Source organism: Capsicum annuum, chromosome 7, assembly GCF_002878395.1.
Source record: "Capsicum annuum cultivar UCD-10X-F1 chromosome 7, UCD10Xv1.1, whole genome shotgun sequence".
In the NCBI taxonomy this organism is placed as follows: domain Eukaryota; kingdom Viridiplantae; phylum Streptophyta; class Magnoliopsida; order Solanales; family Solanaceae; genus Capsicum; species Capsicum annuum.
In genome coordinates this window covers 141,992,948-142,065,036 of record NC_061117.1, presented here as the reverse complement: position 1 = coordinate 142,065,036, position 72,089 = coordinate 141,992,948, and the positions used below count along the sequence as shown (strand labels likewise).

Genomic DNA, 72,089 nt, shown 5'->3' with positions numbered 1-72,089 from the left:
ACAACATTATTGTTATTTAGAAATAAACATTGCACTTCATTTGGACTGCGTACACTTATCCTCTCCGGACCCCATTTGGTAGGAATATATTGTATATGTTGTTGTTGTTTTAATATTTGAAAAAGATATATTTAGATTAGCATTCCAAAATAAGTTATCTAGAAATATTCGTATTAGTTTTATGAGGAGTTGATATTTCTAATAATATTAGAAATATTATTTTCCATAATATCAAATAAATTCAAATATATACTAATTCTGTAATTTTAAACAGCATAATCTCTGATACCAATTGTACGGGGGTGCGGATAACTTGTGTGGTAAAATAGATCTATTATAAATACAATGGATCTATTCTTATTTGTGCGTGGATATTTCTTAACTTCTCTAAATATTTTTATTTTTATTTTTATTTTGAGTTTATTTATGCTAGTTTTATCGATATTCATATCTTGGGGGTGATTATATGGTAATTGATTAAATGCTTTACTATAATATTCTTTATTTTTTTCTCTTAGTTTTTGTAATTCTTCTATGTTATTTTGAAGGTATTCTAAATATTCTATATCCTTTGTTTCAAAATATCCAATTAGATTGTCTTTCATAAGTTTTTCTAATAATATTATTTCTTCCATATTTTCTCTCCAATATTTTAAATATTCATAGTCTATCATTTTATCCTGTAGTAATTGTAGATTTACAAATTTCTGTATAATAGTTTATCCTAATCATACTATAATATATATCTAATTCTAAATTTTCAATACTATTTATTATCTTGTGTTGTTCTTCTTGTAGTGAGTTTTTTAAATTATATAAACTATCATATGTATTTTTTTCTAAATTTTTTAGGGTTTCTTCTATCCATATTAATTTTTCTTTTAGATTCTCCCTTATTTTCTAATTCGGTTTCTATAAGTAATTTCTTTATTTAGATTATCTTGATTTTCTCTAGTTTTTTCTAATATATTCTAACATTTCTTAATTTGAATAATATCCATCTGAGTAATTATCTAGGTATAACTGTTCTGTCCAATTTATAGTTTCAATTTCATAGCCTAATAGCCATCTTGTTCCATGCTTTACTATGAATTTGTTTATTATTCTGTGTCTCGAGCCGGGGGTCTATCAGAAACAACCTTTCTACTTCTTTAGAGGTAGAGGTATGGACTGTGTACATCTTACCCTCCCCAGAACCCACTATGTGGGAATACACTGGGTTTGTTGTTGTTGTTGTAATATCATAGTCTAATACTTTTTCTAATATTATTCTCTTAATATCTATAATTTCTATATCTCTAAGTATATATAAGATTAATATTTTAAGACTATCTATCATTTAAAATTGGTTAAATACTTTATTATAATATTTTTTAGTTGTTTGTTTTAATCTCATTAATTCTTCTATATCTTTAGTCCTCATATATTCATCTAAATTTGTTTTCATTTGTTTTTCTGTTGATTATATATTTTTCATATCCATTTTTCAAAATTTTAAATATATATAATTTATCATGGTTGATATGTAGGTTTGGTATATAAGTATTTGTAAGAGTAGTTAGGCAAGTGTGGTATAATTTATTCTAGTCATAAAATATTTATCAAATATTTTTTCCAATATGATTTTTCTTATATCTACAATTTCTATATCCTTAAGTACATATAAAACAAGTATTTTAAATTTATCTACCATTGCATAAATAATTATCCATTTTTAATAAAATTGCTATTTTCAAAATATTCCTTTCAATCATGCTCATAACAAAATATAATCACTTTAGATTGTTATATACTAGATTATTCTTAAATAACATATTCATCGGTCACTATTAGCATGGTAATCTGGATACTTTTCCCTTAAACAACGTCTCTACTCTGGTTATTCCCCTATCACGGCTTTCTTGCCTTACCGGTTTCACCTTTAGGATGACATAGTTCTTAGAAATTTTTATCCTTTTCCACTTTGCTAATAAACTTCTTAACATGCTATTTTTTGAATAATTCTACTATAAAGCAACTAACATGAACTTATTTTATCATATTATGATTGTTAGGAATTTATGAATTTAGCTATTCATAATAGTAAATGAATATACCTGTTCTGGTAGGTTTGATAATTCTAAGCTTTGTTCCTCCATAGATTTTTCCATTGAAACATACCTGTTTTTTAAATAATCAAATTATTTATTGTAGACAAGAGAGAGATTTTTGCTTCAACGCATGAAGGCTTGCTTCTTTCTGCCTTCATTTATAAAGGATGATTTACATAGTTTTTCATACTAATGTTTTACATGTTCCTAAAAAATTTACACGTATCTATATACTATTCCTAGAAAAGACTAATCTTTTACATAAAGTCTTTAAAAAAGTCAAAAATTCTATAGTAGGCTAATAATGGTATCTACCTAACCTAGTAAAGACTAACTATACAATGTCTTTTACGTAAAAGAAATCAAAAGCTATACATGTTGAAAACTATAAGTCATATGTCTTTTTCATATCTTTTATGACTTTGATAACTTTTGTCTTCTTTTCTTTATCCGTAGTTGATTTTTCTTCGTTGTTGTTTCTATCGTATCTGCTGCTTTTTTATCTTCTTTCCAGTTGGCATGCTTATCTTCATTCTAGATGTACATCTGGGACAATATTATCTTCCCCAATACATCTCGAACATTGATGGTATGGATATTTGTGTCCAATTATCGTGCAATATCTTGTCAATAATCCGTCTGAAATAAATCCTCTCTTAATTGCCCTTGCAGTAGATTGTTTTTCTGGGTTAAGTAATGTCATTATCCATTGTCTAACATCTTCCATATCTGCTTGTCGTAGTTCTTTTGAATTTGAATAAATCATCTGATGGTCTCTTGAATAATAGCTCCATATTCAGTTTCCATTGGTATAATTGTTAGCTAGTTCTTGAATAATTGTAGCTAGTCCAATAAGTCGTTTGTTTGCATAAAAATTAGGTATCTCGATTCTGGGTTTCTCTGGCTGCTGCACAATATCTTCTGGTATAATCATATCCCTGGTTAATCCTATTTTTACAACTTGTATAATTGATTTTATCTCGTCGTATAATATCTTTACTGGTGCAGTATAACACTTTATATAAAATAGATTTCCTTTGGTTATTCTTTTATAGGTGTTGAATATTTTTTGTAATTCTTCCATAGCTGATAATTCTTCTCTATCTTGGGTGTATATGGTATTTAATAATCCATAATTAAAACAAGTTTTTATTAAGCTTGGGTTGGTTTTGGGTAGTGCAATTAGCTTGTTGTGACCTTATAATCTTTGAGTTATATAGTTTGTGTTGGGTTCTTTGATATCTGTAGCTATGCGGTTAAGGTTTAGAAAAGTTTGTACTCGATAGATATTTTCTATGTATTTTTGAGTTGTATAGTTATAAACTTTTTTATCTTATTCAGACTATCTCGATATGTGGTAATTTATGGGGTATGTTCAAGAGGTCTTTTTGTATTTTTTGTGTAAATGGTTTTTCAAATGTCTTATTTAAGTTTATATTCTGGTATCTTTGTCCGATAACTCCTTTGCTTGTACCTGCAATTGTAGATTGATAAACGTTATGGGTTTTACGAAGTGTCCCAACGTCTCCTTCTAGCTCTAGAATTTTAATGACTTCCGATCGACATAGCTCTACACACTGCTGAGTTAGCTGATTTATAGCTACAGACTTCAGTTTATCTTCATTAGTCTTTTGCTTTTCTATTTCATTACCCATACTGTCCACTTTCATTGAAAGCGTAGTTAAGAGTTTTGAATATCTTTTCTAAAGCGTCATCTTCTATTATATCAGTCTATATAGCTTTGTCTTGATATGTAATCTGCAATAGTGTTTTTGTTAGTACTAATTACTTCAATTGTAAATGTAAAATTTAATATATTCAATACTAGTCTCCGAATCGCTTTTGCTGTAACTGAATTTTGTATTTTCTTTGTTAGCCACCAACGTACTTGTATATTATCTGTTCGTACAATAAACTTGTTATATACAATATATGGCTCAAATGCTAATAAACATTTATATAATGAACATAATTCTTTCTATTTATTTCTCATTTTATTTCTGTTTCATTAAACGTTCCTGAATAATATCTACAATGATGTTCTATTTTTTCATTTTCATACCAATATTTAAGTACTCCTCTATAACTACATTCACTAGCATCTGCTTCTATTATATATTTAAATTTTCTATTTTTGTCTGAAAATTATAATTTTGGTAATTCTTTATAAAGTGTTTTTATTTTTTGGACTTATTTTTTATCCTTTTCGTTATAGTTATATTTTACATCCTTCTTAAATTTTTTCTGTAAAGACTTTAGATTTTCTGCTAATTTTGGTATATATTCCCTTACTTGGTTTAAAAATCCCAAAAATGATTGTAATTTCTTTTTTTTATATCTAATTCTTCTTTCAAATTTATTATTTTTTGTACTATATGTTGTTGCATTTTTACTCCACTTTTATCTATTGTATTCCTAAAAATTCTATCTGGTTTTCATAATTTCAGTTTTCTTTTCACTTAAATTTATTCCCGATTTTTCTATTATATCTGTAAATTATTCCAATAATATTAAATGTTCTTTTTTGTTTTTTGTATATAATAATATATCATCTATATATACTATACAATTAGGTAATTGTTTAAAATAACTATCCATAAAATGTTGATATCTACCTGGTGCATTTTTATATCCAAATGGTAGTACATTCCATTCATAAAATCTTTGTGGTTCCGTAAATGCGGTTAATTCCTTAAACTCTTCTTCTAACTTTAAATGGTAAAATCCTGATTTACAATCAAATTTACTAAAGTAATTATATCCTTGTATTTGTCTTATTTTTAATATTTTATTTGGTATTGGGTAATTGTATGTCATAGTTTTTGCATTTAAATTTCTATAATCAATAACCATTCTACTTTTTCGTCTTTTTTTTCACTATGTTTATTTACTATAAATGCTGGACTATTGTGTTTACTATTACTTTTTTGTATATATTATTTTTCTAATAATTCATCTATATGCTTTTTAAATTCTTTTAAATCGTCAAAATTATATGTTAATGGTTTTTGAGTTATTATGCTATTTTTATCTATTAATTCAATTTTTATAGTAGTTTTATTTTTTTTCCATCCTTTTAATGGATCTTCACTATTTAATTATTCTAATTTTTTCTTAATTATTTTTATCTTATTTATTGAAAATATAGTCATTTCCTTTTTATTTATTGAAAATACGACCAGTTCTATTGTATCTTCAGTATTTTTTATATTTTCTAATTTTTGTGTAATTTTTTCACTTTCTTCTATCTAATCAGTTTTCTTTCTTATTTTATTAGTAACTCTTTTTGCTCTTACTTTCTGTTTACATGGTGTTGTAAACCACCAATCCGTTCTAGTTATTATATGTGGGTATAATTTATCTAAAAATGGCATTCCTAAAAGTATATCTTTTGATGTTAGCTCATAATTATAGATTTCTTCTATTGTTAATATTTTTCCGTACTTGTGTTTTTACATTCTTAGCTTTATAAGTAATTAAACTTCCTTCGTTATTAAATCCTTTAACTATTATTGGTGTTTTTAATTTATCGCATTTACTTTCTGGTAAACAATTATATCTACATAAATTAACTTCTGCTCCTGTATCTATCATAGACGTATAATATCTACTGTAATACCCTTCTACTACTATCATCATTAATACATATATTTTCATATCATGTTAAAGTTCTTCTTAAGAATAATTTCTCTCTGTTATATGTTATAGATAATTGTGTATGCTCTATATTATATGATTTTACTTGTTCTAGCCATTTTATTCCTAATATCATGTCTGCTTTTTGCATTTCTTTCTTTATTTCAAATTCTATTTTTATTTTTCTAACTCCTATTGTTATTTCTTTTTTTGCTATATTTTTAGTGTTTTTTAAGCTTCTTGATAGATCTGGGCATATATTATTGTCAGATTTTATTTCCTCATTTTTTACTAGATATCTTGCTATATAATTTCCTTCTTGTCATGTATTTAAGAGTATTAAATATTCTTTTTCATTTATTGTTCTTGTTATGTAGTATTGGTTGAAATTAGTTGTTGAACTTGTTTCATAACTTGTTCTTTTTGATGAACTTGATGATTCTGGTTTTTCATAAGCTATTCTTTTTGTTGTACTTATTCTGTTATTTATTACTTCTAAATTTTCTTCTATATCTATGTCTCTATAACTATAATCATTATTATCAATTGTTTTTACAAATTGTTCGAAAGGACTTTCTATTTGTATTTTGTTAATTTTATTTTTTCTCGTTATTTTATGTTTTGTTGTTAATACATATAGATTCTTACATCTTGCCGTAAATATTTTACTTTCTGGGGTTAGTTCTATTCCTAATATTTTTCAATATAATACTAATGATTTATCTATATTTTTATCTGTTATTGCTATTGAATAATTCACACTTATTATAAATTTAAATGTTTGGTATATTAAATTTTCTTTTATGGCAGTTATTATACTTTTTTCTATAGGTTTTATAATTCTATCATCTGCTAGGTATAATTCTATTGGTGTATCTATTCCTTCTCTACAACATGCTTTTATCAATATCTCTGTTCCTCCAAGGTGTACATATTTTATTGAGTCTTTACTTTTTATATCGTTTATTTCTTTATTAATTATTCTTTTTGTTACTAGTGGTATACTAACTCTTCCTTTTACATATCAACAATATATTACATGTTCTTTTTGGCTTACTATGTAGTATTCTTGTTTTCTTCTACTAAATATGTTTTTTATTGTTGGTATTTTAAATATTTTTTCTACACTTAAATCTAATTCTTTTCCTTTTATTTCATCAAATATATGACTATCAAATATTATTTTTTGATTTGTTCCTTCTTCATTTAAATATTCTTCCTTTGTTATTATTTTTATATCTTCTTCAGTTATTTGGTTTATTCTTATATCTTCTTCAGTTATTTGGTTTATTCTTATATCTTCTTCAGTCATTTAATTCATCTAATTCACTATCTATTTCTTTATCTGTTTCATTCACTGAAATTTCATATATACTATCTTCACTTTCTAATTCGTAATCTATATAATCTATCTGCATATATTCTGTATTTTCTATTTTTATTTCTGATATTTGTTTATTTTTTGGGTTTTTAGGTAATTTTACAATCTCTAGCTAAATGTCCTAATTTTTCGCAACTATAACAAATACATTCTTTTATAGATTTCTTTTTCCTATATGGTCTTTTATGTTTATAATTTTTTACATAATATCTTTTTCTTGGTTTCTTATATTTATATTTTAATTTTTTGTATTTCTTATATTTCTTATGTCTTTTTCTTTTCTTGCAATATCTTTTTTCGCATCCAAATTGAGGTGCTATTTTATCTTTGCAACATGCTAAATTTCTTATTAATATTTTTTCCATTTTTATTTCTTCTCTATATTTTTATCATAGGTTTCTATACCATTGCTGTAGAAATTTTATTCTTGCTCCTAGAGTATCTACTATTTTTGCTTCATCCCAACTTTTTATTATTTTTGAACTAAATGGTTCAGGTAATTTACTAAAATATAATTTTCTTATTTCTTTACTTTCTTCTGTATTATATGTTCCTTTATAATAATATTCTTTAAATGCACAAGTATATTCATCTATGTAACACATATTACATATTGCTAATTTTAACATTAAATTCCTATTTGTATCTTTCTCTTCATTTTGTTCTTCTTCTGTTGTTGTCATGCTGCTAAATTCATTTTTTATAGCTATTTCATATTTTTTTAATAATTCTATGGGTTTTAATTTAGTTGTTGTTGTTGATGATGTTTCTTCTGTAGGTTTGTCAGTTCTTAATACCCTTTTACTATTTTCAGTTAGATTTGAAAATCATAATTTCACTGTTCCTATTAGTGTTCTTTCTATATATCCTGGTGCATCTGTTACATTTATATTATTATCTAATAATTGTTTTATCATATATCCTATCCATAATTGTATTATTTTTTCTGTATCTATTACACAATCTAAGTCTAAAAAGTTATAATTTTTATTAACTATTTGTTTTGGTGTCCATTTGTCATATTCATCCTTTAGATTATATCTTTTAAACTTATTCTTATAATATGTAGGTTTTCTTATTTCTGATGTTCTAGGTATTATATTTTCATCTTCTTTTTTATCAAGAGTATTTATTTCTGTGTTTCTATTTTCTAAGTTTTCTTCATTAATTACTTCTTGTTTTTCATTGATTTCTAAATTTTTTGTATTTGTTAAGATTTCTGTATATGTTCCACTATCTTCTGAATCATAATTATCTGTTTTTTCAACATCTATTGTATTTATTTCTAATTCCCTAGTTTCTATTTCTTTATTGTTTATTTCTAATTTTTCTTTAAATGGTTTTATCTCGTTTGATAATTTTTGTTCTTTATCTTTTTCTTCTTTTTCTTTCTGTTTTTTTCATACAAATCTTTTAGCATTTGTAGTTCTTTTTCTAATTCAGCAATCCTACTATTTTTAGTTTCTTCTATTTTTCGTATTTCTTCTGTAGTTTGTTGTTTTATTTTTTCTATTTTCTTTTTTCTATCTATTTCTTCATTTTCTTTATCTATTCTTACCATAACTGTCAATTTATCTTCTAATTTTAATTCTTCCTTTTCTAACATTAAATATAAATGTTCACCTATTTTCTTATACCTTCTTCCTAGATTAGAAACAAATATTCAGATTATCCATATCAGTAAACTCAGTTGTCAGCTTACCAGTAATACAGTTAATCTGTATTCCAGTAATAGTAAACTCAGATATCAGTAAATCCCTGTTATCAGTAGTCAGAACTCAGTATTCAATCCTATCATGATGTTAGTCATAGTTACATATTCATACATGTATTCCTACATTCATGATTAGTCAGTCGGCTAGTATTGTTTATGCATATGAACCCCTTGCATTTAGGCTACCTTACTTGCATACCAGTACATTCCAATGTACTGACGTATATGGTGTTTTACTTTTAGCCATAGGTTTAGAAACACGCGCTCCAGAGCATTAGTAGCAATTCATATTCCAGCAGCAGTAGATTTGCAGTGAGTCATCATCATTCGAGGACAATATGATTTCTTTATTATTATTTATTATCTCAGTTCAGTATCAGTAGATGGAGTTAGTTGGAGACATATTCCTTCAACTTCTTATTCAGTTCAGTTTAGAGGCTTTCAGAATATAGCATGCCAGACAGTTACTTCAGATATGTTTTGATATTTGTTATATCATTTCCAGAACTTGTTTTATCAGATGTTTATTCAGTTTTGAACATTATGGCCTTACAACTTTTATGTATTCAACATAATTTCAGTATATTATTCAGTGCTCAGTTAGAAATATCAGTCATGGGTTAGCTTGTGGTCCTTTGGGGTCATAGGCACTGTGTAGCATTTTGGGTACCAGATTTGGGGCGTTACAAACTTGGTATCAGAGCCTAAGGTTTAACAATGTCCTGGGAAGTTCGAAAAGTCGTATCTAATAAATTCTTGTACATGGGTGTGTTGTTCACCACACTTATGTGCAGGAGGCTATGAGATATTTTAGGAACATTTTCCCTTCTTTCAGTATTCATGTCGTGCCAATGAGCATAGGCTTAAAGTTAAACTCTTAGTTTAATCCGCTTATTTCTTTTGTTTACAGAACATGCCTCCCAAAAGAACAAGCAAAAGGGGAACCAAAAATCAGTCAGCATCTCAGCCCGTCCTGCCAGATTCTCTAGATGAGCATGTCTTTCATGCAAAATTCAGGACTGTATTTACTACTCTAACCAGTTCAATCGTAGCTTAGAATGAACGGCTAATTGCTATTCCAGCCAACCCAGTGGAAAATTCTGCTACAGCCAGGATTCGGGACTTCACCGGAATGAATCCTCCCCTATTCTCTGGTTCTAAATTAGGAGAAGATCCACAGAAATTCCTCGATCAGGTTCAGAAAGTCACAGACATCATAGGAGTGACTTCCAGCGAGAGTGTCGAGTTATCCACCTATCAGCTACAAGATGTAGTCCATACATAATTCAAACAGTGGAAGGTAGACAGGGGTATAGATCCAGATCCCATAGATTGGGAAGAGTTTGTTACGACCTTCTTAGCTAGGTTCTTTCCCATAGAGTAGAAGGAGGCTAAAGTGTTAGAGTTCATCAATCTCATTCAAGGTATCATGAGCATAAAAGAATACTTTCTTAAATTCACTCAGTTAGCCAGGTACGCTCTCCATGTAGTAGCAGACAGTAGATCCAAAATGAGTAAGTTTGTATCTAGGGTTTCAGGTAGAGTAGTTAAGGAGTGCAGAACTGCGATGTTGATTAAGGAGATGGACATATCTAGGATTATGGTCCATGCTTAATAGATTGAAGAGAAAAACCTTAAGAAGAAGGAGAGAGAAAAATAAGAGGGACAGAACAGGTAGTTATAGTTTTGCTCAGTCAGAGTGGCAGGGTGGTAATCGCTTTCAGTTGTGTCAGAAATGTTCAGCCCCAATTTACTCTTCATTTAGTGCGCCAGTACCAAATTTCATAAATGACAGTAGGGATGGGGCATCAGGCTCCAAGGCCTAGGGTAGTGAGAGCAGGGTTTTTACTCATCCATTTTGCAAAGAGTGTGGTAAGTATCATAAAGGGGTGTGTAGAGCCGACAGTAATATGTGCTTCAGATGTGGCGAGTCAGGTCACAAGGTTTGAGACTGTCCTAAACTCGGTCTTCGAAGTCAGTATAGTCGTTCTTCATCTTAGTCCGATCACCCGAAATGGTAGGGCACCAATTCCAGCGCTATCAGTGGGCAACGCCCAAACAGACTTTATGCATTTCAGTCCCAACCAAATCAGGAAATTTCTCCTGATACAATACAGCCACTGGTATGTTACATATCTCTCATTTACATGTTCACGCTTCTTCATATTCATGAGTTTATTTTCTTTTGAAACCTTAAATATCAGTTAAACTTTGGGGTCAGAAAGTCAAGCCTTCAGATTCTATTTATAGTTCCAGTATGTATAGATAATCAGTAAGGGAAGACGACTCCAGACCCATTCCTTTCTTAGTGCAAAGTTTTGTACTATAGTCATCATTATATTTACGCATACTACCCATTTTAGTTCCACGAATACAATTTGTATCCACATGCTTCTCATAAAATAGTGTGTGCTACAAGTTTCTAGTATAAGGAATTCTAGTTTAGTTAGTGTCACAAATCATGCCCCATGAAACACAGAAATTCCAGACTCAGGTCATGCAACTCATGACTCATGTACTCATGTCAAGCTTTACAGTATGCTTAGCCCATATGACTCATGTTCCACTTCTAGTGAGCAGCCAAGCTCAGTAGTGTCATGTACACCCTCAACTTAAAGCCCTTGATAAATCCATGATTTTGGTATTCTATTCCTCAGGCCTCTATTAAGTGCCAAATTCAATATATCTGTGGCTTATGTCAATAGTCCATAAGCAATTATCAGAACTCAGTTACAGTTTCAATGTTTAGTTTTAGTAATCAGCATTCAGTCCCAGAATCAAATACTTCAGCACTAGTCTAAACCTCAGTTACCAGAAATCAATGTTTAGCCTCAATTATTGCCTTAGCTACGATCTCAGTCCCAGTTTTAGTCCAGTAATCAGATCAGAAATTCAGTCCAATTTCAGGATAGCTTGACAATGTTATAGTTATCGATTACTCAGTTAGTAGTACCTCAATACCTCAGTTTACAGAATGTTCCCAATCACATTAGATGCTTAGACTAGCATTCTTAAGGTAATATAGTTTTCACTCATTTATGCTCAGTTGCCTTATGTTATCCAATCAGTCATTACCTTCCATGCATAATACTCTACTATTTCAGTTCAACTTTTTAGACTAAGTACAGACCATCCTATTAGACTCAGTATTTAGCTATCAGTCCTTCAGTTAATTAGATAAGTCAGTACGGTTATGCATTCATGCTTATCACCCACGTGAATATTTTCAGTAGTCTTAGTTGCAGTGCATTTGGCTTAGTTACTTCATCTTAGATGATGTTCGTAGGTCTCAACTCATTTTACCAAATCTCAATCAGGTTATGATTTTCTTACTCGGCTGTCTTATACAAACAAATTCATACAGTTTGGTTTCCATGTCCCCAGCTATACGCTCTAGCCAAAATCTCATAAAAGAATGTAACCATTCTAAGATGAACCAATCCGATTGATTCAAGCTCAGCTCAGTTCGTGTATCATGCCTTAGTTTTAGATCTCAGATAATTAGTTTTGACTTAATTCCTAGGTGCCTTATGCATTGCCTCAGTTTTTCTCAGTAGCTCAGCCCATCCAGTATTCCTCAAGGGACCTAGTGTCCCAAGGGGGAGATACGCTATATTCCCCCAAACTTTCATAACATAAACATGCCGCTCTCTTCTCGTAACGAATCTAGTTTGGAGTAATGAGTACCCATAAGTTGACCCTCTAGCTCCAATCATAGTCGTACTCCATGTAATCAAGGTACTCGGTTCAGATCAGAATATTCAGCTCATGTATCACGCTCTAGACCCAGTTACGTTCTCATATTTTTGGTCATGCATATTAAGTATTTAAACTCAGACTCAGCCCATGGCAATAGCTTTTCTTAAGCTTATCCAGTTTTATGCTCAGATTTCAGTTACAAATGTGGTATTCAGTTCCATGCTCAGTTTTCATTTCAAACTTGGTATCTTTATCCTTGCATGTTCAGTCACATTTTCATGAGTTAGTTTAGTTATGTATTCATGCATCAGATATGTGTGATCAGTTTATCAGTACTCTAAGTCATGCAACTCAGTATAAATCACAGTAATGTCAGTCAAGTAGTCATGTTTCAGTTGTTCATGTTCAGTATGTACTTCAGCTTATCGTTTCTCCCATCTCAATCAGGCTCATTCGAGGATGAATGTTCCCAAGGGGGAGATATTGTAAAACCTCATACTTCTACCTAGCTTAAAATCATTCCAGAAATGTTAAAGACTTGTTTCAAGGATGAATCCACTTTTATACATGTGGTATTTTCAAGATTTTGACATTTTATTATGTGGAAAATTCAATAAGCTTCCCATCAATATCAAATTCGCCCAAATCCGATACTCGGGCGAAGAGTTAGAGCCTTTGTAGTAAGATAGTGTATCACTTGAGTCATCAATGCGTCACGGAGGCAGCTTAAATGACAATCGTCTATTTCAAGTATTGCTCTACAATAGTGGCGCATCGCGCCAAACTTCTAGGTCACAAACAAAGTGGCAACGCGATAGTTCTGTGTCACGCCACCGTGCAATTTCCCATTTGTTACTTTCCAAAGACACGACGCGATAGCGTCGCGTTGCGCCAGGGGTCCAAATCGGGAAATTTTCACAGAATTAAAATACGTGTCCAAGGGTTAAAGGGGTTAATTTCTCACCCCTATATATACCCAATAACACGTGATTCGGCCATATTTTCACCCAAAATATATTGTTTCTCTTAAGTTTCTATCAAGAAAAAGCTAGGGTTTTCAATTGGGGATTCAAATCCAAGACCCAAATTCAAGAAACTCTCCATCAATCTTCATAGAATCAAGAACTAAGGTATGCACAGTGTTGATTCATGTACTCCTTTCGTCCATGAAGCTCAAGAACCCTATTTTAAACTATATGTCATGATGTTCTTATTTTGAATTGATTATTTTCATGTTGTTATTGTTGTATGACTGCCAAGATTACCATATTGTATTAAATTGATGATCATACCTATGCCCTAAGTCTGCATGCAAGGTCTTTGATAATATGCCCCAATGAATGAATGATGATCAAGTACTTAGTTTCCATGTGTCAAGATCATGTCATGCCTCTTAAGTTATGCTATACCTACTTGATTAATATAATTCCCATGCAAACCTATGCATTGTGATTACTTCATGAGATGTTCATAAGATTAGAAGCATGAAATTATGTCATGTTTATACGCATTACTATCCATGTACAACATTATGATGATCATGTGCTTCATGAAATTCCCAGCTATGAAATTATAAATTGTTGATATTAGTCATGTGATAAAAAGTGTCAAGCCTTGTCAGTTTTATTCTATCGAGTCCTGGGGGTACTTACACCCGACAATTTAGCTGTGTGCCTAGAGACATATAGTGTTTTCATGATACTCTCAGTTAAGTCATGATCAGTAGAATTTAATCAGTCATGTGACTCAGGAAAAGTCAGTATCAATCCAGTCCCATTCAGTAATCTCAGTTAGTCATCATGTCTCAGTAGCATTCCGTCAGCTAACGAAACTCAGTGAACTCAGTTTAGCTCCGCTAAAAATACCATTTGTATCAGTTCAGTTTAGTGTCTATTCAGTTGGGAACAGGATTAGGCACCGAGTGAACCTAAGGATGGAGACTCACTTGTTATTCAGTAGAGGGTGTGATCCTTAGAAGCAATCCTTGCATTCCAGAACTACGTAGCCAGCATAGGTTGAGATGTACCCCTATGCGTAGGGCTACTAATACATCTTATTTTGCCTTATTTCTACAAAAGGGTGTATGGGAGAGCTTTCTATCAGAGAGGGTTACCTCACAGCTTGTCTTTACCTATGTCATGGTATTGACACCCTTCCAGCTGGAGTTACAGATTGGACCCCACCAGTTCAGTTTTGGGGTATGTCGGTTAGATAATTACCTCCCACAGTCCTAGTTTCAGTCTCAGTCTTGGTCTCAGTAATAGAACTTAGATAGTTCTACAAATTTTAGGACTGTCAGATACAGTCACTCAGTACAGTACGAAACTCAGCTAGTTCTATCAGAACTTAAACTGTTAGATATAATCTCTCATTATCAGTATACTAGTTATACAAAACTCATGTTATTAGTATTCATACCCAGGACTGTCAGATATAGTCAATCAGATCAGTTCTTCATAATCAGAACTATCAAAAAAAAATGTTCAGATTATCTATATCAGTAAACTCAGTTGTCAGCTTACCAGTAATCCAGTTAACCATTATTCCAAAAATAGTAAACTCAGATATCAGTAAATCCCTGTTATCAGTAGTCAAAACTCAGTATTCAGTCCTATCATGATGTCAGCCACAGTTACGTATTCATGCATGTATTCTTATATTCATGATTAATTAGTAGGTCAGTTAGTATTGTTCGTGCATATGAACCCCTTGCATTCAAGATACCTCACTTGCATACCAGTATATTCTAACGTACTGACGCATTTGTGCTATGGTGTTTTACTTTACACCATAGGTTTAGAAGCACACGCTTCAGAGCATCAGTAGCATTTCAAATTCTAGCAATAGTAGATTTGAAGTAAGTCCTCATTATTCAAGGATGATATGATTTCTTTATTATTATTTATTATCTCAGTTCAGTATCAGTAGATGGAGTTAGTTGGAGACATGTTCCTTCAACTCCTAATTCATTTCAGTTTAGAGGCTTTTAGACTATAGCATACCAGACTGTTACTTTAGATTTGTTTTGGTATTTGTTATATCATTTTCAGACCTTGTTTTATCAGATGTTTATTTAATTTTGAACCTTATGGCCTTACAGCTTTTACGTATTTTGTATAATTTTAGTTTATTATTTAGTGCTCAGTTACAGATATCAATCATGGGTTAACTTGTGGTCCTTCGGGGTCATAGGCACCGTGTAGCATTCTGGATACCAGATTTGAGGCATTACAGACTCTAACTACAACTGGATGAAATTATATATCTTTTCCTTGATCTATAAAATCCTTGATATAGGAAATAACTTGAATTAGAATTGCCTGTGTAACTCATTCCAATTCGTGATAGAGCCTCATGGCAATTTCCCTAACTACAAAGATGTTTCTCTTATATGTGAGAAGAAAAAAAGCCTCAGTCTAAGTGCTTCCTGATCTATCCCTAGAATGGTATACAATGTGCAGATCCCAAGTAAATTTGCAAGGTGTAATTTTGCATAATCGGTAGGCAATCCTGCAAACGCATCCTTCAAATTTAGAAGTTGGATCATGGCACTTGCGATGTCAAATTTAATGCTTGGGGGGTAAACATGAGGTACTATGGCTCCAGCCTCTGCCGGCTCAACATAGCCCTAGTTTTTTCCATCATCTATATAAGGCCACACATACTGATATGCTGGGATTATTTGAACATGAGCACCTCTAGCCCTATTCTGGTCTCCATCAAGTATTGCTCGATGGTCTGCTACTTATCTCTGCTCAATTATATCTGCCTCTCTAGCTACTCTCTGAGCTTCTTCTATTGCCTTCTTCTCAGTTTTAGCTTGAGCTATCAGCTCACTAGTCTGATGATCAACAATATCCTTCACTTTGTCGAGATGATGGAGAGGTACAACATCATGAACCCCTTCAAGATTATCAGCTATGTTCTGCTCTAATATCTTACTAGGTGTTTGTAGGATCCTCTATGGATTTGGATTGACTGGGATTAAGGGTTTGCCTCTACTTCGTATGCTAAGCATACACCGGCGTATGCCCAACTAAGAATAAAAATAAAAAGAAAAACCCAAAAACTGCAACAACTTCAAATCACAAATCAACATTGTGTTCCCCGACAACAGCGTTAATTTCTTAATGACGTCCAAGCAACACCTCCTATTAGATGATGGTACGGTCACTGTCAAGATATATTAACCCAACTAAGATTGGGGTAGAATCTCAAGGGAACATGTGGCTTTACAGACCTCAGTAGTTGTAGTCAATGGGTAGAATAAGAAAAGTAAATGAGGGGTTTTGGTTATAGTAATCTCGAACAAACAACAGTATTAACTTAGTTGAAATCAGTCGTAAGTTAACACTAGGATTGTGTTCCCCCCTAGCTTCTCAACTCCGTAGGCTTATCGTGCATTGTTGAATCAACCCAATACCTTGCATGCAGACTCGATAAGTTATTTACCTTCTACAGTCTTTTAGACGAGCAGATAGATTTCATCCTTTACCTTTTGAGTCTCAGGGAGTCGCATTACTAACCCTTATCTTGATCCCAATTAACTATTACCTTTTGAGTCTCTAGTTATTAGATAAAATCTAACCATCTTACTAAGATAGAACCTAGAAGCGTGGATGGATAGTTAAACTCTAAATTACTATTTTCTTTATCTTATCCTAGTCACTACTCCTCTTTTGGAGTAAGTAGAAATATCTAGGCGGGATTCTTATGTGTGCACCCATTAAGAAAACAATCATAACAAAGATAAAGCAATGCATGCCATGGGTATTGGTTCAGATCCACAATGGCACTTTTCTTAATCAATTCGCTAGGGTTTCTACAACCCTAGCTATAGGTTTTAACTGCTCATTACTATGAAGAAATTAATAACATTCATAATAGAAAACATAGATGAGATCACGATGATAAGATGAATAAAAACCTGCAACCGTAACTGAATAAATCAATCAAAGTCAATACAAGAGAATTCCAAGATCAAAGATGGGTCTTGAAATCAAAATATATTTTTAAGTGTCAAAAGTACGTAAATCCCACTAAAAATTACATAAGGGGTATTTATAGTACATGAAGAAACCTTTAAAACAAAGCATAAATGAACTAGGGAAAACCGAGTCCGTGGCCACATATGGTCCGTACCTGCTCTCTGGCACAAGGCACTGGTACTACCTGCTGTCTGGCACTGGGCGTCAGTACAGATCACAGGTACCGAAAGGAAAAGTCCTGCAAGTCAGCTCTCAGAATTTTGGTTTTCTAGCATCTATTTTGTCTACATGCGGTCCGTAGATCTACATGCAGTCCGTAGGTTGACTTAGTAGGTGCCAGGAGTCAGCTTTTCAGTTCTTCTTCAATTCTTAAATATGTTTGGATCACGATCAAGCTGAAAAACATCATAAACATCCATAATAGCTCTAAAAGTAGCCAAAACACCTTTTTCACGAACTCAACATCCAAAACATGGTTTCCTGCAAAATATTTTCAAAATGGATCATATCTAACAAAAAAGCCTCAGAAACTTTCATATTTTTCTCATTTTAAGTGTTGAAAGTGCTATATTTCTATAGCACGTCATTTATCCATTAATGTAATGCAATGGGTTCATAAGCAAGTTGAATTATGCAAATATCCATGTTCAAATTAAATTTACAAGGTGGGTTGAGGCTAATGCCATTACCAAGACAAAAAGTCATCAATTTAGGAAAACCCATGTTACCCATTCTAATTCCATAACAATGCACCCATTTAGTCCCCAAAACCAGAAATTAAAGCATGAATCATCAATCTAAAATATGAGAAAACTGATTCAAGTAATTCTAATCAAAATTCCTCAACCCAATTTCAAATCCATCAACCAAAACACATGAATAATGATTAAATAAATGCCACAAATTAAAATTAAGTTAGGGAATGAAATATATATCTGAAATATAGAAGAAATTGAAAATAATTTAGAGTTAAGAGCTTGAATGGTGAATCCCTTGGAGTTTCCAGGTTTAAGTGTTAAAGAGGACGAGGATGGTGTTTGATCCTTAAAACTAAAGGAAAAGGGTATATTTTATGTTTAAAAGTCGTGCAAGGGGTAAAAAGACCAAACGTCCCACACCCAAGTGGAAAAAAAATAAAATTAGATATTTTTAACACAGCAGCATGGCATACCATATCGTGGAGGCTAGCTTTCGTGCCACGCTGCTATCATGGAGCTCCAGTGGCATGGCATGCCACTATCGTGGAGGCACACTACCTAAAAGTTGAAAAATAGTTCTGAACCCCTCCAAAAATTCCAAAACTTTCCCAAAACACCCTTTTAACATCCCTAAATATAATTCAAGTCAAGTATTGACATTACGAATGTGGGAGGGTAAAAAATAAAATCATCAAAATTTTATGGGGTCTTACACAATACTTGAAACATATAAGAAAATAATTATAACAAAACTCAAGAAAGACACTTAGGATATTTATATCTTTAAAATTCCAACTTGAAATTCTTACTCACTTGTGGGGATAAACATGGTTTCCCACAAAAGGTATTGCTCTTACGTACCTTAGAGATGAACAATGAAAGAAATCCTTTAAATTTGGAGCCTTGAAAGTATGAATTTTATGAGAGGGAACCCTTTTTTTTATGTTCTTGAGAGTTTGGGAGAAGAGAAAACGATGGATTTGTGTTATGGGATTGGGGGAAACGCTTTAGTATTAGTTATAGGATCATTTAGGACGTAAATAACAAGTTTGCCCTAAAAAAACAAAAGGAAGATGAGATTTTAGCATCGCCATGACCATTGGTGTGGCACAATATTATCATGGAGCACAGTAGCATTCCACGCTCTTAAGCGGAGCATGACTTCCATGCCACGCTTCTATCGTGGACCTTTACTGGTTCGCTTACAAAAATGCTCATACCTTTTCACTTCAGTATTAGATTAAGGAGAAATTGAATGTGTTGGAAATAAGACTCAAATAACTTTTATTTGGTAGGTAATGGTCCATGTATCTCTTCATATTTTAGGAGAAATACTCATTTGAAATTGACCCTAATAAAATTCAATACTAGAACTCAGTCGGTTGGAAAGTTCTCAATTCAACTTTGAGATAGGAGATTGATATGACCTCAATAATCTCCAAAGATGTTCCCACACTAAAAAATTGATCTACACACTTATATCTAAATAAAAATCATTAGGTTCATATCTGTCTACGTATGAAAGACAATTCAAATTCTAACCCGAAAGTCGGTTCAAATTCTAACCCGAAAGTGTGGAGTGTTACGACAAATGAGGGTAAAATAACCAAACTCTCCTAATTAATCTTTTTCTAACTTTACAGAATAAGCAAAAAAATTAACCAAACCGAGGGTTTTGTTAAAACAACTACATGTTTTAAAAATAATTAATGAAGAACTAATTCCAAAATCAACATACTTTTGAGAAAATCTTTCTTTTCCCCTTTATTTAAAAAAAAGGTATCATGGAGGTATTGTAAATTGGTATATGTTACATAGATGGTTACTTTGTTTTATATTTTGTAGAAGTAGCAGTGTAAAAGAATCAAAAGTTGTGATTTTAATTTTATCGGTGAAAGTTGACTATATGATGTAATTTGAATTTCATTCTCCCTTAGGTTTAGCCATAAAATGTCTAATAGCCGTCTAATAATTGCTAATCTGATACCAACCAACTGATATCTTATCGGTTGGCTAGCGAATTTATGCATTTAAAAGTTGATAACTGATTAGCCGGACCGTTAAACGTGATTATCCACCCAATCTGCCCGATAAGCATCCCTAAATTTTCTGACTTTGAGATTGAAATAAATCTTCATAATTTAGACTATAATGACATAGTAAACATAGTCAACGACATCATATAGAACAAAAGAAATTATTCTATAATTCTATTTATAATTGTCAATTAATAAAATATGTATATCCTTTTTCAAAAGGGAAAAAAGAATGATTTATGGATTTATACCTTTAAGTTCACATATTAATTTTGTGTATAGTATAAATTTTAAGAATATAAAAAAATAAATGCCATTCATCATATGTGTGGCATTTGGATTTGATTCGACTTAAGTCATCCATAGGCCCTTAAACTTGTTTTGAGATTTCACTTATACCCCTCAACTCAGACTTGTACATATTGAATATTTCTACCACATCAAATTTGAACCACTTAAATACTTTTTTTCTATGTGGAGCATTGATTGTGACACACTCACGAATGAGTGCTTGAAGGCAGGTAATTAGTTTTTTTTTAAAAAAAGCTATGTGCTTCTTCCTTGCTCATTGCCACCACTTTCCACACCACCAACTGTTGATGCTAAAAAAAGTTACGTTCTTCTTCCTTGCCTCTTTGCCACCATTTCATCACACTATTCATTATTATCGCCGGCACCGGTGCTACACCCAACTACTTCCGCTTTCTTCTCCAGCCATTTCACCATTACTTTTTTTTTCACATATATATTATAGACTCATCATGCTATTTCTATCTCCCCTTTCAAACTACAACCACCAACTCTACCATTAATACCGCCAATGATTTGAGCCTTTTCAAAAGTACCAGTTTTCAATTTAAAATAGAAAAACCAATCTCACCCCAGTCAGTCATGTTTTTCACGCTGATCTATGCATTTATTGTTCTGCATGTTCTTTCTTGTTCTAGCAAATTTATTCCTTAACCTGTTGAATAACTTATGGTCTTAGTTTGTTCGTTCGAAAAAATGAAATCATCAGCACATCATTTCCACCTTTCGCCCTTCTACGTGTCTACTATCAATTCAAATCTAAACATAAATAAAATTTCAAATTAAGAGCAAACCAGATCAAAAAGTACAAAATAATAGAATTATAAGTTCTATGAATAAGAAGAAGGGACCGGAGGTGGGGTAGGGGGTGGGATAAAAAAATTAGAAATGGAGAATAAGAAGAAGAAGCGGGGGAAGAGGGTGTTGGGGAAAAAAATTAGATTTTGTTTTACATTTTAAATTAAATTATTTTTTGATAATTATTTTAGGCCCCATTGCCATGTGTCACCTTTTAATTAATCAATTTTCCATGTCACCGCAAGTGTGCTACACACACTTCACATCTGTTGCTAATTAAGAAAATATGTCTCATAGGAACAGTTTTTTTTAACTAGTTAAAGTGTTTAATAGATACTAGTATTAGTTGAGGTGTCTAAGTGAATTTTGTGAACAACTTTAATGGGCTGTGAATGGCCTACGCCATTTGATTCCAATGTGATTTTGGGGGACTAGCCTTTGGAAATGGGAAATACTTGTATTTGTTTTATGAAAACCTCATATGTGTATTCTCTTGGACTCCGAAAACATTTTTATTTTACTTTCAAAAATCAAAATCTTATTTAAGTTACTTCCTCCATTCCTTTTTATATGCTCATTTTGGGTTGGACACATTCCTTGATAAAGTCTTAACTCCTAAAAAATTAAAAATAATTTTATCAATATATCCTTAATTAAATAAGTGTCCTTTTAATTTTTCAAGATGAATTAATGGTCCTGATAATTTGAACAATGGCATAACAGGAAGATTTTTTTGATCAAACTATTTTTGAAAGATTAAAGGAGCACTTATCTAAGAATATAAGCATAATCCAAAAGGAACATATAAAAAGGAACAGAGGGAGTATCACCGATTGTATTAGTGAACTAGATTCTTCAATCGCCTAATAAGAAGTAAAGAGTGAACGTAATCAACAAAAGAAATTTTATCATAAAAAGCTCGTTGTTTAAGGGAATAAAAAATAACCTTTCGTTGTATGATTTTCCTCAAACCTCCATTTAAACTTAAGCAATTTTTCACAATTCTATAATCAAAGTAACTAACTTTAGTACCTTGGCCTTCCTATTCTAATTTCTAAAGCCTTTACTACTTAAGAAATAAATACCTAATATTAAACTTTTAATAAAATAATTACATTACAAAGTTAAGCATAAAGAATCTATTGAACAACTCGAGAATCATAACGACAACTTCCTTAAGAACATATTTTATTTGCTGACAGTTTGACTCTCGCAAAACACTTCCCACAATGATAACTATTTGGTAAGAACAAATCTTAATATTTGTCAATAACGTCTTCCACAATGATAGTCAAATCCTATTATCTTTTTTACTTCAAAATCTATTGAAATTCGATTTAGAAATTCAACCCCTATTTGACTTGATTTTCTTATTTGTATTGGACATTCACGTGATTTATTCTAATTTCAAAGTTTTTTTTCTTTTATGCAAATATAATAAATTTTTCATATTGAGTTCTTGTTCTTGAATCCATATGTTTATGACACAAATCAAACTCTTCGAGACCTTCTGCAACTCAATTTCTCCAATAAATACAGTAATGATCTACTTCTTCATTAATAGTAGGGAGAATACTCACAAAAATACCTGATATTGGACCGGATTATCTGTTGAGCATACTGAACTTTGCGGGGGTCCTACTATCCCCAGACTTTTTTTTACGTATTTTAATGGCATATATCTGCCACTTGGCCCATTGCGTGTTAGTTACGGGCATTGAGCTCGTGAAACTGTTAAAAAAATGTTTAAAACTCATATTTTTTTTGCCAAACAACCCCTAAATTTTATAATTTTTTAAAGTTTTATATTTGTTATTTATTTTTTCATTCTTCTCTCTTCTCTTCTATCTTCTTTCTTTATTCTCTCCAACAATGGAGTCTTCAACAATGGTTTCTCCATTATTGAATTGAAATTGAACACAATTTCATCACACACATACACACCTAAATGGGTCATATTCAACACACTTAATTCAATTACATCAATTTGATTCAATTTCAACACACACACCCCAAATGGGTCATCTTCAATTCCATCAAAATGACAAAATTTAACCCACCATTGCCACCACCAACCAATCACCATTGATCAGCCACCAACTAAGGAAAAAAATCAAAAAAGAAAATCCACCAAGAGAGGGAAAAAATTATTCGTCGAAACTAGAAACAAATTTGAATAATTCTGGAAGAAAGATTTCAATTTGAAACTTTGAATAATTTCAAATTCAAATTCAATTTCATACTTGAATTCAAATTCAATTTCCAGTTTCATTGCGTTCAATATGCCACAGGTTGTGTTCAATAGTTGGAAATTGAAATTTAAATTTGAATTTTCAGTTTTTTGAACTTGAAATTTGTAATTGACTCAATAAAATCATTTGGAATTTGATTTGTAGAAGAAATTTGAGTTGTGGAATCTTTAATATGGTTATAATGGTGAAAAATGGTGGAAAAGTGATAAAATGGAGAAGACAAAGCCCGTGTACTACACTTCCGACGTCAAAACTGGGTATAACTTTGCGGGGGACAATTAATTCCACTTTTAAAAAATTCGGGGGGGAGGGGGGGAGAGGGGGAATTAATTCCACTTAAAAAAGTATAGGTGTGTAATAGGACCCCGCAAAGTTCAATATGCTCAATTAGTAATCCGGTCAAACTTCAGGTATTTTTGTAAGTATTCTCCCTTAATAGTCGGTCAGTCATAAGCACTATTTTTTATTTAAGATATGCCAAGAATCTAGTTCTTATATAATGTCAATCATAAAATTTTGAATTCAACATCACACAAATATTTTGTTCTAAACTTTTTCCATCTCAAATTATTTATCGTAATTTTAAAAACTACTTGTTTCAAATTATTTATATTTTAGAAGTTTAATATAAAATTAAATATTTTTCTCATTTTATTATTAATATAATTGTTCTTGAAAAGATCAATAAATACTTGTTGAAGAGAAAATGAGAGAAATAGCCAAAACTTCTTCTCATTAATAATTTATCTTAAGAAATGTGTAAAGAAAAGTACAATAAATAATTTGAGACAAAAAGAGTATCATTTTAGCATGAAAACATTTCAAATGGGACGGAGGAAATATATAGAAAGATGAGTTAGAGGACGACCGAGGGTAATATAGTCATTTCATGCTAATACTCAATACAATTCTAGAAGCATCATCTCTTTGCTCTCTTTCACTATTTCTAGGTATTTTAGATTTTTGTTAAGTTTTTTAACATTATCAGTATAATAATTTTTATGAACTTATTACAAAATCTAATGCTATCTTTTATGACATTATTTAAATATTACATATATTAAGTGTATATGTTTATTTAAGTTTTACTTATCTCTTATTCTTAATTGTCTATATAGATAAATGAGTTTTATCATTAATTAATATTTTTAAATTATAATTTAATTTTTTTTTTAGGTTAATTTTGCATTTTATTAATAGTTATCACTTGATGGATCAGCCCATCTCACAACAAAACAAAATCCTACACTTCACCATACCCGACCCAACCCAAAACAAAATAACAAATAGAAAGAGTAGGGTTTCCAAAATATTAGTTTCCTAAATCACATTTCTGCTCCACCACCTTTTACACTACTGTTTCGATTCCTCCTGTTGAAGATGCTGATCAATCTTGCAACTCCTTCCTCTTGATTTCGTGATTCGTTCAAATTACAGAGGTAATGAATGAATTCCATTTGAAAATTTTCTCTTTTATTCCCTTTTTCATCCAAATCTTGATATTCTGCTCTCCTTTGCTTCATTCTTTTACATTTGTCACAATTGAAAGTTGTTGTGCGACTCAGAGAACCTTGGTCTGCTAGATATTATTAATAGCTAAGTATGCTATCCTCTTCTTGTTTCCCTTCAAATTTCTGGATCTGAGTAAATTGACCCCATCTTCTGTTGCTTGTAATCCATAAATCTGATAGTTTTGAAGAAAAAGAAAGTCTTGATGTCGCAAATATTCAGCTAGTCGCCTACATCTTAGGTTTTTGCAGATCCACTAGTCCATCTACACTTTCTTGATGCTGGGAACTGATTACTGTAAAAGCTGTAAAAGCTAAATAATTCATGCAATTTCATTGATGATACATACTTCTGTATACATATTACATGTAAACTATTAAGGTTGAATATTTTCTTTCCCCTTATCATCTTGCTGGTATGATCCTCAAGTATCGACTCTGCCATTTGTCACTATTTATAATGGCTTTACCTTTTTTCTCTAATTGCTGATATCTTGTGATGGTGAATGCACCTTTATCAATTGTTAAGTTAGCTAAATAATCAGCTAGCTGATTGTCCTCCCTATAGATATGTTAATAATGAGCTTGCTTGTTTTGCATTAAACTATGTGTCTGTTTGACTGTATTTGATATGCTCCATGGACACAACCATTCATTTGTCAATACCTTCTGCATGAGTAGGGAGTCCATCTGAATGATAATTTTACTGTTCTTTGATTGTGAACAATGCTTAGCTACATGTAAAATTGCATTAGCCTCTGCCTGCATACTATTTGTATAATGTTGTGGTTCTCCATTAACAAATAAGACATCTCCATTCTCATTTCTCAAACAAAAAGCATAGGAATTGCCTCCTTTCTCTCCTCTCACAGCTCCATCTGTGTTGTATTTTACCCATCCCTCCTCCAGAGCCTTCCATATTACTGTAATGGGTTTCACTCTTGTTTGTAATTTACTCATCTCTGCAATTATGTGTGGCCATTCTGGTGGGAATTCCATTACTGGCTTCCTAACCTTCAACATCATTCTAAGATTTCTTATAACATTAAATATGATCCTCAAACCAGTAGTTTCCTTATCTTCATGTTTCTTCCAGTTCCTTCTCCTCCACAGTTCCTACAAAATCATGCTAGGAAGAGCAAAGTAATATGGATTTCCTCTTCTTTTTTCTTTAGCATTCCACCATCTTAGGATTGTTCCCCTTAGAGTCAGATTGTGAATATGAATATCTACAAAAGAAGAAAAATAAGACCAAGTCCTATTAGCTTGAAAAGAATTCCTGAAGACATGAGCTATTGTCTCCACTTCTGGGGAATACAACACCAGCACTTAGATGGCCCCTGCATCCCCCATCTCCTAACAGTATCATCCATGGGAATTCTTCTTCTCCATAGTCTCCACATGAAGAAACTAATCTTAAAAGGTACACCTTTCACCCATATCTTCTTGAAAATGCTATCTATCCCTTCTCTATTCCTTATATACTGCCAGGCTGATTTAACTATGAACAAACCTTTTGGTTCAATACTCTATATAGGCCAATCCTCTTATGCAACTAATGGAGGGCTGATTTTGCTAATAACATGATCTGCTACTTCATCAGTGAATAAAGCTCTAATCACTTGTTCGTTCCATGTATCATTTCTGATCAATTCGTTAAGCTACCTATACTGACTTTATTTTTCATCAGCTCCTTCCATTATAGAATATAAATCTCCTTTCCAGTCCAGTTATCCAACCATATGTCACTATTTTCTTGCCTTACTTGCCATACTATCAAATGCTCCACCATGTCTCTTGCCAGTAGCATCTTCTTCCACACTTGTGATCTACCTGCGCTAGTTTTCCACCTTACTAATTTTGGATGCTCCTTTTTGCAGTATTTATTAAATATATACTCCCTCCAAATTGTTTTTGTAGTCCTAAAAGACCACCACAGCTTACAAAAAGTGCCATAGAGACATCAGCAATCCTTCTAAAACCCAACCCCCTTCCTCTTATGGTAAGCTCAAAGTTTGCCATTTCACCCAATGCCTTCCCTTCTATCCAATTTTACTACTCCAAAAAAATTGAGCTAGCATTCTTTGAATAGTATTCAATACATTCATGTGAGGGTTCAATACTGATAAACAATGTATTGGGATGCTCTGTAAAACATGCTTGATCAGCACAGCTCTACCTCTATAAGAAATCAATTTGCCCTTCCATGTCTGCACTTTACTAGTAATTTTGTTCAGTAATTACTGATAGTAATCCTTTTTCTTTCTCATGTAAAAGATTGTATACCCTAGGTAAAGGAAAGGGAATTCTCTTCTCAAAATACCAGTAGCCACTTCTGCTAACACCTTTATTTCATTAGATACTCCTTTGTGCAAATAAATTGCACTCTTCTCTTTGTTTATTTTCTGTCCTAATATTTCCTCATATTTATCCAAAACTGTAGTAACCAACTGTAAAGTTTTCACTTCAGATTTGCACAATATGATCATATCATCTACAAAAGCAAAGTGATTCAATTTTGGACTTTCTCTTGGCATCCCAAATAGCTTGAACTCCTTTTGCATCAATCTCTTCAGTAATCTTAATAGCACCTCTGCTGCTATTATAAACAAAGTTGGTGACAATGGATCACCCTGCTTCAACCCTCTTGTAGATCTAAAAAATCCTTTAGGCTGACCATTTAAAAGTATTGAATACCAATTATTTTCCAACAGTCTAAAGACCCTGTTTATCAATACCTCTGAAAAACCAAATGATCTCAATACCTTTGTTAAAAATAGCCATTCCACTCTATCATATGCTTTCATCATATCAAGATTTAAGACCATGTTAGGTGGCTTACCTCTCTTTCTAATTTCTGAAATAATTTCTTGAACTAACAGTACATTTTCAGCAATACTCATTCCTTGAACAAAACCTGCCTGTTCTGGAGATATCAATTGAGGTAAAATTTCTTTAATCCTTTCATGAACAATTCTTGAAAAAATCTTATTGACAAAATTACTAAGTGAGATAGGCCTCATATCTATAAAATTATTCACTACTAACTTATTTGGTAACAAAACTAAATTAGTATAGGTAATAAACCGAGGAAGTTGAAATCCACAAAAGAAAGCTTTTACCATTTTGTGAATGTCCTGCTTAATAATCTCCTAAGTATCTTGGTAGAATGCCCCTGTTATCCTATCTGGTCCACCTGCACTATCTCTATTCAGCCCCATCACTACTTTTTTGACCTCATCCTCATCAGGAATTCTCATTATTCTGTATTTTGTTCATCAGTCACCACTTTTGGTATTTCCTCCAACATGTTGAAATCTTCTGCATCTTTTTGTTTGGTGAATTATTTATGGAAAAAATTGACTGCAGCCTCTATAATATCTAGTACATCCTCTAACCATTCTCCATTTTCATTCTGTATCTTACTGATCCTGAGCCTGCTTCTCCTCCTTTCACAATAGTGTGAAAGAATTTGGTGTTTCTCTCTCCATCCTTGAACCATTCATACCCAGCCTTTTGTCTACAGTAATCTTCTTTCCTTTTTAATTGCATATTTAGTTCAGCATGAGCTTTAAATAGATTAGCTCTGTTCATTTCACTAGGATCCTCCTCTAATTATTTTTCTCTTACTCTGATAATGTCCTCCAATGTAGCAATTTCCTGGAAAATATTACCAAAATGCTCTTTACTCCATTTAGCTAAGGCTGATTTAGTGTTTTTCAACTTCTGTTTAAACACTATAAAGGATTTCCTTCAATCTGTGAATTCCAATTCTAGTTAATCACCTCCAAACATGTTTCCTCTTTTAACCAAAAATTTAGAAATCTAAAAGCTCTAACTATCTGCTCATTTTTTGTTTTGCAATGAATTAGCATAGGAGAATGACCTGATCCACTCCTAGTTAGATGCTCCACTTCCATCTGCTGAAACATATTTTGCAATCTATTATTGCACAAAACCCTATCTAACCTCTTGAAAATGTAATCCTCATTTGTTCTCCTATTTCACCAAGTGAATTTACTCCCTTTAAACTGTATTTCTTCTATATTACATAAACTGATCCACTGATTAAATTCATAAGTTTCATTAAAAGTAACAGTTAAACCCACCAGTTTTTCTTTCTCACTTCTTATTACATTAAAATCCCCTCCTATTAGCCAAGGCACTTGATATGAATCTGAAAAATCAGTTAATGAATCCCACAGTAATAACCTCTCATTTGCATTACATTTAGCGTACACTAAAGTAACCAATAATGAGATACCCATATTTTGATTGGAAACTTTTAGAGTTAACTGCTGCTCTTTATCTTTCACAGTACTAAATTCCATATTCTCTTCCATGAATGCCCAAATCTTTCTAGATACATTTAGTATAACATACTTCATACCCAGCCTCTTCCTATACTCTTCAATATACTGACCATCTTGGAAAGGTTCCATTAATCCAATGAAGTAAAACTGGTATCTTTTTTGCATTGTTATCAGTCTAGTAAAAGACTGTTGTGTATTAACTGACCTTATATTCCAAATCAATGCATTCATTTGGATTTTGATTTAGCTGTGTGACTCCTTGTATGCATTGTTTGTGATTTAGCCTCTTCTCCACTACCACTCGTTTTCTTTTTCTTTATTCTACCTTGCTTCTTCTTTATAGCCTCTACTTGTTTGGGTGACAGATCTGCTGCTTTAGCCAACTGATTGATATTTTTTTCAAAATCATTCTCACCAGGGTCTTCCTTTATCTAATTACTATTTTCCAGCATGTTCTGTACTTGTATTGCTATGGGTGTAATCCCCTCTAATACCATCAACTCTTGTAATTTTTTATCATATACCTGTAGCTGTATTTTTTCATTTTCTTCTTCCTATACACAGTGATCCCTATCAGTATGTGATATCTTCTTCTTGCTACTCTCTTCACTTGGTTCCAAGATTTCGCTGGAATGACTCTGCTCTTTCATTCTTTTGTAATATTTTTCACTATTATTATTTGCATCCCTATCAACTACCTCCTGATTTATTTATTTTTCATCAGCTGACTTATCCCCCTGACTAACTGCTTTACCTTTACCAAAACTGCTAGTGACCCATTTTTTTGTACTGATGTTTTCTCCCCCTTCCTAAAAGTTAGTTTCACCTTTTCCTTCCTTATCATTATTGGTTTTATCCATGTTATCTGTATCTTCAAGAGCTGAAAAAGTATTTGACATCTGTAGTTCCTTTTCATCTTCCTCATTCAATACCCCCAGAATATGACCAAATCTATCCCTTTTATATCTATTTTTCCTTGTCAGCCACTGATGATTGGTATTGATTCCTCTCTCTGTATTATTCTGATTATGTACTTGACTCATCTGCATATTATTTTCTTTGTCTTTCATCTTTGTTTCTGCTTTCTTGTTTTTCTGCTTTTGTTTGTCATATAACTCTGGATGTTTATTCTAACAACTTTCTTCATCATGTCCTTGTAAACAACATTCTGTACAATACTTTGGCATGTAATCATACTGAATTTGGACCCACTTGGATTTGATTTCCCCTGTTGCTTTATTCTCTTCATTAATTCAAACCCTTTGGGGGTAATTTTGCTACTAGGTCAACCTCTACTTTCACTCGTGCACAGCTAGGTGTAGTGTGATTTTTTGTAGCCATATCAACTTGTAAGAGGTTTGCCAACTGCTGAAGCAATAGAAAAGATTGTATCTTTTGCAAACAAATTCGGCGGTAAATCTGGCATAGATATCCATGCTACTGCAACTGTGGTTTCAATATTCAGTTCAAACCATGGATCCCATTTCAATGTCCTCATTTGCCAGTATTTCTCCATTGAGCCAATTTAAAAAGATGCAGTTGACAATAATTGAACATAGTCCTCAAACATCTCTAGTCTTAATAATACATACCTTTCATCCAATACTCCAATGGTGCATTGCCCCTTTATACCACATTGATTTGGGATGATTTTACGTAAAAATTCAATATGTGGCTTACCATATGAGAATTTACCGATTATAGCATATTGTAAATTCTCTTGCATGATAAGATTTCGCACCTCTGATGATTTCCACGTAATAGAAGGCTCTCCATGTAGCATAATAATGGGTTTAGGTGGAACCCTAATATTAGTAGTATCCACCACTGCTGGTTTCAATAGATCTGCATATTTCATATTTCCATCTCCTTTTTGAATGTTCTGATTACTGTTCTCAATATTTTGGAAGTTACTATTATCAGGTGGGATAGTCCCACCGGCTATAGTGGCCATATTGGCCGGAATAGCTACAATTTTGGTAATAGTCGTCAATAGGGTTTAGGGTTTTTTTTTATCCTAAGCATGATCAAACTCTATATCTTTGGGATTGAATTTATAATTTAATTACAATATAGATGAATGATCTTTTAGGAATTTATTACAAAATATACCTCTATTTTTATTACTTATATTAAAATCTATATCTATATCTATAATCTATAATCTATAATCTATATCTATAATATATTAAAAGTGTGAAGATCCTTAGAAAGTGATTTGAACTTTTTGCCCTTAATTAAAAAACTTCATAATAGACGAAATTGTCTTTTCACCTATTTTCTTCAATTATTAATTAATTATTAAAAAACTAAAGAATCCTAAAAACACCAGAAAGGCAAAATATATGGTAATTTAAAATATTACTCGTGTTTTTTTCAAAGTCATATATTAATTGTACATTATAATATTTGTTTTTAAAGTTTATGGACTTTCTAATCAAGGAAGGTTTTAAACAAAACTTTGATTTTTAACAAATATTAATTGTCACGTTTTTTTTTATCCAAATTTAAGAATTTTTCCTTTTTATTATGATTTGCTCATATTTTCTACCATAATTAAAGAGTTTTTTTTATGGAAAATATTTTTTTTAAAAAAAAATATTTCTTCCATATTTGATTAATTCTTTTTTGGAGGAAAAAATTTTGGACTTCTATAATTCTTTGTTGTTACAAATAATACAATAGCATTCACAAGTAAAGAGTTTTGTTTTGGAGAAATTATTCTCTCTACATTTTATGTTTGCAATATTAGTTTTTCAATAAGTGGGTCACTTGACTTAAGCATATTAAATCTCTTGATGTTTTTATTATAGTTTTCTTTGTAGTCTTATTTTGTGAATGTGTGTAATGTAAGCTCCGCATAACGTCGTGTTATTTCAACTTCAAGTTCAACATTTTTCTAGGTTTATGAGTATATTTTCTATTATAGAACTTTATGAATTAAAGCTGTAATTTTTGTGAATGGATCTTCAATTTTGTGATTTTCATATTTGTTTTCTTATGAACAAAAATATTTATATTTATTTGTTCTTGGTTAATAGAATGATTGAAATTTTTCGTGGGTGTGGAAATGTATTAAATTATAACGTATGTTAATACCTCGTGCAAAGGATTATGAGGCCAATTTTTTACTTTTTCTTTTTACCTGTTAGAAAATTTCCTGTTAGTTTGAGTTTAATATGTTAAGTTGCTACTCAGTTAATCATGTTCATCATTTACGTAAAATTGCAATATATGTTAAACATGCATTGAAAAACTAATTTAAATAATAAAAAAGATTTAAATAAAAAATAATTAATTATAAAGTCCTAGATTAACTATCGAGAAAGACATTGTGGTTACATAATGCATTAAATTAAGTATATGTTTTGAAATACCCTAGGTCCAAGGATGAATACAACAACAACAACAACAACAACAATAAACCCAGTGTATTCCCACATAGTGGGGTATGGGGAGGATAAGATGTACGCAGTCTATGTCACTACCTTTGGAGTGATTGGATTAAAATAAATCTAATAGACAAAACGAGGTTTAACTTCTACTATTATCAAAACATAAAAATGTAATTATGTTCTAAAAATATTTTTGAGAAAAATACATTTAAAAATACTTTAAAAACTTAGTCACATACTAATAGTTGTGCCAAAGTAATTTCTAAATTTATTAGTACACAAACTTCTTGCCAAAAGATAGACATCAAAGTGATTTTATAAAATTTAACTCATTGAAGTAAAGTACACGTGCAGAGTGCGTATACTAAGACTAATATATCTATAAACCTCTCACTCTCTATGATTTTTACTTGTATAATACATATTAAAGTTTTATTATTAATAATATTTTTTTAAAAAAAATTGTTCATTCATTTCATTATTAAACGTCAATATTGTATGCACTTAAGATACTATTTCTCATTTTTCTTTTTTGTCTAACCAATACTGTGTTTTTTTTCTATAGAGATTTGTTATATAAATGTTTTAAAAAATTATGATTTGAAGAAGTAAACAAAAAAAGATTGACAATGTAAGAGTAAATAGACATTTTAAGAAGTTAGGATAAAAGAAAGTGTCTACTGTTCAAATTGAGAAAACGTTAATTTTTTAAGTAAATTTGAGGATGTAAATAATTTTTGAGCAACTTGCACAAATTTCATAACTGAGAAGCTAATTGTTTTCTCTCTCACAACTTAATAATATTATATAAAATTTCATAAAAAGATAGGCGGATACATTATAGAGAGTCGGATATATTATGATTTCTGATCCATGACCAACTAATTTTGAAAATTTAAATTAACCAAATCCTTTAATATAAGGCAAAAATCAAGCAATGTATTTGTGTTTGATTAATTTCATTTTATTACTCTTTAGAATAATAAATTCATAAATTTCATTAATATAAAACAGAAACATATATATCTTGGTAATGTAATTTGATCAATTTAATTTTATTATTATTATTATTTAAATATCAAATTCATTAATTTGATGTATCTATAATCAATTTGATGTATCAAACAAAGTAAACACTTAAATACATGTGTATACAACTGCGCATATATACATTTACATATATCATGAACACGTTCTAACCTCTTAGATACATAAAAAATTGATGGACCTTAAAGCGGATTGACACAAATACAATCATACGTATTGTGAACACATACTAACCTATTTTTATTAAATTTTATTTTATTATATAGAAAGATGAGTTGAATGACGATCAAGGGTAAAAAAGGTCATTTCAATAATTTTGTAATTTAAAAACATAGTTCAACTTCAAGCAGTTGTACAAGAAACAAAGATCATATTAAATTTCTGAAAAATCATTCAAGTTGTACTAAATACTAATGGACATGCGGAAACAACACATTAAAACAACAAAACGTCCTATGTATATGTAAAAATATGGACTCAATTTTTGTCTTCAAATGGTCATTAATTATCACCCTTATCAGTTTTTTTTTTTTCAAAAAATAATATTCAATACCATACACTTTTCTTCTTCTTTTAAATTAATCTGAGATTTAATCTAATTACTTTTTGTAGTTGCTTCACTTTAATTCATAACATAACTAATGTGAGTGTAAACTATTTATTATTTTAGAAATTAAATAAATTAATTATTTTCCAATTTCATTTTTCCTTTAGTATAATGAAATTGGATGAAATTAGTGTGATAAAAATAAATAGTATATGTTAAATTAAAATAAAAATAATAAATAAAAATTATTTATTGAATTATTCTTTTTAATATTTAATAGAGAATAAAAATATTAATACAAATAAATGTAGCAGATGGAATGCTTGAAATTTAAAGTAAACTATGTAGGCGTTTGACCATAAATATTATTCACGGTATTTCAAAATACATTTTTACTTTATTTTGAAATATTTATTTGGTCATAAATATTTTAAAACACTTTTTCACCATATTTGGATGTTTGTAAAACACCTTAGAGTTGTTCCACTATTTTTGAATTCACTTATTATACTTTTTAATTTATTATTTTTTTTAAAAAAAATATATTTTCATAAAATAACTCAATTTTCATAAAACTCTAAAAAAAAAAAATTATTTACAGTTTTTATATTCTTTAACTTCAAAAATACTCATTTCTAAAATACTATGATCAAATGGATCCTAAGAGTATTCCCTAAATTTAAAAATCGTAAATCTTCATCTAAATAGGGAATCAAATTTGCATTTTATTTCATTTTAAGTATTAAAAAATAATTTAAATAGTTGAATTAACGCAAGTTTGATTTAATTTTGAGTTGCCGAATCAAATTTGATAAAAAGAATAAAGTATTCCTGAGTCCAATAGTGTATATTGATAATAAAATATCGTTAGATTATCACATGGATAACGATGAAGTGTTAGATTGCTCCACCTTTAATCAGAGATCTCAGATTTGAGCCTTGGGAGTGAAGAAAATTTTGTTAGGAGTGCCACCCCTTATAGTGCGCAATCAGAATTAGTCGGATTTTTGATGCGAGTATCAGACACTGAGTGTAAAACGAAGAAAAATATCTTTATATTTTTAAATAGATTAAATCAACATATAATTGATCATAGTAAATTATTTTTCTAATTTTCTTTATTTTCTCATTTTAAGATATCAATTAATACTTAATATTCTGTTAGAAATAGTCTTTCTATCTCTGAGAGTGGAGGTAATGTTTATGTATATTCTACCATTCTCAAAATTATTTTGTGAAAGTAACAATTTATGTGCAAGGAATAATGAAGAAAAACGTACAAGATTTTATCTTCTTAATAGAACTTCCAAAGGAAATAAAAGGAGTTAGGACACTGTAACAAATTCATTAAATATATAATGTGATTTTTAACTTTATTGAATAAAGTATATTTCACGTATAATTCAATTAAGTTTAACAAATAAAATTATTTTTTAAATCGCAATAAATTTATGCCATTACTCGATATTGAAAAACAAATTAAATTTTAAATTCTTAGTGTTTTAGAACAATAAGAAAAGAATGTTTTCATAATAGATACCAATAATATTTTTAAAAAATTGTGAGTTAGATATCTTTACGTACAGTATTTTATGTATGCCAAAATTTTAGTTGGTACCAGTAAAATATTGATCAAAATACAATATCATATTTTTGTATTAATTTTTTTTTGTATATACAAAATAAATCAAAAACTTATAATCAGTTACATTGATTCTTACTATATTACTGTCTATAAATGTGAGTGAAGCACACAGGAGCCGATTGTCATGTGTGCTTCCTCACAGGGCTATTTTGGTCATTTCAATGCTTCAGATCAGGGATATTATGGTAATTTCAACTGTTTATTCTTGCTGGCTTCTTCATACTAATACACGTGTCTCCATTGTTTCAACAACTATTCATTCTCAATTGTTCTTTTCCCTTACCAAGCATATCGACATTTTCTGAAGAATTATTTTCGAGTTTCAGGTTCGTCTCTTCTCATTATGTGCTTGATTATGATTCCTTTAATTTCAATTTTAGCTTATTCAGTGGAATGCTTGTTTTTGTGCGAATTGGGGGTGAAAAATTTGTGGCTCATTCTTTATTTTCTCGGTTTCTCTTTCAAATCATGGGGTTTATTTTACTTGTACTTGCGATTTTATTGTTTGAATGTCCAAATAATTTAGGGGAAATAAGTTGTGACGTATTTTTTGGATTAACTGCTTTATTCTTTGGTGTATCTTTTGCTCCCTATCTGTTTGTGATAATTCTCCATCGAAGCTGCTTGTTTGGATTCTAAGTTTAGGCTGTAGTCTTCTGATTTTTCCCAGCTAATTGGAGTATATTGATGGTCGTTAGGTGCTAAAGTTGAATAGGTACAGTGTAAGCTATCGTTGGTTAGGCCCACTGTTATAGCAGTGCATGTTTACAGTGGTTTGAAAAATAAACTTTTCCAAAAGGACGAACTGGATGTTTACTTGGGGCTTCAGAAATAGTTGAGAAAGTAAGTTTGTAATGTCATCGAGACGTTAACATTCTAAGTAGCGTATGCTTACTGTTTTCTTGCCTCTTCTCATATTACATTACCACACTATTTTTAGCATTTTGAGTTTCATAACTAATGAGTTGATCAATAAATAAGGTTGTCTTGATAAGTGTTTTGTCCATGTTAGAAATCCCTCAAAGTTTGAATCTTTAACTGTGATTGTTGATTTATTGTTATGGTTTAGCTTATGTGTTTTGTCCATGTTAGAACCAATTCATGTACTACTCATCTTCAGCTTTTTGTACGTGACACTTTTCAAACGCTTCTAATCGTGTAGATTTATTTGAAAAATGAAGAAACAGATTCGCAACATCTTCCTTTGTTGAGTAATCTGCTCTCCAATTTGATTTGGAATTGTCTTTATAATTCAGTAGTGAATCTATAATGTTGATTACGAGTCTATTTAAATCTTTGCTTTAACTATGAATTTATTTTAACCATTTCTTGCACTTCTGTACACATGAATTCTTATACTTTAAGCTCTATTTAAATCTCCCTTTTTCAAGATCGAAAATCGTCATCGATGTTAACTTAGTTGTTACACCAAAATCAGCCATAAATGGCAATCCTTTCAACGATGTCTTCTTTAAGTTGATATATCTCTTAATGTACCATTCGGATTGACGATCTTCTGGTTTTGTTGGACAATGAAGTCAAAGAGCTTAATTCTACTGAACTTTCATAGGTCAGTAAAGTTTAGAATATGTACTGACATAGTATATTTGATGTCTTTCCTTACAAATATAGGTTTCGACCCCATTACTATCTGAAGCTCGCTGTTCTGGTTAAATTTGTGAATGCTTATTTGACAAATGATTGGATGCTTGGAGTTGCCTTTCGTACTAGGTATGCATTATCTGAAAGCGTAATAGTACTTTATTTGACAGTTTCAACATTCCCCTCTATTTGCTTTCACATTCGATTTGCCGTTTTCTGCTTCTCTCCCTTGTGACTTCTGTAATTTCTTCTAAATAGTCTACTCACTCAAGACTTAGCTGGAATTCAACCAGTTGAGATTCCCTCTGTTGAGAATGTAAGTTCGATGTTACCATTTCTTTCTGTATCGCAGTTTTTTCCATTTACTTGAACTTTAATTTCTTTACAGGTTGATGTAACTGAATTCATTGAGGGCCATTACTTATTATCCTGTATTTGGTCATCGTGCTATAAAAACATAGATCTTACAGTTCTTATTTTAGAAATATTGCTTCTCTTATTCTGAGTGCATAGGTAGACCACAGATTTATCAATTGTAAAGCTTCTGTAGTGTGAATAGGCTTATGAAACAAGAATATGCTTCTTTTATGAGAAGTAGGCTAGCTAAATTTTGCTTCCTGCTTTTGTTTCCAAAGAGAATATAGTTAGGGGATATCATGTAGTCATTTGGAATTTATCATCACAATAGTTTGGGGATGACTGAAGGAGAGCCTTGGTAAAGTTGCTATCATGAAATTAGGAGGTCATGGGTTCAAGCCGTGAAAATAGCCCCTCGTAGAAATGTAAGTTGAGCTTGTGTACTATAGACTTGTGCTCTGGCCCTTCTGCGGACGCAACTTGGTTTAATTGTATTTGTTATAATTCAAAACTGGACATATTAGCTTAGAGGGAAGAGAAAGTCAAGACAACCACAAACATAGCATGAGTACTGCTCATTTGGGAAATGTTGGAAGATATGTGAACTTTTTCTTACATTGATTAAGACGCGAGTTTCGACATGGTACCTTATATGTCAATAAATTGTGTACCTAAGGGCATTTTTGACTTTTTATAAGGTTTCTTGTGCAACGTGTCTTTCAACATGTGCACCTATATAGCCACGTATCCTTTTTTGCTTCCTTTTAGATATATTTCATTCTTTCTCTTTGTCCGTCTATATTTGTTATCTGATATTTTCTTACATGAAATCCACCATTACCTCCAACGCAGATTGAAAGTGAACAAATTTTATCATAAAATATAGCATGTTCCAAAAGCTTACATGCACTTAAAATTCATAACGGCTGCTTTTCTACTTATCTATATAATGTCTAGCTTAGATATATTTTGTTCTTTTATGTCTTTGATATTTTAATTATTCGAAATATCTGTATATTAAAGCAATTTTTGTGACTTTCCCTTGAAATTTTTGCAGATACTCTTCACCAAATGTGACCGAGAGAATTGACAAAGCAATGCTTGGCTACTAGCAAATTTAGCTGGTTCAAGTGTGATATATCTGAGATGAACTTGACTCTCTTAGCTCTACAATTTTTTAAGAGTCCTTAGAAGGTGAGGAGTAACAAATCTTACGCCATGAAAGCAGAAAGCAAAAACAACAAATAAATGAAGAAATTGAGTATGGTGCCTCATAATATCAATTTGATAGATTTCATAGTAGTAAGTACTTACATTAGAGATGGTTTGTGTATGCAGAAGTATAATAATAAAGTAACAGTTTTTTGTCAAAATGACTTAGCATGGAATAGTCACCTTCTACCTTTTGAATTTTAGTCAATAGAATAAGTTGTTTTCCCCCTCAAGAAGCTGAAGCAATGTGAGAGACCCAGAAAAGCAAAATAGGTATTTTAGCGTCTTAAGTTGTAAATTTTTGTTAGTGAACTGGAACATTTTATAGTTTGACATTGTGAATGAAAACAACAGATGTAAATTCTTTGCAGGACTTAAAGCTGGAAAAAATTTCACCATTCTTTAACCATCTTTTTATTCAAGTGATGGTTTACTTTCACATCTGGACTTTCAATGTGAAAAATATAAAGAAGCTTAAACGCATAAATAATACTCTCTATTATATTGCTGCCTCCAGAATGTATAACTAAGGCCAAGGTACCTGCTCCTCCACTGAATACAAGTAATAGAACATGTTTTTCTTGCCGATAAAAGCTAAAACACATGTTCTTTGTTCTCTGTATGCATCTCCTCTTACGTATTACCGTAATTGTTGGCTGGTTTTTCATACAGCTATTCTGCTTTATTTTTACGAGGGATTTCGGACTTTTAATTCACTCAAACTGTTTCTGTGTGGTTTCTTGGAAGATACATACTTGGACGCATAAAAATGTCATCTTGCTTGGTTTTCAACTTTTAATTGTAATAGGCGATGTTTCGAAATTTATTCTCCTAGTAGAATCCCTATTTCTTCCTACGTTTCAAAATCTTAAGATGTTATGAATGGGCCGAAAGTAGTTATGGTAAAGCAGCCCAATACCACATTAAGTGGCTATGTGTAGGATATGGGTTAATAAATAGAATATTTTAGTAAGAATAGATTTATGAAAATTGTGATAATTGCTGAGGCAAAGCTATGCTTCTTATCCCTAATTCTCTCTAATCTTCTCATTCCCGTCTACTATTCTTCTTCTTCTTCATATTGTAATTTCTTCTTCCTGTATTAATCAAAGTTAATTAGTTTCGTTCAGTTTGTGTATTGATTGTTGAGTTGATAATTCGAGATCGTTACATTGGTGCTTTCATCTAGAGGTCTCTCAAATGGAGGACTAAAAAGTACTCAAGGCATTTGTTGATGATCCAGTTCGTGATTCAATCAAACAAATGAAGGATTCTATCTCTAAAGATCTCGTTGAATTTAGGTTGATGTTGCTGGGCGTTTTGGATAAAAATCCCACGACCACTTTTGAACCCCCAAAAACAGTTATGGACGTCAAATTAGGGAAGTTTCGTGGCGAGAATTCAGAGGCCTGGATAGTTCAAGCAGAGCATTATTTCACTTTCTATAAAATTAAGGAAGATCCAAAGCTCACCGTGGCTTCGTTCTATTTTGATGGTGAAGCATTGGAGTGGTACCAGTGGTTATTAAGGAATAATCAATTAATTGATTGGCCATATTTCGCTGATAAGGTGAGAATTCGATTTAAACAAAAAGGATTGGAGTTTGCGGGAGGGAGATTCGCAAATCTCAGGCATGTAGCTTCCGTGACTGAGAACCAAAGTCGTTTTGAGGCTAGCTCATCGGGCTTTGGCAAATTGGATGCACACAAGGTGTTTGATGAAAAGACGGACAGGAAAACTGAAAATGTTATGGATATTGAAACATTTCTTCAAACACCGGATGCTATGAAACAAGAGGGTGAATATGAGGATACATCATTACAAGTTAAAACTGAGGGGGCTAAAAATTTGCCAAATCAAGCAAAACAGGAGATCCACAATTTAAAGGAGATAGCCAATTTAGATTTGCATGACAAAGAAGAGGATCTCTTGCCTCTTGATCTTGTTGTTGCAGATACAAATGTTCGAAGAGGCGAATCATTGCAGAGCACAGAAACAGGTGCTCAGGTTATAGTAAACGAAGCATAGCTTTGCCTAAGCAATTATCACAATTTTCATAAATCTATTCTTACTAAAATGTTCTATTTATTAACCCATATCCCACACATAGCCACTTAATGTGGTATTGGGCTGCTTTACCATAACTACTTTCGGCCCATTCATAACAATACTTTCGCCCTAAAAAAGAACCTTGTCCTCAAGGTTTAAGTAAGGAAGAGCATCCTCGACTTCAGTTAGATTAGTAAGCAACGAAGAAGTAACTTGGTTGGCAGCCTAGATTATTGTAGACGTGGCTACATCATTCTTGTTTAGCTGCTGACTAACATGGCAAAGATATGTAAAAAGATGACCTGCAATGCCCTCATCGTTCCCTGCTTTCTTGACATCTATTCCTTCTCTTCCAAATGACATAATCACATAATCGGCCAAACTATAGGCATTAGTATTAAATAATGGAATGCTAAGAATATCATCTAGAGTACTATTAGGATCAAAAGAACCTCTGGGAGCACTTGAAATATGATACTGACAGTACTCAGTAACATGCTCAGATCCATCGAAGCTAAAATTATCCATCTTTAAGTACCAATGAACGATTTTAAAAGCTCCCTCTCCACCAAATCTCTCCATTGCCACAGCTGCCTCTCCACCAAATCTCTCCATCGCCACTGTTATCAACCAATTACAACCATGTTTTTCTTTATTTCCAGTAAAATATTCACTTCTTAATTTTAAATCTTCCCACTCCTGTAGCATGGCAGCAATTGCAGGTGTTGCGAGTTGTCTATTACGACTGAAGTTAGCAGCAAAAATACAGCCATTTGTCTTGGAATTAATCCCACTAATTATGGCAAAACCATCGACGTCAAATTCCTTTGCTATTTCAACCAACTGATCAACTTGGGCAGTGAAATCTAATAGTAAAGCTGAGAAAGGTGGTTTGGGAAGTGGTTGTGACAACTAATGCCGACCAGTTTGTACACCCACCTTGCCATTGGACATATCATTAAACAACTTGCCACTTTCCACAGTACCATCAAGAACAAATACACTAGAATATAGTGTAATAGACAAGTAGTTCGATATAGCCAAATGTATATCGAAGCTCTCGAACATAATGGATGGAGAAACTGACTCACCAGGATCAAATGGAAAATGCATAGATGCATGCTTGTGCATCAATCTGGTTCCTTTCAAAATCACGGGGTCACTTCTTTCCCAGAGTGAGTCGACTTGTTCATTGTTAACAAAATGTTGCCTGGCTCCTTGAAAATAAATACCAAACAACTTTTGTGCTTCATTTACTATATAGTTAGGCAAAACTATGCTTCTCATCCCTAATTCTCTCTAATCTTCTCATCCCCGTCTACTATTCTTCTTCTTCTTCATATTGTAATTTCTTCTTCCCGTATTAATCAAAGTTAATTAGTTTCGTTCAGTTTGTGTATTGATTGTTGAGTTGATAATTCGAGATCGTTACATAAGAACTCTTTAGGTTATGATCTACTATGAGGTCAAGAGGACATAATTAGATACAATATTACTCTGCATAACTGTCTTCTGTGGAAAATCTGATTATACATGAGTTCATGTTACTGCAGGTCTCATTGTGATCATTTTTGGAACAGTACCTGTATTGCACATAAGACTAATGTCACGAGCAGCAGAACAATTATAACAACGACCTCACCATGATGATGACAATATCTGTACATGCACCATTTGTATCCATAGGCACACCCTCAGTTGAACCTAAGTATTCTAAATAATATTAGTATGTAAAGATAAATTTCTTATGCGGTGATCAGAATGGGATCTTCTGTCTTCATGCACATATATGCCTTTTGTCTTGTTCCCTTGTAATGTTATTTTACCTCAAATGCATTACAATTTTACAGAACTACAATTTTTCTATGCTCAAGAAGTGAGCTTTATATATTTCTTGAAGGAATTTTGAAGAGCCATTCACTATTGTTTCTGAGAAAAATCCACTTAACGCAACAAAGGGTGAAACCAGAAATCAGTGCAATCTTGCCAACAAAGCTTCACTAAAGAACCTGCTTTTGCTACGTGCTTGTATTCATTATCACTTTTTCACTCTCTATTTATGTGAGGAAGGTAGTGGACAGTGAATAATGATATGGTAACATGCTTTTCTCAGAGTTGTTTTCTTACATTTCATGTTTTGTTTGTGCGCAAAAAAGATCGCTGACACTTAGCAGATTTTGCGTTCACACAAACTACTAACTTTGAACTACCAGATTGAAGTTGCTACTTCTCCATCCTTGTTCTGTAGACTTACAAGTTACAATAATGTTCACTTGTGGGATGACTCCTAATATGCTGTATGTAATTTTTTTTTTTTACAATATCAGAATATTTTCATTATTTCACATAAAAAATTTTTATTGGGCCCTCGCTGGCGCGGGTTCTACCATCTAGTATCTAGTTTATTTATAAAAGAATTCTAGTAAGTGTGAAGTGTTACAACAAATGAGGGTAAAATAATCAAACCCCTCCTAATTAATCTTTTTATAACTTCAAAAAATATGGAAAAAAATAAATAAATTAACCAAACCGAAGGTTTTGTTAAAACAACCACAAATGTTTTAAAAAGTAATTAATTAAAAACTAATACCAAAATCAACACACTTTTGAGAAAATCTCTCTTTTCCCCTTCCCAAAAATCTGAGTATCACAAAAACTAAACAAAATCAAATCTCAATAGCAAGAAGACGGTAGATTTAGGTGATTTTCTTTTCTGTTGAAAAGACAAGTATTGTGAAGCAAGTTGGTGCCAAATACATGGTAGTTGATCTTCATCATTGTTTGATACTGAAATGCTGAAATGTGGAGTCTAACGGCCTTGTACTGAAGAAGAAAGAAGTAGACAGATTTATTAGTAAACCCCTAGTAAAGCAAATCAGAGGGAGTCATTATTGGAGAAAATGGGATGGGGAAGGGCGGCAGCAAATCAGAGGGAGTATAGCATTATTGAAGAAAATGGGATGGGGAAGGGCTACATACGAAGGAGTAACTGCAGTTGGATCATTATCCTTACTGGATTGGACATGTTTATGGTTCTTGAATCGCAGATTGTACAAAGAGTATGAAGAGAAGAGAGTACTTGTTCAGATCATCTTCAGTGTTGTTTTCTCTTTCTCTTGCAATCTTTTTCAACTTGTCCTTTTCGAGATCATTACCATTCTTTCTAAAGAGTATGAACTATCTATCCTTATCCCTTATTTAATTTGAGCTAGCTGTACGTGATTATGGGTTTATACCGCACCTAATCCTGCAATTTATACAAGATATTAAATACTAGTGTTCACCTTAAATGGGGTTATGTTGTTCTAAGTTGCTCCAACTCTCCAAAACCGTGTAAAAAATAAGCTACTTTTAAAGGATCTGACACGCACCCCGTGACATTTTTGACGAGTTCGAGCACCGCAGATGTTGTTTGTTGTTGGAGATTTCCTGATACCCTTGGTGTCGGTCCAACTTACGCGCTGATAACTCTGTCCACCAAGGCTAGAGCAAATGGAAAGAAATCACTTAGTGTTTTGTCAATTGAACGTAAGACTTCATGGTGTCTAGTCTACGTAATTGACCACTAAGCCACATCCTTGGGTGCAAATTTCGAGCGCTTTGCCCGCTAAGCAAGAAGAACTTGATAAAATTAATGAACTGATGATCTTGGGATGGAAGAATTACATCCTGATAGATCAATCAATGAGCTAGGCATCAATCCAAAACGAGTTGGATCGGCTTCACCTGTAACCTTAAGGTAACCTTAGGGAATGCAGAAAGTTACCCAGAATTCCTAGCAATGAACCCTCTGTATTTTTTCTATTTAATTGGGATTAGATTCCTTTCAGTACTGGTAAATAAGTTGTAATTTAAGGCAAATCACGGGTATTAAAACTATCAGTCCTATAAATCTCACAGTTAGAGCATTGACATGCGAGTCTCCACCATATTGAAAGGACTACTAGTAAACACCAGTAATGTAAGTATAATAACAATAATCAAGAACTAGTAGGTATGGCTTACATGTATTGTTGCTCCTCTTTTGTCTTGAGATATTTGGGAACAACTTTGTTTCGTGTGATCTTAGATGTACCTCATCTCCTCTCTAGCGCTAAAGTCATTTGAGTGTCATAAATAATATGATGGCTAGAAAACCAAGTGATGCAGATGGCATCCTTACAGGTGTCTGTAGGGGAGTTCATGAGTCGGTTATTGGTCAATACCATAACCAAACCAACTTAGTCGGTTTTAAGTTTCTAAAATCAAACCAAACCAACACAAAAAAATAACCGTCGGTTTGGTTCTTATTGGTTTAGTTCAGTTTGGTTCGGTTCTTAACATTACTTAATGATAAAAGTTAAAATTTTTCTTAAAAAATTCAATCCAACATATGAGATGTCAACCGAGTGTTGTTCCTCAACCTTGAAACTAATATGTCAATTTAGTGTTATACTTAGGCAACGCCATGAACAACACCATATGAACGCTTCTACAAATGTATTTAGAAACTACATATAAGAGAATGATATGATAAACCCTCCAAAAGGTAAACTTATAATTTTTTTGCTCAATAGGGACCAAAAAGAAAGTTCAAAACTAGTGATTATCTATAGTCTAATAAAACTCACCTATAAAATCCCATAGACAACATCATAATTTTCACAATTAGTATCATTTGCCATTCAAAGTGCGAAAATCATATAGAATCTCGTACCATCAATTAGATGGAGACATATGACTAAAAGTGTTATGACTAAAGTTAAATTCTTGATTAAAATTTAAAATATAAAAAATATTTATATTTTATTTATGAATAATATATAAATAATTTATATATGCATATGTATGTGATATATATATATATATATATATATATATATATATAAATTTTATCGGTTCGGTTTGATTATTTTGGCGGTTATTTTAGAGTAAAACCAAAACCAAACCACATAAGCATCGGTTTTAAAAATTTAAAATCAAACCTAACCAAATGTCGGTTTTTTTAATCAGTTTGATTTGGATCGCGGTTCGATTTGATTTTTAACCAAACCATGAACACCCCTAGGTATCTGACAGTACCTCAGAGATACGAATAATATAACTAACCATATTCTGAGTCCACTGTGGAGTGGAAAAGACGTTAAATGAGTAGAGAAAGAGCACGTTAGTTCAGATATTTAAGAAAAAGCCTATGAACAGTCATGATGCTGAACTTATGTTTCATATGATGGAACTTTGAGAAAGCATGATACACCCTAGTTACAGGTTAGTTAACCAGTAGTTATACGTTAGTCTGCAATCACATTCGTGTTGCCCGGATGGTAGAGAATGGAGATTTCATGGTCCTTCAGTAACACAATCCATCTACATTGCTTCAATTAATCTCCTTCTTGGTCATAATATACTAAAAACTGTGGTGATTAATAAAGATCTCACAGCAAACCCATATAAATAATGCCTCTAAATCCTAAGCGCAAATACTATCGTTGCTAACTCCAAGTCATGAGTGAGGTAGTTTTCACGACCCGATTTACGAGTCTTGATGACACCTACTCTATTCCGCCAGTAGATACGTCAAACCGTAACCCAAAGTTAAACACAATGGGTTAACGTGGTGGAAAATGCCCAACATAGGCGAAAATCAACAAGTACAACTTATAAATATAATATTTGAAATAGATAAAGATAGTCACATAGACACCATCCGACGACATGGTAGAGCCAGTACAGGAGCATCTAGTAGTAATAATACAACTCAAGTATCTAGAATAGTCAATACATCTGTCTTGAAACAAAAGAGTGAACATAAAAGATTGAAGAAAATGGGCGACTCGAACTCCAAGAGCTCACCCTATCTTCGGATATCAACACCGCACGAACACAAATCAACGACGTCAACTAGTATGCGGATCTGTACCAAAAAGGTACAGAGTGTATATGCTAGTTACAAGTTAGTTAACCAGTAGTTTTTGTTAATAAGTTAAAAGATTTCATTACTGATAACTAAATCAGTGTCAGAAGTATGTACTAGTTATTCCTTTTCAACGCAGATTCAACAAAGGTGAAAGGTGTCAAAGTCACACGGCGCCTGTTGTTGCCAAATTTCTTAGCTAGCGTTTGGCCTTAGATTCCTGACTATTTTTGAGTGAAGTTTCACCATGTGTTATGGACTGCTTCGGGGGTCTGTTGGAAACAGCCTCTCTACTTCTTTAGAGGTATGAACTGCGTACACTTTATCCTCCCCAAATCTCACTGTATGGAAATATACTGAGTTTGTTGTTGTTGTTGTTTCACCATGTGTTATGGCCATAGTTTTTGAAAAAAATATGTAACTTTCTTAAGAAATATAATCTATACTTATAAGTTCAAAAAACTATTAAAATTATCCATAGGTTTGTATTATCATTTTATAATGAACATGTTCTATGATAAAAATTAAACTCATAAATTATAAGCTTCAACCTGCTTGCTTATAAACAATTTCACACATAATTGTAGGAACTACCAAAATTTTCTTAACTCATAAAGGAACATCCAATATTTCTATTTACATTACTTTTAACTAGTGCTATGCAATAATAATATTACATACTTGAGTCAAAAGATAAAATTTATTAATGGGGTTGGTTGGCATATATATATTAGCCCTTCTAATATATTGCAACCTGACCCCGAGACTTTGGTGGAATATGTTTAGCTGGTTTGGTATTTCTTGGGTGATGCTTAGAACTGTGAAGGAAATGTTGTCTTGTTGGAAAACCGGAAGAAGCACGAGAAAGTGCATGGCTTGGAATGTTGTTCCTTTAGCCTTTATGTGGATTGTTTGGGGAGAGAGAAATAGGAGGGTTTTTGAAGGGGTAGAATTGACTTTTCTCCAGAGTAGCCCTCAATCCCTTATTTATTTTTGGTGCACCCATGTAGTGCCAGGTTGTATAGCAGATTGGTTATCTTTTTTAGAGGACTATGTCGTGTTGCAGGTTCTTTACTTTTTGATATACTTCTTGTATATGACCGACTTTGGCCTTATGATTAATGAAATGTTTACCTGATAAAAAAAAATAAAAATTAATGGGGTTGGTTGACAGATAGATATTAGTTGAAATTAAACAACGGTGCGGTATTTTTATAAAATACAAAAGTTCGGGGTAAAATTTAAATTTTTAAAAGTTTCCAAATAATAGAATTTGGCTCAAAAATTAATTTTTTCTAATTTTTGGAAATTTGAATTATTTGCCAAATAATGACAAATTATATGACCAAACACTTTTTACCAACTTTTTACCCAAAAAACTCCATGGAATATCTATGGACATTTTGAAAGCTTTCTAAAAAAGTACTTTTAATAAAAAATAGTATGTATTTGACCAATAATTATAAAAATTAATTTTGATTAACAACTAATAATTGGCCAAACGTTTAAAAAGTGTTTTTAACAGTATTTTATTTCTCAAAAGTGATTTTCAAGAAAATGGTTTCGGGAAAAAGCTACTTTTTTTTGTCTTCTACCCAAAATTACTCATTTTTCTCCCAAAAAATTAGCCGAACACTTTACTTTATTAAAATAAGCAGTCTTTTTAAAAAAATATTTTAAACAAAAATAAGCCAGCAAACATCGTTAGTAAAATACATTCAAATCCTAAATATTAGATTAAAAAATATGATTAAACACAATTCTAACTCTAACTTAAATAATTCTTCTGTTTCAAAAAAAGAATGGCTCTTTCCCTTTTTAGCAACATTTTAGTTCCAACTTTCCACATGACATATTGAAAATCATAAGATTAAAAGATATTTTATTACATTGGCATATTTTTAATTTAATACTACATGACATGATTAAGACCACAAGATTAAATGACATTTTAGTACATTTGATATATTTTTTAAAATTCTATGTCAAGTCAAAATGGCTCAATCAAATTTGAAAAAATGAACTATTATTTTATTTAGATATATAAGGGTCAAGAAAAAAATTCTTTTGTCACATTTTTTAATCAACAAATAAGGTCACCCAGAATTAATTACTCTAGGAATTTAGACATTTATGGAAACTGTATGTACTATATTACCTTACTGATACACGCCACGTTTTCCAGCTGCATGGTGCAACCTGCAACCACTCCGGCCTGTAATAAAAGGAATAACCAGCAAGCCATTATTTCTCCATTTCCCATATGTATAAAATTTCCTTCCACCTCCAATGGTACGACGGAGATTCAAAAACTTTCCATTTCCGGCAGCAACAGCGAACCCCCGAAAACGGAAAGGATACAATCTGGAGTACAGAGCGAATGATGATGACTCATGGTATAGCGTACGACTCGTAACGAAAGGCAAAACAATGACTTGAGGTACCGAGGATATCCAAAGGAATTTGACGTGATTTTTGGTGCCGGAGAGTTTAAGTCTAAGGAGGAAGTTGATGAAATGGTTAAGAGGTTTAGGTCTGTGTCGCCGCAGCTGCAGGATAGTGAATGTGGTAGGCTTAAGGAAGGTATGGTTGTTTGTGTTGGATGTAACGCTTTTGGTGGAGATGATATGCTGTTCTACGATGCCGTTATTGAAGCGGTGAGTTGTGTATCGCCGTAATTCCTTGTTTCTATCGGTATTTCCTCTATTTTATGTGAGCATAAGTAGGCGTCTGGCAATGAAAACAACAAAAAATTACTTTATTTGGAATTCTTAAAATTGGAGTTTGAGTTGTGTTTGGATGTAACGCTTTTGGTGGAGATGATATGCTGTTCTACGATGCCGTTATTGAAGCGGTGAGTTGTGTATCGCCGTAATTCCTTGTTTCTATCGTTATTTCCTCTATTTTATGTGAGCATAAATAGGCGTCTGGCAATGAAAACAACAAAAATGTACTTATTTGGAATTCTTAAAATTGGAGTTCGAGTTGTGTTTGTCTTAATTTTTTTTATTTTTAAAGTGAAAACAGTGTTTTTTCTGTTTTCCAGGAATTTTCATGGCCAAAAGTTAATTTTCAAATAAAGTGAAATTTTTTTCCTGAAAATAGCAAAAATGTTTTATGGCCAAACGGGTCGTAAGTTAAGTTTATCGCTGCTCTAAGAGAATGCTGTGGTGAAAATCCATTTTTCACAAACATTTTGTGTTTTGCTTATTTGTCTGAATAGGTGGTATCTCTTTGTTCGTTTATATGTAATACTTTATGATTTAGTCCAATAAAATATTGTTTTGCTTAACATGAAATTCAAAATCTCGCAGAAGAAGAGTTGCTGTTCAGATTTATCATATACTGCTTCTAGGTTATTCAAATATTTCTTTATGATATCTGTAATTCCGTAGAGAACTTTGTCTTTATTAAGCCTTTGTTTGGCCATGATTTCGAAGGTGTGTTTTTTCGGAACTTCATGTTGTGTTTGGACATACATTTTACCTGGAAATTGAAATTTGAAAAGAATTGAGTTTTTGAAGCCTTGATTTTGGAATTTGAAGTTTTGTTTAGACATGCATTTTACTTGAAATTTGAAAATTTGGGTTTTTGAAGTTGTGAGTTTTGAAATTTGAATTTCTGTTTGGCCATGCATTTACTTGAAACTTGAAAATTTGAGTATTTGAAGTAATGATTTTTGGAACTTGAAGTTGTATTTGGACATGCATTTTACTTGGAAAAATTTTGAACTTTTGTGAGTGAACCGAAAAAATTTAGGAACTTGAAATTTTTTTGGACTAATAACTGGGGGTGGGGTGGGGTGGGGATGGGGGTTGGAGTTGGGGGCGTTAAGTAGAGTCTTCACTTTGATTTCGTACTCTCGGTTATACATCTTCCGGTAAAGTAAACTTTCTCCTCTCTACTCATGACATAGGTCTAATTGTGATCAAATCATGTAAGTATTGTGTCTCTGTCACTTTCTGTGTTACTGCATTAACAACTTATACTGTCAAATTGAGCAATGCCTCCAGTTTTGATCTTAACACTGGAGGACTAAGCGGTGACTACAAGCGTCCCATTTTCTCTTTGGTTGTATTTCATTGGCATGACTTGTCAAGGGATCATATTTTGAGGCATATATTTTTCTTTTGTATTTTGGTTATGAGCTGGGGGTCTATCGGAAACAATCCCTCTACTTCATCTGAGGTAGTGGTACGGACTGTGTACACTTTACCCTCCCCATACCCCATTTTGTGGGAATACACTAGGTATGTTGTTGTTGTTGTTCTATATTTTGGTTCAATTGTGTGTTCATTTCCTTTTTATCAATAAATGATAGCTTAAATTTTCTTTGCTTCAAACTTGACCCGTCCTCTCTTTGGTAGTAGATACACAATGTGGACCATTCATTTTGCAATGGAAAGGAGGAGTGCTTATGCACCTTTGTAATATCTTGGCTTCATGGCCCAAAGAAAGGATACTTAGACAATACCAGAATTGAAGGCTTGTGTATCATAAAAGGTGTTGCTGAAGTTGGTCCTAAAATAGTCCCCTTCTTGAAATTGGTGAACCGGAATTTTGGAAAATCATCTTGCATGTTGACTTCTGCTTCGAAGTATGAGAAAACTGCATCTGAAGGATCATCTTGTGAAAATGGGGGCAGTAATTTGTCTATTATTTCATCCTTCGAGGCAAGTTTTCACTGTATAATGTTCATAAATTGGGGTTGGCATGCATGAACCTTAAACATATCTGCTTCCTTGTTTCCACAGGGAATGAATAGTTCCAAGAGTATTGTTGATGTGACAACAGGAGGTTTTCTTTGAAACTCCATAACTTGTTATGATGCTACACTTTCAGTTTATCTTAACTTCTTCCTTGTGAACTGCAGCAAAAATAAGGAAATATAGCAGGCTTTGGGAAGATGACAAAGATCTTGGACGGCAATGTCCAAGTTACCATCTTTTGCTTATTGAAAACTTGGAGAGGAACTTATTACCGTCGTCGTTTAGGAATTTTATACATGAACATACTTCTGTTTCAGTGCAAGCATACATTTTTCCTAGTCCGTCTATGCAATATGCCAGCGGTATTATTGTGGTAGATTGCGAAGAGAAGCGTCAGAAGATACTCCAGTTTTTGGATAATCCCGCCCACTTTATTGTGTCCTCAATTGGAAGGTATGCCTCATGCATTCAATCTCTTAATTAAGAATGTTTTTTCTTAAGCTGGTGCTTAGCTTTTGTTATCTCTTTTCTCATTGTAGTGTCTTCATTGGCATATATATTTTCTCATTTGATGCTAAAAGCCTAAAACTAGTCTTTGCTATATCTTTGTTCTATACTGTTTCTATTTGAACAAGGCTTGCGAATTGTAATAGATTATAATATTTCTCTAGCTATACTACGTGTATTTGGGCTTAGAGACTAGTTTTTTATTTAATTTCTTGCATCCAGACAGAATATGAGCTCGAAAGCAAATTCTTTCAACAAATTATCGTGTCTAGTGTAGATGAAACTTTGACAAGCACATAAAGATTTTTTGTTTGATCTGCTCAGGAGAGCTTCCTTGATAAAGTGATCTTGCCATCTGGATATTTTGGGTGTGGTGCCTTCTATAAGCAGGCTACAATGTAGAATTTTCTCATGCTGTCAAGCATGCCCATCTTCTGACTTCTTTTTGTTTTGCATTAACAATTTTTTATGGCATGTTAATTATATTCTGCTGCCTTGTGATTTGAACTTCACACCATTGTTATTTCAATCATCTTCACCCCTTGTTATAGGCCATTTGTGTACTTGTGTGTAAAACGTAAACCTTTCTCTTTATCTGGACTGATTTGGTCGAAGTGATGATATTGGCTGATATAAGGTGTTCTGTAAATAGAGTCACCTCAATAATAGCTGATATTTTATGTATACCTCTCCTTTGCCCCGTAGGGAGAGGAAGGAAGATGCAGTCACCTAACACCTAAAAGAAAAGATGTATTATTCCAGGTGGCGGAGTCTAATACAATCTCTATGTATTTGAAGTATTGAGCTCGAAGGGCATGTACACTATATTTTGAACTGGTTGGGACTGTTCTTGGAACATGCTTTTAATCAATGCATTGTTTTCATTTGCTAATTTCCCATCTCTGGTACAAACAGTAGTTTATTAAGGATTGCTTGGATATTATGCATTCCTGACTACCATTTCTGTACTTCTGTGTATCTAAAGTTGAGGATTTAGTTATCTTAGATACTGCAATATCAACTTCTGAGATGAAATACATTAATGAAGAAGCAGAGTACATAGGTCTGAACGCAAGTTCCTTTTGTCTCCTGTTTAATGCTGCTTCCTTTTGCCATGGGTCTGGAACTCCTGGTAATTTATGTATTCATCCTTAAACCTTTCCAACTTGTTCTAGAATGTAATGGACTCAATGTAGCATCTATGAGAGGGATTCTAATATGCACAACCTGACTTGAAATCATTGGGAATATTTCTCCAAATAGATTGAGCTGTAGAAGTCGGCAATATCTACGTGATAATGAAACATTACACCGTGTTTGGGAGTCACTTTGGTCTCTAATGATGTTTTAAGTTTGGTAGTGATTTAGGTATTCAAGATCTCCAAGTAATCCTCTCCAAATTTGTGGTAGAACTATCGACCCTGCTGCTATTAATGCAAACAATCAAGATTTTCATTCTTGTGCATACATCTGTTAGATTGTAAATTAGCTCGAAAATAATGTGTTTTTTATTTGTCTTTCACAGGCCATTGGTTGTAACTGAAAGAAATTTAAGGCATGACATGATTAACATGTGGTCAGGAAGCTATGAACCCCAGGTAAGATTTTACAACTGTATAGGTTACATTTGAATAGGTTTAAGGCCTCAAAGGATCCACCTTTCCTGGATGTGGCAATCAGTAGGAAATATCGGTCATCATTGTGAGGAAGTTGTGCTGCTTAGACGCGCAATATTGGAACTAAATGTTTTGTATCAGTATTAGTCGGATCAAATGAAGAAGAGCAAAGTCACACTGGCACCTGTTGAATAAATTGCACACTCCTGAATCAAATTCATGCATGAACAAGCAACTTATTGATCAATTTCCAACCATACTTGCAGTGCTCCCTGGGTTATTTACATGGAATATCATTCTGTTGAATTCTGATCTTGCCTAAGTCATATATATGCATTTGAATTCTGGTGGTGTCTCCTATTATAAAAGTTGCTATATTGCAGTTCATCATGTTGATCTCCCTAACCCCACCTGAGGTTCTTGTCTTTATGTAGGATATGCATCTTGTAACAAGTTTGGACAAAAATCTGATGGTGGTCCATTCAGGAACAGAAGCTTACGAAAGAGCAAAGCAGTTAAAAGATTTATTTCAAGAGTTCACGAGTCATCAACAGGTGCTCTATAAGAGGTTCGCAGTGGAAGAGATGATGATTTTGCAGAAACAGCAACAACAGTTCAACCAGATCATAGATGTGTGAAATTCTAGTATATGTTTAATGTAGTGGTATATTGCTCGTGCATATTTTGGCCATTAGAAACATTGGGCTTTTTATATATTGTATTTGTCAAAGTTGGAGTTCACTTTCACCTCTCCTGATTAAAAGTTGAATATTGTAAAGTTATGTTATTGAACTTCTAAGAAAATGTCTTTTAGCAAGCTTGTTATATATGGTATCGTTTCCAATTTTTATTACACCAATCGAGCCAGGAATCCTAATTGTGGGGCTCGAAACAAAGTAGTAATGCTAACATATGACCTAAAGCAACTGTTTGAACTATCTTTGCCCCTACACTAGAAGTTATGTATTGAAATTTAGCAATATATATATATATATATATATATATATATATATATATTGTTTTTATCATATTTGTTGTATGTAAATTTTCAATGAAGGATATTCGGGCGAATCCCCTTCGCTATACTTAGCTAACTCCAGCTTGCTTGCAGGGGCGGATCTATATGTACTCGTGGGGGTGGCACGGCACCCGCAGACCTCGGTTGAGACACTATATATATCTATGCATATAATGCAGAAGAATTGAATATATAATATACTTGCCATTCCATGTACAAAGTGGCACTTAGTGCCACTGACAATAGGCAGAAAATATCACCCGATAGATCAGGGATTGAACCCTATTAATGAGCTTTGTATTTTTGGCTTCTTCCTTTGCTTGCACAAAGGGAAGCTACTCAGCACTTCAGCCACCCCCACTTCGTTTTTTTATGTCTTTTTCGTTAGATGTGTGTCATTGCTTGCACAAAGGGAAGCTGCTCAGCACTTCAGCCATCCTCACTTTGTTTTTTGTGTCTTTTTCGTTAGATGTGTGTCAAAGGCTTAGTTGTCTTTTCATTTCTCTTTTTTAGATTTTTTTCATTAGTTTCATTTACTTGCTATTTTTTATTAATTTAAATGGGTTGTTTTTCTTTAATTAATTCCTACTTTTCTAAAACTTTCTCTTGATTAATCTCTTGATACTAGTGTTTCATGTATATTTATGTGCATTAATGAGTATTAAATCTTAAACGGCACATAAATATTAACAAGAACATATTAATTTTTTTTTAAAAGTTCAAGTATATAAAATTATGGATATTATTATGTTAGAGATATTAAAATTTAAAGTTTTCGATCGTTTGAACTAAGTGAAGATGATTACGTTGAAGCTATAATTTTTAATTCTTTCAAATTATATATCTGCAACAACACTCTCAGCATATAAAGGTAATGGAATATGAGTATATTAAGATAACTATATCATATGGTTTATATAAATTTAAATTTTTAACATGAAAAATCTCTTTTTCTCTCTCAAAGCTTTGAAGAATAAGACCTCTTATATAAAAAAAAATTAAACTACTTAGGAGTTTTTGATTTCAGAATATCTAAAAAAAGAACATAACTCACTAGACGTATTTGATCGATTTGTTTATGAAATAAAAAAATGATAAATAACTTAAATTGTAACCCAAAATTAAAAGAATCGACCCGCAAATCCTAGTTGGACGACATGGCACCCGATACCACAGAATCCTGGATCCGCCTCTGCTTGCTTGTCCTGATGTTGGAGTTAAATGTTACTAGTATCTTTGCATTTTTGTGGTGTTTGTAAATATGAGTGTTGTTGAGCTGAGGATTTGGCTTCCCTCTCTCCAGTTTGCCCAGTGTCTTTTAAATAACAAATAATTCTTCAATGCCTCATATGATGTGAACTTTAGAGGTCTCTTCATGTTTACCAATAATATCTATGCCAAAAATAGCTATCTGTTAAGAAATAATTCGGTGGAAGTGTGGATGTCAAGATTTTCAAATGTTTGTTTTTCAAAGTTACATTACCCATGTATAAACCAACATTTTATATTGGTTGGTGTGGTTGCAAGGGTGCCTATAATAGCAACCCTTGCTTCCATTTGAAAGATATCATAAAATAACAAAAGCTCTAGTATCTGTTCCTTATTTTCTCTACTTAGTTATTTATTTTCTAACAAACATATTATCAACACGAGGTTCTAATCTTCTTCAAAATAAATTTTCCATCTCAGGTATAATTAGCACATGCATTACATATTTTATTTGTATGCTAATTTTTACTTATCTATTTATATTCAGTTTGTAACCATTTGCTATTTTTCTTTTAATATATCAGAGGCTATTATTATTTACTGAGTTATATTAGCTTTAGTATGCACAATGTTCTCTTCTAACTATTTTAAATAACATAAAAAAATGTCACCATAATTTATTTCTTGAACATCTTATGATACTGCCTAGTATTTCATTTAAGCATATTGTTTTTTGTGCCCTGCAATAGGATTAATGTTTAATAGATTTTCCCATTATTGACTTTGCTTTTGGAAGTATTAATAGATTTAACATTAACAAGATAAAAGAAAAACTAAGTGTGTACAATAAATTAATTTCTTGCATTTACTTTTTAGTGTCATATTATAATTACATTAATTAGTAACCAACTTACTTTAATATCAATATATGTTCAGGATCTATTTAACCTTATAATTAATTTGCATTCATAAATTGGATTATTTTTATTATTTCTAATTCATTTTTTCATTTTAGTTTCACCATGTCGAATTTATCAAAGCTTGAATTTGTGGCACTCGATAATACCAAAAAGAATAATTTATCGTGGGTTCTTGATGTTGAAACACAAGACTGATCTTCTGGACTAGCTTTGCCTCAGGTTATTAGGACTTTTTCGTTAAGGTTTGATCCAATATTGCTTTAGTCTTTAGTAAAGTATTAACCAGGTCTTGGATTAGAATACAAGGAGGGATATGTAACTCCGACTTTAGGGCTTTCTTAGACTAAGAAGAGAATAAACCGAGATTTATTTTGATGTTAATGGTCTTGGGATACTATTAAACATGGAAAGAATACATCATCTCCATGAAAGACTAAAAATTGAGTATTTAACTGTGAAAGATTCACTTAAATTATGGATTAATTTGAAGGATCGATATGAACACCTTAAACTTACGGTATTATCGAAAGTTTGATATGAGTAGATATACTTCGATTTCAGAATTTTAAAACTGCAACTGAGTATAATTCTGCTATTCATAAAGTAAGTTCCATATTAAAATTATGTGGAGATATTATCACTGATGATGGCTTGCTGGAGAAAACTTATATTACTTTTCATACATCTAATGTGTTGCTACAACAACAATATCGTGAAAGGGGGTGATGTTCCATGATTTCATGAAACTTTCGATACTTAAGACGAGGAAAATATGCAAGAATTTAGATGTTCTATGATGTGTTTTTGTGATATTGTGTAGGAGAATTGGGTTCAGGCGATAAAAAAGGATCAAAATTGACCAAGGAAAGAGTCGTGAAAAACATCCACGGACCGTGGAATCATCCATGAACTGTCAATGAAGTTCTGAAAAGGAAGGCAAAATTTTGAATTCCACGGAAAGGGGGGGGGGGGGGGGGGGGGGGGTTTGCAAATGGTAGACTTGGTCCATGACAGGTGGAATTAAGCCGTGAACAAGATGTTGTAGACAAGCGAGTTTTTGATTTTCATGGATGGTTCTACAACTCATGGACTGGGTCTACAATTGGTATACTAGATTAGTGGAAAAGAGTGATTTCTACGACTTTAGTCCATGATTGATAGACTGATTCATGACTCCACTGTACGATTGATAAAAATATGCCGACCTGTTTCTCCTACATAGTTTAGGATAGGATTCCTTTTATATCTATAAATGCTAGGTCTTATGATTATTTTACATTCTATTACATTATTGTAAGGTTTTAAGGAACATTCTTGGTCTTGGAATCACAAACATCTATTTTTTAGGGTTTTAATTCAAAGTGAGATTCTGGAGTTTTCAGCTTATTATTGTAAGTTCATAATTATTCTTTCTTACCTGAATTCTTCTTGTGTTCTTGCAATTATGAGTATCTAAACACCACAACTAGCATTGTGGGAACCATGGGGGATTAACGAAGAAGTGTTCGAAGTACAAGGTGATTCTCAAAGGGTAGCTGAGCATGTATTGTGGTTTCTTCTGGTTTGATTGCTTTTTAATAAGTGCACATGTCGACACTTTTTCTATTTCTACCCTGGACTGTAGCAAGGGTAGCCGAATCAAAATAGCAAATCAATAACAACACATGGAGTTATCTTCATTTAATTAGCTTTGAGCAGGTAAATGGGAAATACTATATTGGGATCATAGATAGGGGCCAATAATGTAACACTCAATAGACATCTACAAGGGGCATAACATAGTCGATTAGATGATACAAAAAAAAGAAAGAAAAGCAAGGATGTGTGTAAAACCATGTGTACTCAGCAAGTATTATTGATAATCGACCCTAATCCAATGCGCTGGAGAAAACCCCTCCCCAACATCTATAGTCATTAAATTATCAACTTTATCCTATTAGGGTAACCCAATACAATAGTCATAACATTATCCATAAATAGGGTAGGCACATAAGTCTAGGTGAGTCAACACTAACCATTTTATAACCAACAAGAAAAGAAAAACATATATAAGAAAGACTCACTAACATAGTACATCAGGCTCAATTATAATGTTTAATCAATAATCTATGATAAAGTGGTGAGAGTGTACAAGTATGTGTATGTCTTGCTTCCACTAAGTGTGAAGCTATATGTCTCACTAATCGAGTTATAACTGTATCCTACATCTCATGCATACCTCACTCCCAAATCAACCAAGAAGTTGAAAAGTATGATGTAACAAAATAAAATGAATGCTCACTGCATAATATCATAAACAAGGTTCAACCACAATAATTAACTAAAAAAGTAAGCACTCAACAACAATATCAATCAATACCAAGGAAATGTCATGCAATGAAAGTGATGCAATACAATATGATGATGATGATGAATAATTGGAAGCCATTGTATGACTTTCTGTATACACTTACAGATCCTCAACGCTCCCATGATAGGACCCATAGGGGGTTCAAAACCCATATAATCTTAAAATCTCTATCCTATATCTTAAATCAACTTTACCAACACATCTTTTGATATAGACATTTTATAAAGTGTCTCATTTTCGTAAAAAACTAGAATGTCTCAGTGGTACCAATGTCTAATAAATATGCATACATGATATGAGGATTTAATTTTATAACGCCCCGAGAGTACACCCTGGGTGTCACATGATGCTTACGACCCCGAAGGACCACTAACTAAACCATGACTGGTACCTGCTGTGAATACTGAATAATATTCATAAAACATATGCAAAAGTGAAGCTGAAAATGCCATAAGGTCCATAATACTAAAAAATAAATACTGAGTACAACTGTGGAATAATTGCTAACTGAAAGTGTCTGAAAGCCTCTAAACATCTGAAATAAAAGAGTTGGTGGGACGGGCCCCAAATAACTCCAACTACTATCTAAAAATAACTGAAATACTGTAAGTAATGTAATGACTAAATAAGTATCACGTCCTAGATGGATGAGGACTCAGTACTGTAGCTGTGACTGATAGAATGATCTGGCTAAGTACGGTCAGGAACCCGAGCATTCGAACCTATGATATGAGATATCATAGCGCAAAAAGATTATGTGTCAATGCTTTGAATGTACTGGTACTCTAGGTGAGGTTAGGTTAATATGAATGATTTTATATGCATGAGTAAGAATAACTAAATATCATGAAGTAACTGGATGAGAGTATATGCAAGACTGGGACTACTGAAAGTGTAGAACATACAATACCAAGCATACATCGTCTGTCTGAATTAGACTAAAACTAAAGTACTGAGTTTTGGTAACTGAATACTGATAACTGAAAGTTTAGACTGAAGCTGAAGTACTTAATTTTTGATAACTGAATAACTAATAACTGTAAGTCATGATCGTGTAGAACTGAATTGAGTTCAATACTGGATACTGAATACTAAGAATGTGGGAGGTATCATCTAACCGACAAGCCCCAAATAAGTTGATTGGGGTCCAACCTATAACCCCAGTTAGAAGGGTGTTAGTACCATACCATGGGTACTAACACTGGCTGTGAGTCACCCTAACTGGCAGGAAGATATTTTGTCAACCCTCACTAGTAGGAAAACTCATACAAGATGTGTCAACCCTTATTTGACCGGAAGATATCTCAACCTATGTTGGCTACGTAGTTCTGTAACTCAGGGATTGCTACTAAGGGTCACACCATAACTTGGCGGGAATTCCCTCATCCCTAGGTTCTCTCGATGCTAAATCTTACTCCCAACTGAACCGATACTGGAACCAATCACTAGAATAGGCTAAGCTTTATTGTATTCACACTGATCCTGTTAACTGACTGGATGCTACTTTTCGTGATACTACGAGGACCATTCTATAATGACTGGGACTACGTAAACAATTAATTTTAAGTATTCAATACTCCAGGACTCGATAGCATTGACCATGGGACCATGTCACTACTTTAAACGCATAACAAATTGATCACCATGCAAAATTCATTCACTTAGATATTTTGTCAAACACTTAGGAGGCATTAAATTGTACATGGAAATGAACAACTTGTTAATGCATTATGACTACAACAATCAATTCACAATTCAAGGGTTTGACATGATATCTACATCAACCAACATACCCATTGATTTATTTTACATGAAACTCATATTTTCTTAACCCATGGACATAATTTAATATAAATCATGTAAAACTCATAACTTGAATTTAAAAGAGGTTCTTGGACTCTAAGGGTGGAAGGGACCCAAGGATGAACATCTAACATACCTGAGTAGTTGAATTCGTGAGAATTGTTGGTGATTTCTTGGAACTTGATCTTAGACTTAATGAACTAGGGTTTGCTCTTGAGAGAATTGTATGAAAGGTTGAGTGAATTTCCCTTGTAGAAGGCTTAATTTTATGTTATGGTGGGTTACGATGGGTGGAAAATAACTCCTTTCCCCCCACAAACCTATAATTTAATAAACAAAAAATGTGCCTAGTGACGCGACAGGCGACGCGTTGCATCGATCAACCCAACACAATTATCGACGCGCCTCATCAATGGTGACAATGCAATAGCCAACGCGATGCGGCCTAATCACGTTGGCTCACTATTTTGGTCATGTAAACATGCCTCAAACGATGTTCAAAAATTCTGAAACTCACCCGAGATGACCTATAGATAACCTTGATCATGAATAAATTTAAAAATTGATAATCAAAGGCCGAGAAGATCTAAATAAAATTCATCGATGTTATGGGGACAAAATAAGGCTAAGTCTTTAACACAGCTAAATTTTTCCAAGTCTTGAACCCCTTTAGTATGCAGCATAAGACTGAAATGAGCTAAGATTTTTTTTGCGGGGTCTTACAATATCTCCCTCTTGGGAGAATTCATCCTCTAATGAGACTGACTGAACTGAAAGGTACAGAGAAATTGAGATTACATGCTGAACATACCTGACTGAAGCGTGACTACATGACTGAGTCTGACAAATGATGACTAACCAAACCGATTCGTGCATGCATGAATGACATAAGATTGATATGTAGTTGGAACTAAGTATGGAAATGAGGGATTCTATGGAAAATTATTACCTTACGCTGAGAATACCGAAGAACCTGAGATAATTTACTGAACATGCGTGAATGGGAACATGATATCATAACTGAGTCTGAAACATGATACATAAACTGAATATCATGAACTGAACTGATTTCTCGAATACATGCAATGACATAAGAATGGTTATATGGCTGAGATAGGAATGCGAGAGTGAACTTATGAGTAGCCATTACCTTCGGCTGGGTCTGGTTTCATGAAGAAAAGATGAGAGAGTTAGTACATGAAAAACTCAGGGCATCGACATCTCCCCCTTGAGATAGTTGATCCCTCGAATGATACTGACTTGAATGAAATATCAAGGAAAACTAAGATGATGCACGGGATACTTACAGACTGAATTATGACTAAATATATGGAATTTGAAATTGAGGCTTGAGGAATAGAGTATCCATGACATGAATTCATCAATGAAATCAAATTTGAGGGTATACATAACAAAAATCTGAAATTCACTGATCATTGACAACGTAGTATGTGTACAAGAATTGAACATACTATAAAGCATGAGTACATGAGTCATGAGCTGCATGACCTCAATTTGGAGTTTCTAAATTTGAGGGACATGATTCGTACTACTGAGTGGACTGGAACACCTCATACTAAGAACTAAGAGAGTATATGATTTTCTGTCAAGTTCACAAATATGAGCTATGATCATAGAGCTGACATGTAAAGCATGAGCAGATATCGTGATAACTGAAGTACAAAACTTTGAACTGAGATACGAATGGTTCGGGCGTCTCCCCCCTTTACTGATGTTTTACAATACACTGTATCACCATTAGAATCTGAGAGATTGACTTAGTTACTTGCCCTATCATCTCTCCCTTAGATTAAATCCATCATTCTAAATTTGTGAACCACTTAATCAACAACTCTAAACTGAACTTCCCCCACCTTACTCTACAATATAGGGGATAGTAATACGTGTAAATTGATAAACTCACCTTGAAATACTATACCTGATAATATAAAACTTGCTGCAAGTACCTTCTTCTAGATACCACTCTTAGCCCTCTATAGCCCCAATAATCATCATGTAATAATTTAAGATTGACTAACTGTGAATTTTTAACTCTTCTTTCTATTAGCTCAACCTTCAAAGATTCTAACCTAGATTCGAACACATAACATGGATATTCCCAACTCTTTAATAACTATACTATCTTACTATAGCCTAAAAATATCACATACATAACACATATTTTGAATCAACAAACTTAAATTCTTGTATACACTGCTTTAAGCCTACCGATTCACCTTTCACATGGCTAGTCTCATGAAATATATAATCTGCTCAAATTCAGATAAAACTATCCCAACTTTTCTACTATTGCTAAACTCCTAGTTTCATGCTTCAAATTCTAGATCATATTCTATCATAGGATTATGAGAAGGAATTTGAAAACATGTATGACTCCTGTGTATCAGTATTGAGGAGGTACTACCCCTTCATTCAGTTATTGGTTTATTGGGATATTGAAATTAAATGACTCTATTTCTAAAATCAATTGAAGTAGGTTGCTGGGACACTATAACAGGGAAATTTTTGCGTACCTGCCTAGCTATGATGGGTTTGCTCACTGAGGTAGACACTGTGAAAGGCTCTGCTAATATTTTGGGCCTAGCACTGAAGTTGACAGGTATATGGGGTTACAAGAGAAAGTGAAGCTTCGTGGTCTAGTAAAACATAAACAAAATATGAAAGGCCTGTAATGTACCCATAATCGTATCAGGAGAACTTTCCTGATTATGTCGGGATTGGAGTGCATAAAGTTTATTTTGACGTTGACCTTTGGTGGAGCTGGAGGTGGCGCCCTGCTGAGTCGAGCGACCGAATGGAACTAGAGAATGACTGTGCCGACTCTGCAGACTAGCCTTAGGACATTCTCTGACTCTATAGACTGACTCACCACATCCAAAACACACATCAATGCCCTCTCTACACACACCCTTATGATTCTTACCACACTCTCCAATCAGCGGATAGGTATGACCACTGCTCACACGACCCTGGGTTTTAGAGCTTGGTGCCCCATCCTGACTATAACTCCTAAACTTTGGTACTGGCATATTAGCTGAAGGCAAAACTAGGGCTGAACACTTCAGACTGAACTAAGAACGGTTACTACCTTCTGACTGAGCAAAATTAAAACTACCTGTTCTAGCTCTCTTGCTCTCCCTCTCTCTCCTTAATTTTTTCCTCTTTTATATGCTGTGCATGGACCATCAACCTTCCCAAGTCCATATATTTGATCAACATCGCGGTCCTACTATCTTTGGCCATACTATCAGATACTCCAGATACAAACTTGCTCATCCTAGATCTGTTGTCAGCTACTACATGAGGAGCATACTTAGCTAACTGAGTAAACTTGAGGGAATACTTCTTCACACTCATTTTGCCCTACTTCAAGTTAAAAACTCCAACAACTTAGCTTCCCTCCGCTAAATAGGAAGAACCTGTCTGACAAGGCAGTAGCAAACTCTTTCTATTCTATAGGCCCTGCATCTGCGCCTCTATCTACTATCTACTGCTTAAACCATATATTAGCTATATCTTGTAGCTGATAGGTAGCTAACTCAGCACTCTCACTAGCAGTTACCCCCATAATGTCTGTTACCTTTTTTACCATGTCTAGAAACTCTTGTAGATCCTCATCAGACTTAGATCCATAAAACAAAGAAGGGTTCATTTGGGTGAAGTCCCGAATCTTAGCTGCAGTGGTATTAGCCACTGGATTGGCTGGGATAGCAGCCTGCTGATTATTCTGAGCTACTACTGAGTGATCTAAGGTAGTGAAGGCAGCTCTGAACTCGACGTAAGTGACATACTCCTCTAGGTGATTTTCCTAAACGGCAGAGGTGCGGGCTGATTCTAGTTTCTTTCTTTGTTAGATTTCCTGGGAGGCATATTCTATACACGGAAGGAAAAGTTGAATTAGATAGAGAGTTTAACTTGAGTGCCTGCTCATTCGTATGATATGAACACTGAAAGAAGAAAATTTTTTCCTAAAACGTCTTGTAGCCTCTTGCTCATAAGTTGGTGCGCTACACACCCATGCACAAAACTCTACACAACACAACTTTTAGAGTCCCTAGGACACCTTAAAACCTTATGCTCTGATACCAAGTTTGTAACGCCCCGAGAGTACACCCTGGGCATCACACGGTGCTTACGACCCCAAAGGACCACAAGCTAACCCATGATTGGTACCTGCTGTGAATACTGAATAATAATCATAAAACATATATAGAAGTGAAGATGAAAACACCATAAGGTCCATAATACTTAAAAGCAAATACTGAGCACAACTGTGATATAATTGCTAACTGAAAGTGTCTGAAAGCCTCTAAACATCTGAAATAAAAGAGTTGGTGGGACAGACCCTAAATAACTCCAACTATTGTCTGAAAATAACTGAAATACTGAAATACTATATGTAATTCAATGACTAAATAAGTATCACTTTCTCGAAGGATAAGGACTCACTACTATAGATGCGGCTGATAGAATGATCTGGCTAAGTACGGTCAGGAACCCGATCATCTGATCCTATGATATAAAACATCATAGTGCAAAAAGAGTATGCGCCAGTACTTTGAATGTACTGGTACGCTAGGTGAGGTTAGGTTAATATGCATGGGTTCATGTTCATGAGTAATAATAGCTAAATATCATGAAGTAACTGAACGAGAGTATATACAAGACTGGGACTATAGAAAGTACTGAACATATAATACTAAGCATATATCGTCTGCCTGAATTAGATTGAAACTGAAGTACAGAGTTCTGGTAACTGAATGCTGATAACTAAAAGTTTAGACTAAAACTGAAGTACTAAATTTCTGATAACTGAATAACTGATAACTGTAAGTCATGATCGTATAGAACTGAACTGAGTTCTGTACTAAATATTGAATACTACAATTGTGGAAGGTATCATATAACCAATATACCCCAAATAAGTTGATTGGGATCCAATCTGTAACCCTAGTTAGAATGGTGTTAGTACCGTACCACGGGTACTAACACTGGTGGTGAATCACCCTAACTGGAAGAAAGACATTATGTCAACCCTCACTGGCAGGAAACACATACGATATGTGTTAACCCTTATCTGGTAGGAAGATATCTCAACCTACGCTGGCTACGTAGTTCTGTAACTCAAGAATTGCTACTAAGGGTCACACCCTAACTTGGTGGGAATACCCCCGTCCCTAGGTTTTCTCAGTGTTGAATCCTACTCCCAACTAAACCAACACTGGAACTGATCACTAGACTAGGCTAAGCTTGATTGTATTCACACTGATCCTGTTAACTGACTGGACGATATTTCTTGTGATACTATAAGGACTATTCTATAATGACTGGGACTAAATAACAACTAATTTCGGATATTTAATACCCCCAGGACTCGATAACATTGATCATGGGACCATGTCACAACTTTAAATGCATAACAAATAGATCACTATGCAAAATTCGTTCACGTAGACATTTGTCAAACACTTAGGAGGCATAACCTTGTACATGGGCATGAACAACATGTTAATGCATCATGACTGCAACAATCAATTCATAATTCAAGGGTTTGACGTGAGATCTACATCAACCAATATGCCCATTGATTTGTTTTACATGAAACTCATATTTTGTTAACTTGAAACTCAAATAACAACACATACATGGACATAATTCAATATAAATCATGTGAAACTCATAACTTGAATTTAAAAGAGGTTCTTGGACTCCAAGTGTGGAAGGGACCCAAGGATGAACATCTAACATACCTGAATAGTTGAATTTGTGAGAATTGTTGGTGATTTCTTGGAACTTGATCTTAGACTTGATGAACTAGGGTTTGCTCTTGAGAGAATTGTATGAAAGGATGAGTGAATTTTCCTTGTGGAAGGCTTAATTTCATGTTATGGTGGGTTAAGATGGGTGGAAAATGACTCCTTTGCCCCTACAAACCTGTAATTTAATAAACAAAAATGTGCCCAGTGACACGATAGGTGACGCATTGTATTGATCAACCCAATGCGATTATCGATGCACTGTGTCGATGGTGATGACACCATAGCCAACGTAATGCGGCCTGATCGCGTTGGCTCATTTTTTTGGTCATCCAAACATGCCTCAAACGATGTTCAAAAATTTCAAAACTCACTAAAGATGACCTATAAACAACCCTAATCATGAATAGATTTAAAAATCGACAATCAAAGGCCGGTAAGATCAAAATAAATTTATCGAAGTTAAGGGGCCAAAATAAGGCTAAGTCTTTGACACTTAGCTAAATTTTTCTAAGTCTTGAACCCTTTTAGTATGCAGCATAAGACTGAAATGAGCTTAGATTTTTTTTGTGGGGTCTTATTAATTCTCACAACCAACCAGTATCAAAATAAAATCCATTTAATACATGTATAAGTAAGCTCAAAATCAAATCAAAGAATCAATAATTCATGATATCAGTTTCCACTTACCACTACCAGAATAAATAGTCATGCAATCATCAATATTATCATTTCTAATCCCTTACATCAGTATCACTATAATGATAATACAATTAAATGCTTATATAAGACCTACAATGTCAAGTCAAGCCCCCACTCGAACGACACAATAATAGATACAACATTCTAATGCACAAATAAGGCCTATAAGAATAATAATTCAATCCCCCACTCGGGTTATAAAATAATAGATAAGGTGTTTAATAGAAAAACATGACCAATAACATCAAGTCAATCCCCCACTCGGGCATCACTATAATATATCCTCTCAACTCAAAAGCAATATGCATATAATCCCCCACTCGGGTACACGATCATAAATAATTACTCAAGTTATAATAAAGTTCACACAGGCCCCCATACATGGAACACAAGATAAACAACAATTCCAATAACAATAAATCTCAAACTATCCAAATCTACCTTGTTCCATACATTAAGCCTTATCAACTATTACAAGTCTATTCATAGTCTAGGAATCCTCTAAACCTCAATAATTTCATCAAAGAACGATAACAACATAATTATCCCCTGAAAAGTCACTAAAACCTCAATCGTTACATCAAAGCCACTAAATATGATTCAACTTCTAAATTAGCTATCCACTAACAAAATTATTCAAGATCAATAAGCTAACTTTTACAATCTATTCCAAGTATATTCACAAGTATCAAGAATAATTAATATAAGCAACTAAATAAATATGACTCATCAAATGACTTCAGTACCTGCAAAGATTCTTGCTATTTCACATAAGTGGGACCCCTAATTCTACGCATTTCACAAAATACAACCAAACTAACATACAATACATAAATACTTCAGAGGAAGTCAAAGTGCATCTCAACTTGTCTTAAAAGAAGAATTTGCACGCCAAAGAAAATTCTGAAGCATCAATCAGTAGCTCTATTCCCTAGAATCAATACCAAATGTGACCAATCTAATAAAATATGGCATCTACAAGTCAAAAAGAGTACAATGATACCCATATCAACTACATTTGATTTGATTCTAAAAATAGATAAATATTAAACACGAAAGAAAAGGGTAAAACTTTATTTTAGAAACACATTCTGCATAACATTAGGAAGCTACATCTAAAAATCCACGCAAAAACGAGTTTCAAATTAAAGACAATATTTTTAAGTTTTACCGATAAAATCCCAAAATAGAATTTAAAATCAAATGTCTAAGATGAGTTTGTAATGAAATCAGTAAAAATATTATAAATTCATGATTTAAAAATATACCAGGAAAGAAATCTTGAAAATCCCTTGAAAATGCTCAAATCTGAGCTCTCAAGCCCCAACAATGATGAAAATGATGGAATGGGGTTTTGAATCTCAACTTTGGTTAGGAATTATGAAAAACAAAATGGATATTCTTGGAAATGCAAAATGTGAAGGTGAATTCACATAGTAAATGTTTATATGATAAAACGCACCGAGAATCCCAAAAATAGATCTTTCTAGCTCCTAAAATGTCAAAAATCTGAAGTAAGATGAAGTCTGATATTTATATATATTTAGCTTGAATTTCCATAGCTAAAGCCCATTTTCTGTAGCTAAAAAGTTTATTTTTCCGTAGCTAAAGGTGTGAACCAACAATCTTTTACACCAACAACTTTTATATTCACCACAAAAGCCATAAATCCCTCATACAATATGAAAATACACCAATTCTTTTTTCTATAATCTCTAAATAATGATACGAATCTACTCGTTCAGTCAAAACTCAATTTCTTGCATGTTTTTTAGTCAGATATCATTTTTACTCATTAAAGAATTATTTCATGATCTGCAATAAAAACTGGATCTCGACTTACAAAATTAAACCAAACTCTTCAGATTAATCTTATAAATTATGCATGGTATTTCAAAAGTTTCAAAATAATTTTTTGATCTTTAAAACTAATAATGAACCTTTTTGTCAATCAATTTTACTTAAACAAGACCAAAGCATCCAAAATACTAAAAAACTTATTCAAAACTCATTCGAAACCTCCCAAACACAAAACACACATCCTAATAGCCTGAAAATGACATTTCAGACTCAACGAAATCATCATATTTATTTTAAAAAGTCATTTATAATAAAGTAACCCTTGGGACCCCTTAAGTTATTTTAACTAGTTTTCGAATGGAGGATCAAAATACAAATTAAGGTTCCAAAGCCGAACCAACCCTGCTACTAATCCAAATTTGACATTTTGGATCTAATAAAACTATCAGAATCACCATCCAATTCTTGGATCATGAAATATTAACTGAAGTCAAACTATTCCCTTTAAGGATGTTCAAAATCAAAATCTCATATAAAATACTTTCAAATGCATCGAGGACTATTTCAACCAATTCTGCAACTCCTAAATGAGATAAAACAATTATAGAGAAGGGAAAACTGGTAAAGATACAAAAAATTCTAAATTTCAATACGAGGATCATTACAATATCCACCACTAAGATTCACGTTTGTCTTGGAACATACAAGTAAGAAAAGCCAAAATATGTAAAGGATAAAAAAATACCCTCAAGAAACCTCAAGCAAGTATTCCAATGCAGAGTCACAACTATTGAACGACTGATCTCACCATAGAATAAGAAATCTTTCACATAAGGAATCACTAGGTTACAATATGTCACCATCCAAAACTAAGGGTCATGATGGCGCTTGTCTCGGCATACCTTGACAAGTAAGCCTATCACCCAAATTGATACATAAAAAAGAGAAAAGGCAGAAATACCCCCAATGTAAGGCTTCTAGAATGAAGCTGAACCATATAAGATAATAAGTACAAAAATAATATAATCAACAACGCATCCATAACTCCCAAAACCTGATGTCAACAGTATAATTATGTATCTAGTACAACTCGTATCCAAAATTACATAAGACAATCCAACAGATGTAACTCTGTCTCTAAAAACTAGAAATAGCATAGTCCAATGATAGAAAAAGATAGTAGAAAACATCTGGACGCCTGAAAGTCAACCACTACCTTAAAAAGCACCAAAAATTGCCTGAATCAATCAAGCTGGGGTGCACTCAAACTAGGACCTGCACCAAAAGGGCGAAGTAGGTGTGAGTACGATCCACTTGTACTCAGTAGGTATCATAGGTCAACCGTGCAAAGTAGATAAAAAAACATACAAAATACATATAAAAGGTACGTCACCTACAATTAGAAAATGTCCCACAATGTTAGCCCACATTACTTGCTCTAACAGTTCTAATATATATCATATATATTTGCAACAATAACAATCAGATAGAACACAAGTATACATTAAATCATGTACAAGTAGAAAGAAAGGAGAACATATATGCATAAGATCGCCAAGTACAAATAAAGAAAGATAGAATAAATAGATATATGACAAGTCAATATGGCAATTCGATCACGACATAAACACAATAAAGAAAGTGCAATGTATAAGATGATGATGATGATGGTGTTGATGATGATGATGATGCACAAGGTTGTCGCACGACCTCCGTATACATCCACAGAGGCAAGACTCACGACGTGGGACCTTTGGGGGGTTCATCAAGCCATATACAATCTATATATATATGTCCATATCCATATCAATATCTCCTTCCCGGCACATCCCTTGGGGAGGGTTTTATAAGATATCATATTTTTTGTCATAAAAGATGTTGTCAGTATTTCTTAGTTGTTGCCACGATAGTACCATTTGTTTTATGAATGAGTATGACATAAGGATGTAATACTCACAACAAATCATATGATGTATTTCCAAAATCAACCACAAAGATATATTTCTACTACTAACCGCAATAATACAATTCACAACTATGTAAGCCAATATCCACTCATTATTTCACCATCCATGAATTTCCATATGTTTCATATGCCAATAAAGTATAAATATAATCAAAATACACCAATATTATCATATTAGGAATTTCAACAACACAATACAATTATTCACATGCATTCAAGGCTATCAATATCACATAGGACCCCACACGGTAACACATATCACATAATATCTCAATTTTGATAATTACATCACATATAGGCCCCCACATGGGCGCAATTCATAGATATTTTTCATGATTATTTTCCATCCTTAACATGCATTTTGTACCAATATTTACTACCCAACCCAGTTTGAAAGAGTTAAGCCATAACCTAACTCGAAAGCCAAAACCATTCTGCTACACTTCAAACCCACGAACTTACTTTCCATGAATTATTTTGAAATTAACTAAAATCAAGAAATATTGAATCTATGCATCAAAACAAAGCCATCAATACCCAAAT

The 72,089-nt window shown here is 32.8% G+C and overlaps 1 protein-coding gene and 1 long non-coding RNA gene across 4 annotated transcripts; one reads left to right on the top strand and one right to left on the bottom strand.

The window, feature by feature from the left end:
• Window positions 1-43,879: 43,879 nt before the first annotated feature.
• Window positions 43,880-45,389, bottom strand: LOC124885630. Of its 2 annotated transcripts, none has more exons than XR_007042949.1 (2): window positions 45,282-45,389; window positions 43,880-44,099 (listed from the first exon to the last, which is right to left on the bottom strand). It is a non-coding gene; the product is annotated as an uncharacterized LOC124885630 (long non-coding RNA). The 2 variants fall into 2 exon arrangements; XR_007042948.1 differs by lacking the exon at window positions 45,282-45,389 and adding an exon at window positions 44,256-45,258.
• A 3,889-nt stretch (window positions 45,390-49,278) lies between these two features.
• LOC107878093 lies at window positions 49,279-54,810 on the top strand. Of its 2 annotated transcripts, none has more exons than XM_047393747.1 (5): window positions 49,279-49,826; window positions 51,540-51,966; window positions 52,043-52,331; window positions 53,911-53,983; window positions 54,436-54,810. In XM_047393747.1, the coding sequence occupies exons 2-5, from the start codon at window positions 51,927-51,929 to the stop codon at window positions 54,637-54,639; spliced, it is 606 nt and encodes a 201-aa protein (XP_047249703.1). In that variant the 5' UTR covers window positions 49,279-49,826; window positions 51,540-51,926; the 3' UTR covers window positions 54,640-54,810. The 2 variants fall into 2 exon arrangements, with proteins under 2 accessions (XP_047249703.1, XP_047249701.1); XM_047393745.1 differs by lacking the exon at window positions 49,279-49,826 and adding an exon at window positions 49,834-50,023.
• Window positions 54,811-72,089: the final 17,279 nt, after the last annotated feature.

Excerpts from the sequence above, each read along its gene's own strand:
- LOC107878093 (XM_047393747.1), top strand. The coding sequence starts at position 51,927 with ATGAATAGTTCCAAGAGTATTGTTGATGTGACAACAGGAG. Across the intron at positions 51,967-52,042 it reads TGTTGATGTGACAACAGGAG|CAAAAATAAGGAAATATAGC; the intron begins GTTTTCTTTGAA and ends TGTGAACTGCAG. Across the intron at positions 53,984-54,435 it reads CAGGAAGCTATGAACCCCAG|GATATGCATCTTGTAACAAG; the intron begins GTAAGATTTTAC and ends GTCTTTATGTAG.